This window comes from Numida meleagris, chromosome 5 (genome assembly GCF_002078875.1).
Source record: "Numida meleagris isolate 19003 breed g44 Domestic line chromosome 5, NumMel1.0, whole genome shotgun sequence".
Classification (NCBI taxonomy): Eukaryota; Metazoa; Chordata; class Aves; order Galliformes; family Numididae; genus Numida; species Numida meleagris.
In genome coordinates, this window is record NC_034413.1 from 9,936,376 (window position 1) to 10,007,042 (window position 70,667).

The 70,667-nt window shown below is 44.6% G+C and overlaps 1 protein-coding gene and 2 long non-coding RNA genes across 6 annotated transcripts; all 3 read left to right on the plus strand.

The window, feature by feature from the left end:
- On the plus strand, window positions 8,676–38,451 carry XPNPEP1 (X-prolyl aminopeptidase 1). 4 transcript variants are annotated; one of them, XM_021399314.1, is made up of 21 exons: window positions 8,676–8,825; window positions 9,341–9,428; window positions 12,073–12,197; window positions 17,590–17,653; window positions 19,252–19,356; window positions 19,646–19,738; window positions 20,620–20,763; window positions 21,148–21,243; window positions 23,498–23,579; window positions 24,508–24,718; window positions 27,651–27,740; window positions 28,733–28,783; window positions 29,954–30,012; window positions 30,688–30,765; window positions 31,299–31,370; window positions 33,108–33,168; window positions 34,020–34,089; window positions 34,988–35,161; window positions 36,004–36,080; window positions 36,764–36,862; window positions 37,892–38,451. In XM_021399314.1, the coding sequence occupies exons 3-21, from the start codon at window positions 12,081–12,083 to the stop codon at window positions 38,018–38,020; spliced, it is 1,872 nt and encodes a 623-aa protein (XP_021254989.1). In that variant the 5' UTR covers window positions 8,676–8,825; window positions 9,341–9,428; window positions 12,073–12,080; the 3' UTR covers window positions 38,021–38,451. The 4 variants fall into 4 exon arrangements, with proteins under 4 accessions (XP_021254989.1, XP_021254990.1, XP_021254992.1 ...); XM_021399315.1 differs by having other exon boundaries at window positions 8,719–8,802; XM_021399317.1 differs by lacking the exon at window positions 8,676–8,825 and adding an exon at window positions 8,873–9,050.
- LOC110400298 lies at window positions 56,878–59,984 on the plus strand. The gene is made up of 3 exons (XR_002439739.1): window positions 56,878–57,169; window positions 57,857–58,003; window positions 58,112–59,984. It is a non-coding gene; the product is annotated as an uncharacterized LOC110400298 (long non-coding RNA).
- On the plus strand, window positions 60,749–65,146 carry LOC110400016. The gene is made up of 5 exons (XR_002439532.1): window positions 60,749–60,818; window positions 60,914–61,007; window positions 61,959–61,983; window positions 63,588–63,657; window positions 64,234–65,146. It is a non-coding gene; the product is annotated as an uncharacterized LOC110400016 (long non-coding RNA).

The following is a 70,667-nucleotide window of genomic DNA, read 5'->3' on the forward strand; positions in this document are numbered from 1 at the left end:
CCCTGGCTGCCCAGGGCTGGGGATGCAGCTCTTTGTGCAGAGGGCTTGGTCTTGGTCTCCTCTGTGCCTCTGCAGCAACGGGAGCTCGTGGCAGCTTCAGCTGCTTTGCTTGTCTTAGAAACTGTTTAAATGCCATTTTTTTTCCCATGCAGAGTTGGTGCTGAATCTGTGTCATGATCCGTCTTCTGTTGCTGGTAGCAGAGCTGTGCCTCCGATGCTGTCAGAAAGCTACTCCTGCTCCACAGGACGTGCAGCTGGGACATTGCCTCCCTGCTGTGGGGACATCGCTGGGAGAGCTGCGGGCTGGGCCTGGGGGGGAATCCTCCCTGTCCTTTGGGCGAACAATGTGGTCCCTTCACTGATGATGTCGTTATCAGCAGTTCAAAACAAGATAGCAAAAATACTTTCCATGCTGTGCAACTGGCTTCCTAGATCAAGCTACAAAAATGATGCTGGTGTTGTCAAGGGTTATCAGTGAAATTCCTAATGCTAATGGAAAGATAATACAGTGTTAAAAAAAGAGAGAGTAGATGTCATAAAGTGGGATTGTATTTCTGTCTCTGCTACAAACTTTGTGTATGAGCGCAAGCAGGTTTTCAAGAGGAAACGCTTCCACTGAATTTGCATCCCCAAGCAAATAAGTCCAAGCTTTCAGATGTTCTGGAAGACTTAATTTCCTTTCAAATTGGAATGCAGCAGGTATTGCCATGATTCACAACCTGGGTGTTCTTTTTCCCAAGCCCAGACTAAAGTGTCCTGAGCCACTGATGACTCCAGTGGGATCTGACACTGTATTTCTGCTGCAAAGCCTGCTGCCTGGCAGGCAGCACCAGCTGTGCTTGCAGAGCTCTGTGTGGATCTTGCATTTCTCTCAGACAAAGTCAAACTGTTGATTCGAGACTGATGAACTGCTGTGAATACTCTGCTTTATCAGAGGAAATAGTTGGAGGCTGAAGTCTTGGTCCCTGACAAGTCTTTGCGAGGATATTAGCGTGTCTTGCCAAGATCTAGTAATTCCCTTGCAGCCAATGCAACATTCCTCAGAGGCCATAAGGCGAGATGGGAAAGGGGATCATGTGGCTCTGTATAGGCTTAGTTAGCTACTACACAGAAACAGATACATCTGATGGAACAAAACCCACCGCATGTTGGTGGATCCATTAGAAGCATCTATTTTCTAAATGTCTAGTGTAAGAAAGGAAAGGGCATATTTTTGAATGCTGGCCATGCAATTTGATATACTTAGCAAAACAAATAGTGTGGAAGTCTGGGGATTAAAAAAAAAGGCATTGGGGAAGAAGATACATTGTACAGTTATTACTAGATTTTGTTTGCCTGCTCTCTGGTGAGATCAGAGTGTCAAGAGAAGAAAAACGGAAAAATTCTAAATCCGATCCTTGCATGGAACAATTTATGCAAAACTCTGTCCTTCTGGGAGTTGCCTATGGTAGGTTAAACCTGACTTTGAAAACATGAGCAGCAGGTTTTCAATTATGGCACTGAGAACTCCACAATGGGGATTATGAGAGGATGATCCAGCGAGATGCCCCCTTCGAGACTTACTTTTAATTCAGGCAGAGGACGAGCCCTCAGACCGGTACTCTTGCAAGTATCCAGGTCTGCACAGCTCAGGGCAGCACAGATATGATGCAGCAGGCTCCAGCAGCGGGGCTGGGTTAAGCTGTTCTTGGCTCCCAGAGTACTTCCCTGGCTGTGCCCATGCTAAAATATGGTGTACTCAGCTTGCTGAATGCTGATTTGGGTATCTTTGTGCCACACGCCATTGCCAGGCTGTTTCTCCAGCCTGAAGGGCAATGAGAACTGTACCAGCAGCTTCAGAGAAAACAGGCCAGCAGGGAGGGCTTTGCATCTCCTACGCTAAGGATCTTTATTTGGTTCAGCACTCATTATTCTGACAGTTGTCTCATTTATTCACTTTTTACATCAAAATCCATTCCTTTAAAGCTTATGTTAAGCCTTAAGCTTCAGCATGTGCTAATAGTATTAATCACTCTGGAAATAGCTCTGTCTTCTCCACTATCCGTAGCTATCTTGATGATACTGCCTTGGCTCCATGTTTTGTCCCAGCTCGCTGGGTCTGGCTCTTGAGTGACTAAATAGATGCACAGCAAGGGACAGGGGCAGGATGCAGAAGGAATCTGAAGGGATGCCCTTTGATTGTGCCCCCGTGTTTCAGAGTGTGTGCCGAGGCGCTCTTAGCTGCAGCATAGTTCAGCTTTGGCTTCCTCTAGGAGTCCAAATTTCCTCTATATATTCCATCTGTCCAGGAGAAGACATCACACGGCACACCCAGGGTGGCAAAGACGGACCAGACACCTTCCAAGAAGGGTCCTACCATCAGTGGCATCAAGGGCAGATGGGATCGGTGGACAGGAGAGCCAGCTCTTGGAAACAGTCTGGGATCCTGCAGATCGAGTTAAGAGTCCTGCCCATATGGTTTTGTCTTTTTACTAGCCAGGTTTCTGTATGTGCGTCTCTTCAGAAAAAACGGAAGATATTCTGGATGGCTTTGAAACCTTCTCTTGGATATATTAAGAAGTTACACCATGTGTGGAATCACCAGCAGAGAAATTCAGCTAGGACTAAAAATAGTTTTCTTTTGCTTTCTTGTTCAAAAAAAAAAAGCTAATGTCCAGTTTTGTGATTCTTATGTTTCTTTTATAAAATGGACAGTCTTAAAGTAAAAACATTCTCTTGGGCAACGTCTTATTTCTCTTCACAATTGCCTGAACCTGTTTTTTTGTTCCTTCTGATCATAGAATATCTCACAGCTAGCTACAGCAGCTATGGAAAAGTACTGGTAACAGCAGGAAGGTTGCAAGCAAAGCACTGTTAGCTTCTTCGAACATAACTTAACTGCTGAAAAACAAATGATGGTTACAAGCACATGACCAGTCACTTTGTGCTTCCTGGCCCGTGGCTTAAGAACTGCAAATTAGTAGAAAAATGTTCAGTTAATTAAAATCTTTACTTTGGAGGAGGTCAATAGAGATGGCTCTGCTCACAATTGCACACAGAAAACTTTCAGCACACTTGACAAATTATTTCCCATGTCTTATTTTCTCATTTTTAGATAGCACAAAATGCTTGCAGGCCTGACAACTTTTCCACAACCCATAGCAGGTTCCAGGAGAACAAATTCCACCACAGGACATTCGGTAGACTCAGGAATACTATGGATATATTACTGTTGTACTGCAAGTTGCACATGCTGGAATAGTCCTTGAATTAGAAAAGATAAGGTTTTTTTCGCCATTGGTAGTTCATGACAATGTAAAATGCATGGGATGTAAGTAGGATTGGATCAGAATACTTCTGTAGTAGATGTTTAAGAAATATCATTTCTTTCAGTGATCAATAGGCCGCAGGCAAGTCAGCACATTCGTCTGAGAGTACTGTGTAACTATTTGAGGCACTTTGGTAGAACTTGCATGTTAGATCTCTAGTATCCCAGAGCGCATGTCAAACTATTGCTTTGGTAGCTATTTTGACTCCTTGGGGTAGTAGTCCTCCTTCAGCTCAGAGCACGTTGTCAATGTTTATGTTAACATTAGCATATGGTCATAGCCAGGAAAGAATAATCAACTTGCAGCCCAGCTCTTTTCTAGTGAATGTTTTGCCATGAAGCATGCTTAAGAAGTCGGGAAATGAGCATAAAATTGAAATGAGCTAGTTCATGCCTTTTACTACCGCAGCAACAATTGCCATGTCCCAGAACAAATTTATCGAGAAAACCATTTTTGCTGTCAGCACCATTGGGAAGAAGCCCAAGTTCCTATTCAAGTTCAAGCACCGTTGCCCAAGTTAAACAAACATAAAAAAAAATAGTATTTTGTGATTATTTTTACTTCCTCCAGTAAAAATGCAGTACATTTTTTCACTGCAGGCTAAGACATCCTTGTCAGACACAACACTGCACTACCTGTTGCTGATGCTTCTCCTTGGGCTCCTTCCCCCCATCCCTGTGTGCCTCTTCCCCTTGTTCTGTGGCTGTGCTGCTGAAGTCACCACTACTTTTAAAAGTTCCCTTTGAACCAGACGGATCCTGCTGGCACGAGCTGTAAGCAGCCGTCATTTCTCCAAGCTCTTGCCTTATGTTGCATTGCCTTGGCAACAAGATTCGGCAGCAGCCTTGAACTTGTCCGGGTCTGCTGCAACGCGCTGAGTCGTACTGCTTGCTGGCACCTCGTGTTGCTATAACGACTGCTAACAATGAAACTCATCTCTCATCTTAAAACAGGAACTTTTACACTGTGTTTCCTGGCAGAGCTGGAGCTAGATTATGGGAATCCTGGCTGTGTTGCTTCTCCTTCATCTTCCTTTTTGCATATGATATTAGAAGAGTGAGGTGTGCTGCTCTCCTTTCAGCAAAACACATATAGGAGCATAGAATATGGACTCTGGCATGGAGGGACAGGTTCTCACTACACAAATGTTACTAGTTTGGTGGGGATGAGGCTTTCAGAGCCAGAGGAGCCCTTTAATGAATGAGGAGCACTTTTAACCTTTGGAAATGCCCAGCAAAGATGTAACTGAGGCAGTGCAGCTGTAGGCAGGGTGGAAGTTTCCCACTGCCCTAACTCACCTCCTTCCTGCTCTTCCACTCACGAGGACAGTGTGAAGCATTCATCCTTTTCCTGTACGTCATAGCGACGTGTGTCTCGTGCAGACTGTCTGTCACCCTCACTTTTCCATAACACAGGTCATCTTTCTTCAAAGGGGCAGAATTCATATGCCACCGCTTGAACAATGGGAAAGCTTATTTAGGAACAACCAGAACTGTTTATGGCTTTTTTTCCTCAGCCTCTGCTGCTCGGCTCTTTTGAAGGTGCCATGGTGTGAAGCAGCTCCGTGCAGGAAGAGACGTGGCCCACATAGGACAGGAGAGGCATGCAGGCCTGAAAGACCATCCCACCAACGTCATAAGCAGAGCTAAAACCTTCCAATAGCGTTCAGATGAGTTTATGCCTGTGCTCTTGACCTGGTGTTTCACAGGGCTTTTAGGGACAGGTGTAATGTCCACTCAAGTCCTGCTCCAGCCCTTGTGGGCCTGAGGCTGAACCCGCTCCCTCTTCCCCATTTTCCTCCAGGCATCGTTTTAATTGCTTCATTTGTTTTTTTTCAGGCTACTGCTTCCTTCTGAGCCTCCACTGCCTGTGCTGAGCTTCTGAGGGCCAAGCAGAAGCCTGGAGGGGAAGTCCTAGCAACCAGAGTACTCTGGATGTCATGTTTGAGTTGAAACATAAAATCAGAAGAGGTTTCCTGACTCTGCATCTGGAATTTTGGTTTCACAGCTTAAAACAACTAACAAACATAGTGTTTTAAAGAAAAACATCTTGTTTGAAAAGCCCAGGGCTCATCTCTGTGGATGGACCTCATGGCTGTAGAACCCAAAGGCCTGAAGTACCACACCTGGGGTCTCAGATGATCCCAAACTGCCCATGGATGTGGGCTGTGGATAGTCCTGCCTTGGGCATGGGAGTTCAAGCGGCCAGGCACCCAACTAAAGTCCTCAAACAGCCTCTCAGTTTGGTGTAGCGGGCAGGGCACGTGCCTGTGCCCAGGCCTAGGTGCAAAATACTGATCACAGGATTGACACGGTTAAGCTTCACAGTCTCTACTTGGGACACGTGCAGCATATTTAATCCCAGTTTTTCCACTTTGTCCTATTATCTGGCACAGACGGTAACCCAATACTTTCTGTCTAGACTCCTGCACCTGCTGGAGTAAGCATGTGTTTCTTATGCTGTGATTCATTTAATACATTGTATAGTGTGGTATTCCAACACGCTCAAGCCTGAGGGGGATTTCTGCAGGTACATGGGTCTCACTTGTAGAGGCTTTGACTTCAGGTGGAAGCTGGGGATTGTAAAATGCGGTCCTCACATATATTTATGAATGAATCTGCTGTATTGCACATGTTAACTGCGAACAAAATCCACATCTGGTTTGTCACTTTCAATGCCAGATGCATCTTGAAGTCCCGATAATGCAGAATTAAACACATGCCTGGTAAATAACTGGTTTCCTAAGGAAATGAGGCTTCCCAGGCTGTGTGCTCTGTCCATATGTCTGTCCATCACCACTTAGCAGAGGCTTTGGATCCCTCACTGATCGCAGAATGGGGAGTGGGGTGAGAGCCAGGTCAGTGCCGCCAGAGGAGGTGAGTGCTGCCCCCAGACATGGCTTTTTTAGGGCTGAGCCATAGGTGTAAAGGCACCTGGCTTCACTGGCATTTCTATCTGGGGAGATAAGGAAGCTTGTGTGATAACAGCACTTCCCATTGTCAGGCCAAAACACAGGCACGCTGGTCACCATACCCTGGTAATGTTTGTGCTGACAAAACCTCATGCTACAAATTTCGTATTCCTGTCTCTCCACAGCACCCTGCATGGGATCAGCAGCCTTTGGGGAGCTGCCTGGTTCCACTTTCACCTTCCCGGTCCCACTGAGGTGCACCAAAAGCCAAAGGTGACCGATGCTGTTAAAATGCTCTGGGCTTGCTGGTGGAAATGAGCCATCTCGGAAGATTAGATTGCAAAACAGGAGTCTCCACTTCATCTGTGCCCAACAGGAGAAGGTGAATGAAAGGAAAGCTACAGCTGTAATAAAGGTATCATGGGTATAGGAGGGCTGATAAGATAATGGGAGTTCTTTTAAGGTTTATATCCTGGCCTTGATCTCTGGATATGGATCAAGATTACAACAGGGTTAATGGCTCTGTCACATGGCAATTGGTCTCAGGCAATTTTGGTTGCTACTCACCAGGCTGTCCTCCCTCTCTCCTTCTCATATGTAATCTGTTGCAATATAGCATTGTAAGAACATACAAGATAGCTCAATTAGGATAAGTTAATTAAAAGCAAGGTATTTTGAACAGCTTTCATAAAACACCTTTGCAACAGAATTTGCACCATTTAGCTGAGATCCAACAGCTGCTTAGAAAGGCCAGTTTCATCTCTTTAATCATTTCAGATTATATATCATTCACAGTACTGCTTGATAAATGAATTATTAAAATATTTTACATTATCTACATTGGAAAGCCCATTAGAAGCTTCCCAGAGACCCAGAATGCCCAGGAAATAAGCATCAAATGTTTGGGCTTAACAGGAAAGCTCATTCCACTTTCTCTTATTTAACTTACTAGTCATGCACTATTCAAGTGAAATGAATAGTACTGCCAAGCCTTCAGCAGCAGTCCTCTGCTGGCTCTTTCATCCTGGGGATCCATCAGCCTCCATTGCGCTGCACCTCAGCATCAGTCCTCAGTGCACCCTGGGCCCTCTCTGTGCTCATCCACAGGCTTGACACTGGTCCTGTTGGGTCAGGCCACTGGTCAAAGCTGGATGCTGAACATCCAGTGGTTTCCCCTACCTGATGAGGGCATCTCTGGACTTCTTCCCCACCAGGATGAAGTAAAGCTGGGGCATTCATTTGGACCCAGGAGCCTGGAGCTCTCTAGGTCTCCTGGGTGAAAAAAGGGCCCTGGCACTGGGAACTCAAGGGATTAGGTCTTCTTGCTGCCTTGGTCCGCACTGTAGGGCAGAAAATGCAGTAATACCACATTATTTTTGTAGATCTTCCACCTGCCAAATGGGCTGGGTGCTGCCTGCTGCAGAGGACTCGTCACTAGCTTAATCAGATGTCTGCAAAATACTTTCTGACCCCTATACATCTGTTCTTACAAGATGATCATCTTCTGCAATGAGGTTCCTACTCAGAATACTTATCAGTTTGCCGTCATTAATTTTACCAGGAAGGGAAGGAAATTAGTCTGAATTTTAATGTTCAATGAGTCAAAAGCCCTTAGAAGTCACCTTTGGGTACTGAAGCTTTCACAACATCTCTCTCTGATAAAGGGGCTTAATGGCAACTAAGTAGCTCTTACAGACATCAATATTTACCTTCTATGTTCTGCTTCCTTTAGCACATTCTGGGGAGATGGGAATCATAGAACCACAGAACGCAGACTGCTTTTTTTTTTTTCTTAACCTTTATTAAATCGAGATCTTAATCAGAAGACAGACAGAAGAAGAGCAGGCACATTTTTGTCACCAACACAAAGCGGTAAGGTGCTTTTAGCAGTGGGTTACTTTATTTTAAGCTACGACGAGACGTCAATATCACATCAATGCTCTGTGCGCAGCGGTGCTTGTTATTTCTGCCCTGAGCCCGGACCTGAGCAGAGAGAAATCAATCGCGCCCACTCCCTCTGCTCCCTGCTCTCCCTGGGGTTGCTGAGGGGAGGCTGAACTGAGCTGGGGCTCGGCCTCTCCTCCCGGATAGGACGACTGATAACGGCCTCAACTTGCACCAGGGAAGGTTCAGGTCGGGCGTGCGGAACAATTTATTCTCCAAAATGGTGATGCACTGGCACGGGCCGCCCACAGAGGTGGCGGAGTCACTGTCCCTGGAGGCGTTCAGAAAAAAAGACGGTGAGGCACTGAGGGACGCGGCTTAACGGGCATGGCGGGAACGGGCTGACGCTCGTGCCGCCGGGTTCCGGCCTGTTTCCGAGACACGAAGCTGATCAGCACGTGTTCCTCGCGGCAGCACGACTCCGCCGCAAGCGCTACCCCAGAGCACAGCCCGCGGGAGGCAGTCCCGCCGGGATAGCGCTACCGCGGGGAAGCAGCCGCACTGCGCAGCCGCGCTCGTTTTTCCGCCGCGACGTGACGTGAGGTGACGTGACCCGCCGCTGCCGCCCCGCCCCGCGCCCCCGTGACGTCATCGGCGGCGGCCCGCGGCGGCGCACGTGGGCACTGACGTCGCGGCGGGGTAGGCGGGCGGGACGGCGGCAGGTGAGGGCGGCGGGGGGCGGCCGGGTCCGGCCCAAGCGGGGCGGTGGGCAGCGGACAGTGGGAGGGGCCTGGGCACGGCGTGGTCCCGGCGTGGTCCCCCCAGCCGCCCTCGCTGGGCCCTGTCTGTCAGCCGTGGCCTGTGAGGGCCGAGAGGGCCGCAGCGCAGGTCCCGCATCTCCTGAAGCCGGCCTGCCTGTGCGCCGGGGGCTGCCTGGTGTGTAACGTGTAGGTGGTGCACCGCGGGCACCTGGGGGTCCTCTGCTGCCATCACCCCGCAGCGGCGCTGCTGTCTCGCTGCTGCTCGGCCTTAGCGTTCCTTTCTGTAAAACGAGGAGTGGTCTCTCGGAACGGTTGCAGAAGCAAATCGGTGTAAAAATACACAGAATTTGGATTGGATTGGAAGCTGAACTGGATCGCTGGCCCGAGCGTGTTTTCAGCTCTCTGCTGGGGGATGAGAGCTCTTTATGGGGGGCGAAGGTTGTGCTGCATTTCACTTCTGCCCTTTGCTTTCTCAGGCACATTTCTAAGGCCAAGCAAGTTGTCGAATGGTGTTGGTGTGAGGGGAGGCAAGAGGAGTCCGGACGTGGGGAGCGGCGTGGGCAGGTAACAGGGTGGTCTGGTACCTTTGGCAGGGTAGGGCAGGGAATGGGACTGTGCCTTGCTCCTTTAATTGTGGCTCTGTTTGGTTTTAAGCACTGAAATGATTCCTGATGATAAAGAAGCTGCTTTAGCTTCGTGCGGGGTTATGGTTATGGCTATGACAGGAAAGGCCACCTGTTAAAATTTATAGGGGGACCAGAGTGAGTGATGACCAAAGATCTCAGAGAAAAGAGCTTCTCTTTCTCTGGAAGCTAAAGACAATGTTACTCGGAGGACTTTTTAAAAGTGATTTTTTTTTATGCTCTAGGTGTTATCTAAAATAGAAGACCTCCTTAATATGGTTTTCATTTCTGGTCACACTTAGTTGTGTTTTAGTATTGTAAGTGAGTCTTTCAACAGCAAGAGTGCTTTTAAATTTTTTTTTTTCTCGTTGAGAGAATCCCTTTTACTTGATAAGAAAACCATGGCTTGTCAGCAAGGGGCTTTGTTAAAAGGCCAAGCTTTGTCATTCCTTGCCTATTCAAATGAGACTTTCTGTCTCCTGGGGACAAAGCACAGGTCTAGAAAGAAAGCTGTGTCCTTGTTGCTTTCACCTCTGTGTTTTTTCTCTCTCTGAACATAAATCAGCCGCAATGTTGTAGAATGTTACAGCAACTTGTTACAGAGGTCAGGCAGAAACAATCACAGTATAATAAAGTTCAGCGTAGCTTGCAAACTTTGTGAAAAAAAAATACAAAATTTGTCCTGGAAATAAATCTGAGGTGTAATCTAATCCCAGTGAAAGCACTGAGGTCAAGTTATCAATTTGATGGTGTAGAGAATGGTGACTTATGATCTTTATTTGCTTCTTGTGCTCGGGATTTTAAAACAGTATCTGTGGGTGGCTGGTTTGTCACACGTGTCTGGTGTGCTGTGAACCTGTTGTGCTGAGAGGTGTGAACAGTGGACTTGTGTTGAGATCTTTACACCTGAAAGCAGCAGATTTTGATTTATTTCTTGGCTTGGTCACAGCATTGCTGTGTGGCCTTTGTCAAATCACACTGCCTTTCTGTGATCCTGTGGAATGGGGGTGGCCTTCCTGTTTAGATGACAAAACATTGCAAGGCAGAGATTGTACCTTATTGTGTTTTGGCACAAGACCGTAATGTTTCTTAGGGCTTTCGGTGGCTACTGGTGTGTAAATAGACTGAGAGCATGGATAAGTAAAAAGTATTTGAGACTTGCATGCTATTTGCTTCTGCCATCTATAATCTGTTTGTGGACATGGCTGTGAAATGAGTTGTTAAACAAACTGGTCAGAATAAAATACTGCCTAGCATGACATTCAGGGAAGACCGAGCTTATCCACCTTGCCCTGGAATATGGTAGCATTAAAGTTACAAGATCACAGTCGGTAGTAAAAAATGAGAAAGAGAATAGAATATAGTAGAGAGAGAATAGAATAGAGAATAGTAGAAAGGGAATAGAAGAGAATAGTAGAGAACTGGGAAGGGGATTTTTGTTTTTTTAGGCACTGCTAGGAGATATGAGTGAAGAAAATGGAGGCAATCTCTGAAAATGTTCAAGTTACTTGATTTTCATAGACTTTCAGGCCAGGCCTCCTGCACAGCTTCTACATCCTGTGCAGTGAGCAGGCACTTGCCACTGCAGCCTTTGGGCATGCCAGCACAGCAGCATAGCCTCTTGCATCACTGCACGGTGCTCGCAGCAGGCTTCAGCTACTGGTGGTTTTTGGGTAGCAAATGGAGAGGCTGACATTCCTTGCCTCGCCAAAGACACATCTGTTGCAGAACCACTGCAAGGGGTTGTGATTGACCCCTGCACTTGCTTTCCCTTCCATCCACCTGTGCTCTACTCCTGCTTGCTGAGTCCCAGCTGAGTTCTGTGGAGCTTTTGCCAAAGGTCTTTAGAGAAGGTTCCTTTAAGCTGCCTTAACTCCCCTTGCAGTCACCTGTAGGAGCTCAGTGGGCCATTCCTCCTATTACAGTTGTGTTCCTGCTGTGTGAGCTGGCCTGCAGCCCAGAGGTAAATGCACCCAGAGAAGTTCTTGTGTATGTCCTTGGGAACAGATTTCTTCTATCTGAGTTAATCTCGTCCCCAGTCCAGTATGACATCCTGGGCTGTAGTGAAAGTTTTAGAAATTGCTTTCTTAACCCGTCTATTTCTGAGTCCCCAAAATGCATGGCCTGCTCTCCCAGCAGTGTGTGCTCCTGTGGCCTGTAAGCCACAATATTTTTGCCCCCCGAGTGAAAGGTCTGAAAGTATCTTCCTGTGTGTGGGACATTTCTTGGCTGTCACAGGGCTCCTCAAGCTCTTGAGCATATCTGAGCTGCTAGGGTTCCTGGTGCCATGAAGGGGTGGCATGTGTGCTAAGCTTGGCAAGCCTGTCCTTCACCAGATTGTGAAGAGCCTTAACAGTGCAGACCAGGTTTTGCCTCTCTGGGCTCTGCCTGATCTCTCATTTTCAAGGGATGTGAGTGAAGTTGACAACACAGCATAAATTCTGGCTGAGAAGGGTGATGCTGGCACAGTTGTCCTCATAGGGAGTTTATTGAGTTTTTAGTGGTTATTGCCTCCAGCCCGTGTGTGTGAGTGGCCTGAGATGGCTGAAGAAGCTCTGAAGTTTTGTGCATTGTTTTAATTGCAGGTGGGAAGATGAGTCCAAAAATTACAACAGAACTGCTGAAACAATTGCGACAAGTGATGAAGAGTCCCAGGTATGTCCAGGAGCCTGTACAAGCCTACATAGTGCCCTCCGGAGATGCCCACCAGGTATGGATGGTTGAATTATGGGAATGATTATACTTGCCAGAAGTAACAAAAATCACCCTTCATTCACTAACTTTCATGGTTCTAGCATAACAGCCCAAGTAACCTGAGAAATGTTGTGTTGGAAAAAGTTTCTGGAATCTATTCAAGAGGCTGAAGTTTTTATGTTCTTGTAACAAATCAGCGTGGATGTTCCACCAGCAATTTCTCATCATACGGTCTTCAGGGAGAAAAGTGAGCTTGCCAGAGCACTTGCTGTGCCCATCCTGACTGTTAGAAAGGATGGATTTATGTGGGGAGGAAAAAGCATTATCTGGGCTTTAGTTTCACCATTAGCACCTCCTGACCAAGACATCCTCTTATGTCTGGTGGTTGCAGAGCTTTTCCTTTGCTAGATCCAGTTCTTGCTGGAATTTGCTGCTTTATGATAAAGCTCTTTAGATCCTATGAAGAGAGGCCTTTGGAGAGGCAGGAAAGGAGGGTGCCACAATGACGCTTCCTTTTGGAGGCTGGTCTGCATTCAACAGTTCTGTGTGCTAAAGAGAAAAGGAGTGGCTCAAGGTGATAACCTGTGGTGGCAGCTGTTTTGTGTGCTGCTTCCACTGTTCTTGATTCGCATAGTCTATGACATTAATTTTAAATTACTGACCTGCCTCTTACCTCCCCGGCCTGTTTGTTTGCTTGTTTTACTCATGTCTGCTCTGCTGGGAGACCTAACAACAGCTAAAGCCTTTTTTCCTCCTCAGCCATATTCAGGAAACAAAAGACATGAAGTTTTTCTGGCTCACACCCAAAGCTCTCTTTTACCCTAGGGTGCACTAGAGCAAAATGCAACTCAATCAGAACCTTTGCCCTCGACTTGGCACTGAGGTGTGCTGGGTCCAGACTTGCCTGTGCCCTGGGAGCATGTGTGCAGCATCATGTTTCCTATTATGGAGACCAAACTTGGGCAGGTAGAGGGAAGGCGCTTTCTGCAGCTGCTATTGTCTGCTGCATTCCTGCCTCAAGCTGCCTCTGTCCATATATAACTCTGGTTTCATTTCACTAGATGTTAAGTGCTGTCATGTGAGTTGAAGAATGTGACCCTCAGGACTTCTGGGTTTTTCTGTTGCTCTCTTTTTCCTTGACAGAATACAGTTAAGTAGAGAACCCCATGTTGCTATTTCCTGCTGGGCAAGTTGATCAGGTTTCTTTGCAGAATGAATCTATCTAAATGGAAATGATTACTAAAAGCTGCTGATTTTTGTGCCTCTTGACTGACTAGTGCAGGATTTTGTCTGTCTGTGAGGTTTGGGAATTGCTGCAATTTTAGGCATAGGCGGAAACCTGGTAATCCCAGAGCACCATTGCTGATTCCAGATAACATGTGATGAGCTGAGATTTGCAGCTTTCTTGTGTTCCAAGCAAGGCTTTGTTTCCTGTATGCAGATAGAAACTTTACAGGCCTGAAGAGTGTGTTCTTAGCCAGCTCCCTTCATGACTTAGAAGACTGTGGTTTAATGATACCTGAGCTTGAGCCATTTCCTCCCCGTAGCCCAAGTTACTTATTCCTGCCTTTGCCTCTCTCAACTGTTGTTGATGCTACCAGGGGATCCATGTCAACAAACAGATCAATAAAGAGGGATTTCCCTCCTGCGGTGTTGACACTGGTTTTAGACCAGGGGAAACATTCCATTTTTGATTGCAAAGAAACCCCTTGAATTGGACTGATGCTACAACTTGCTGACTAACTTTTCTTTGTAACCAGTGTCACTGGGAATGTTTGAGCTTTTGTGATGCTTTTAATATTGGTTTTCCAGCCAGTGCCAAAAGGCTTAGGCTATAATGCTGCCTGGAGGCTTGCCACCAGCTCTGTCCTCTGGTTTCCATGCTTAGCTGTGTAAGGAGATGAAAAACCTGCAGAGCTTCTCACAGACAGCTGGCTCTGATTCTGGCTTATCCAAGGCTTCTAATGCCTTGGGTTTGCGGCTTTTGTAGCCAGTACTTAGTATTGGCTCCTTTGATTTTTGAAATTTTGGTGCCGGTATTAAGAAGTCAGAAGAAACTGTTTCCTTGGAAGCTTGGATGGTCCAGAGGCTGTTGAGAAAGAAGAGCTGAAAGTGGGCTGAAGTCCATACAGAGAATCCCGCTTGGTTTTGTGAGTATTAGGTAGATCTCATGGCGTGAATTATCAAAGGAATGTGAGAGGGTGAAATGCCATGCTTTTGGGAATGAGGCATGTTTTTTCTTTGTGGCTCTGCTAAGAATGCTTGTCTAAGATTTCGGGGTGTTGCAGTTGTACATGCAATATCCATTTTTATGTTGAGTTGTCCAGTTGACGTTGAATCTGGAGTCTACCATGTGAGGATATTCAGAGACTGAAGGAACTTTCTCCTTGATGGCAGAGAATGGTATTTGTACTGGAGCTTGGGTTTGGAGCCAGTCACAGCTAACCTGGGTCTGGCTTCTACACCTCAAGTCTTGACTCAGTGAAAACAAATTTGGTCACATCTGGCTGGTCTTCCACATCAAGGAAGTACCTGCTCAGCTCAGGTCACCGTGTTTGGCTTGGCAGAGATGCAGTCTTCTGCTCAGGACTGGCTCCTCTAAAACACATGTTCTTAGCCTGAGGAATCAGCAGAGCTATAAAGCAAAAGAGAATATGGCTTGTGCACAGGTTGCACTGACCTGTTCCAGATCTTACCAACGCAGCTAGGTTTTTGGCAGTAAATACTGAGCTCCCTCCAGGTACACAGCAGCATGTCTTCTTTAATGGTGTTGGTGTTGTAGCTCTAAGGGCAGTGAACTGCAGTTTTCATTGCTGTTCTTGGTTGACATTAGAATGCCCTGAGCAGAATAACTTTTAAGAAGTTAATAACAGACATGCAGACTGGTGATAAGCACCACTCATTTCTTTGTGTTCTTCCTAGCTTGGTTGAGAGCCTCTTTGATGCAGCCCCCATTTTGTCTGCACGTTTGGGATTGACAGGTGTCAGGGAGAGCAGCCACAAAAAGCCTGAGAAGGGCCAGGTTGAAGGCCATGGGAGCTGCGTGACAAGCCCCAGGGAAATACCTTGCTGTGGCCTGTACTTTGTGTGGCATACACAGGTGTTCCCCTTGTAATTTTAGCTTGTGCAAAGTATGGGCTCATCTTTGCACAGTGGGGATTGCTGCATGGAACAGAACAGGTGGGGAGTGCAGGAATTCAAACTGACAGATGAATGAACCCTCTTCCCTTCCAGATCCCTCATAAGCCCTTTTAAACCCCATCCGCTTCCTTGTAAACTCTTAAAACTCTCTGGGTTTGTGTGTGAATGAGACAGCATGAGATATTTCCCATTCAGTCAAAGTCTTTTTTAGTTTAATCAGCTTTTAGCAGATCTAAAGCTGATAGACAAGCAAACCAGCCTGAAATCTCTCTCTGCTGTGTTGATTAAGAGAAAAGGAAGATAAATTGCTGGTCTGACTTCAGAAATTCTTAGTGATATGATGCACAGTGGGAGATTTCCGGCATCTTCGGCAGGCACTGAACCCCTGGGGAGATGGTACCCCAACTGTGGGCTGAAAGGCTTAGAGAAGGAGGAGTTGAAGCAGTCCACAGGGTGAATCGTTGTTAGGAAACTTAGAAATGAATGGTTATTCTCCAGCATCACCTAGTCCCTCCTGCTGAGAGATAGGTGCCTGTGGGAACTGGCATTTGATTGTCTTCCTGGAAGGCTTTGTCCTCTGCCTACTGATGCCTTTGTTGTTCTTTTGAGGAGGGTTAGTGGTGCAGAGGTGAGGTCACTCCATCACCTAGAGGTGCATGGAGGGCATCCTCCTGTCCTGAGGGGTGTTGTGGCCCCTCTCACCCCCGCAGCTGCTGCGTGTGCCTGATGGCCTGTCAGGGGCTGTGAGGCTGGATGGGAAGAGGCACAGGGAGCGGGACTACCTCGATACCTGCCCTGTTTGCCTATTAGTGGTTAGATAAAAGACAGGATTTCTTGGGTGTAATCCCAGGGTTCTTGCCGGTCAGTCAAGAGCAAAACTTGCTCAGCCAGATCCTCTTTTGGGCCATGGGTTTTGCTTTTCTGAGACTCAGTTTCAGCAGGTTAGTGGGGACTGATGGTAACTCCTCTGAGGAGAGGAGAGACGTGGCTGTTTTGCAGGGGTTTTGACCTTGGGGTGGTTTGAGAACTTCTGCAATTTGTGTTTATCTCTCACTTCTGTGCTTTTGAACCCACTCCCTTCTTTAGGAGAACAGCGAAGGGGAGCAGATTTGCTCATTATCTAATGAGCAGATGATTTAAAAATAGTCATATCCAGAGACAAAGAAATGCAGTGTCTATCACAGCAGGAACTAAAACCTCCAGAGAATTGGGCTGTGGTTTCTCAGCTCATTTCCCAAAGTGTTTCTCTCCCCACAGCTGGGGAGAGAGCAGCTTTCCAGGTTCAGGAACCCACTTTGGTTTCAGACCATTTGTAAGGTACAAATCCATGGGTTTTGCAGTTCGAACATGAGTGCTGTCAGCCTGGATTAAGCTGATTTGCTGAGTTGTGCTAGTTAATGAACAGGCCTGCTCAGCAGTTCTGACCTGAACTTGCCAGAAAGGGATCCCGTACAAATGATGTGTGGGCCATTTCAAGGTACGCCTCTGCAACTGGTGGGTATCTGTGCGTTCTCAGACTGTTCATAATGCTGCCAACAAAAGTGCCCACAAATGTGTGTGTTTGTGATGGACTTGGGATGAGGATGGACTAAGAGTCCGTGATTCCCTCTCACCCAGCAAGCCTTAGTTTCTGGTGTAATTGGGGTTTGAGTAGGTAGGGAAGAAGTGAGGTTTGGCACCTTAATTATGGAAGGTCCTAAGGGCTTAAAGTTTTTACAGTTTTATCACCTTGATGTTTTCTTTTTTTCCCTAATATCATTGTTGTGGAAAGCAAAGCCTTAAAGGAATTCTATTAAATTCCAGTGAGGGGACTTCATTGGAGATAGTGAATTTTACAGATTTTGTGTGCTGATTACTCAGGTCTCGAGATCAAGGGGCGCTTCTGGTTTCCCTTCCTTTCACATTGCAGCTTCAAAGGCAGCATTTGTTTGTTGCCTAAAGGGGAGGCTGAGTGTGAAATAAACACTGAAGTGCTTCAGCATTTGCAGATGTTTACAGACATTTATGGGAGAAAAGTGCTGCAGCTTAAAAACCACCAACAAGAAAAACACACAAAAAGCCCCAAACCAGTTGGATGTAAATACAGTATAATCACAGATGATTAAATGTTCCAGTGGAGTAGAGCCCAGGCTTTTTTAACTAATTTCTTTCTGTGGCGCCCTGTAGGGGAAAAAAAAATTAAAAAAGCTTATCAGAGTATTTTGTCATCAGCTGATTTATTTTTTTCCATGTTGCTATAAATAATTTCTGCCTCTTTTGTTTTCCAGAGTGAGTACATTGCACCCTGTGATTGCAGACGGGCATTCATCTCTGGCTTTGATGGCTCTGCAGGTACTTTTCCAGAACTTGGGATTTTGCTAACCTACAGAATTCTCCTGTAAAGAAATAGTCTCATTCATGGCATAGAGGCACAATGGGAAAAGGAAATCTATCCAGCTTGTTTGGACAATCTCTTCTCATTTCAGCATCTGCAGAATTATGTCTTGGCTGCCCACTGGAATTATGTAATATCAGTGCAATAACAAGTTTTCAGAAAATGTTTGACCCCTGAATGAACCTCTCATAAAGTGAAATGCTGTTAACTCTTCAATGTGGTGCTCACAACCTATGTTCATTTCTTTTGATGAGAAGGCAGCATGAACAGATTTTTACATTGCCCATTTGGGTTGGGCGAGTAGTAGATGGATTTTAGCTAGCCCTTCTATTTAAACAAGGACAGGGCTGAAACGTTGCATTTGGAAGTTGAGTGCTGTGGAAAAGTTTACTTATCTTGCTGAGACAGGATGTTTTCTTGGCTCTAGGATAGGTCTGTGTCAAGAGACCTAGTTTTTACTCTAGCTGTACCCTCAGCTATGTAACTTTCTTTGCTGTGTGATTGTTGGAAAGTCATTTTAATCTATTTAGGTCTTTTTTCCCCCCAGTTGTAAATTGGTTTAATTAGTACTGCTGCCTGTGTGTTTGGAAGGTCCATTTATCAGTTCCTATGTACTGCTCAGGGACCTCGTGTGGAAGGTTGTAAATTCAGGGCTGCAGGCTGATGCTAACGGATAATCCTATGTTAATTTCATGCCTTCCCCATGGCCTCTTCTTAACCTTTCTCTCTATTTTGAGCCCTTATTATGTACTTGGAAGGTCTGTGTTCCCAGCCTAGCATGCAGCAAATCAGTGAAGTGTCACCCAGGAGCTCACCTTTTAAATTCACCTGATGGAAAGCACTTTTGTTTCATGTATTTTCAAGCTGAAGCATCTTAAAATTGGGCTTGGGAGGGCAGAGGTTAGTAAGAAGACAAAAAATTTGCATTTAGAGACTCTGCTGTGCTAATGTGGGCTTCAGTTCCTGTCTGTCTGTCTGCATCTCTCCATCTGGAATTAGTGGAATAGGACAAATACTGAAACCAGCAGAAGTTTCTGTTCATTGTTCCTGTTCAACCATCTCTGCTAAAGCTGTAGCATTTGGGAAAGGGATACAGCTGACATCTGGAAGTGATACCTACTCCTGCTAGCCAAGTAACACCTTCTTCCTGTGAGTTACCAGAGCACAGCTTCTTCCCTGTAAGAAGATGGGATGGAGTCAGGATGCATGGTATATGTTAGTGTGACAGCAGGCAGGTGGAGATCATGTTCTCTGTTGCAGATGATTTGAAAAGCCCCATTTACCCAGTTTCACTGGATGAGATATGCCTAAGTTGAATGTATCTGAGGCAGTTCATTAGGCTGCATACCTGTACGTACTCTCCATGGTGGGATGTTGAAGGTCATAGTGTAGGGGAGATGGTGAATATCTCCACTGAAATGGGACTACTGAACAGTGAGCCAAGTTGCTTTTAAGGGGAATTCAGGTGCCTTTCAAACATGCTCACTGCCATCTGTGTCTTTGCACAGTGGTTTCTGACCTCTGAATACCCTCATGTTTCTGCCTTCCTGCCTAGGTACTGCCATTGTAACTGAACAGCATGCAGCCATGTGGACAGATGGACGCTACTTCCTGCAGGCAGCAAATCAAATGGATAACAACTGGACACTCATGAAAATGGGTATGCAGGAGGATGGGAACAGAGAATAAGTGCAGGCTGCTTGGATGCTTTGCCCATGATACAACATGGGCTGTAGGGATACCTCATCACATGAGATTTAGAGACATCTCAGATATACTCTCAGATCCTGCTTCTGCTTTAGGGTCCTGTGGTCCTGTGACTCTTCTTGCTCATGGGTCTAGACATGCATTAAGAAATGTTTGATGAACTTGACTTTTTGGGTAGTGTGATGGCTTATTTGAACCTCTTTTTTCTTTCTTTCTTTTTTTTTTTTTTTTAATCCATGGAGGTCTGAAAGATACACCTACTCAGGAAGACTGGCTGGTGAGTGTCCTCCCAGAAGGCTCGAAGGTGGGAGTGGACCCTTTCATAATTCCAGCTGGTTGGTTTTACTTCATTTCACAATTGAGTCCTTGCTTCTCTGGCTAGGCTGTTGTGTGGTGATATACAGCTTAATGTTGCTGTGTTTCGGCTTAAATGGGGTGATAGTGAGTTAAACCATTATACAAAATAGGTTGGATTTTGGTTTTGGGCATGTATTGTGAGAGCTTTGCAGCAGTGCATTGACTGCAAACTCTCTGGATTTACAGTGGACTTACAGTGACCTTATCTGCAAAGCAGCATCCCAGTCCACCTCCTTTTGTCTGTGCTTGTCACAGGCACTTCAGCACAAAGAGGCTTGCCTTGGCCAGCGTGTAAACCAGAACACCGAAGCAGAGCTTGCACTACTCCTTCTGCGTGGTGATCTCAGCATCTCTGCAGTTCTCTCTGTAGGAAACACATTTGTGGAGCGATGCCAGTTATATCAGATGAACACGTATTTGTATATTCATGCTTCAGAACATGCGGCCTATTCGAAAGGTCACTGGGGTTCATATGAGCGAAGAATCAGGCTCAGGGCAGTGTCTCTCATCTACCTTAGATCGAACATGATTCTGCACGGGAGTAGAGGAGATTATTATAGTGTTCTCTGAGGTGGCTTCTTCCAGTGACTTCTGCCTCCCAGCTTAACAGTTCCTCAGCAGAAGCATGAGGCTCCTGGGATGCAGGGTTCTGTATCTGCTTCTGGCTGTAGTTGACTGTGTTTGTGAAACTGTAATCGCAGTAGCATTTCCTTTGTGCTTTATGGGAAAGGGTGGAAGGGGAGCCTGGAAAGAAAGTGGGAGACTCAGATTCCCAAGCTCACCCCCAGTGAATGGAGCTGTTGTTTAACTGGTATGTGTTCTTTGAATCTACCGCTCTTAAGTCTTTTCCCTTTGGTAGACCAGTGGAAGAGGATGTCCAAAGTCTTGAGAAGTGCTGGCCATGATCTTGTACCTGTCAAAGAAAACTTGATTGATACAATCTGGACAGACCGTCCTCAGCGGCCCTGCAAGCCTCTCATCATGCTAGACCTGAGTTACACAGGTGAGAAACTTGACTCCCCGTAGACGGGCTGGTTTTACTGCTCTGTCTCCCTTTGGTTTTGTATTACAAAATAGTGAGAAAAACTCTACTGGAACCTAATATGTTCCTCTGTGGTTAGGCTGAGAAAGTGGTCGGACTAATGACCCTTTTGTCCTTGAAAGTTCCCATGACCGTTTGCTAGAAGCTGGGTAACTTCTAAACAGATCTGTGGATGTCTGGAGAGGGCACCTTGTTTGAGATAGTTTGTATCAGGTTACTAGGCTGGACTGAAGAGCGCAAGCAGAACAGTGTGCTTTGAATATCTCCAAAATCCAGTGCATTTGTGTTTCCATCCTTATCTCCGGTAAAGTTGGTGATTGTAGCCTTTTGCATTGTGTTTTGCAGGGGTCAGCTGGAGAGATAAAATTGTAGCCCTCCGTTCAAAAATGGCTGAGAGGAAAGTCCTGTGGTTTGTGGTAACAGCTCTGGATGAAGTAGCATGTAAGTCTTTGCATTTCCCTTCTTGGTTCTTCCTATTAAATAAATTCCCTCCCTGCTTTGGAAAGGAAGAACCCTGAGAGAGTGAGAGGCACTCAAGATGGCCAGTGCGTTTGGAAGAGGTCGATTAACTCATATCAAGTGCAGTTAAGAAAAGAGGTCACTAATGACAAATCTGTACTTCTGCATGCTGCCTTTTTACACCAGTACAACTCCTGAGTACATTTTTTTGTCCTAGGAAATGCAGCAAATCACCAACTTTGAAAAACAGTCTGGGCAAACGGAATGTTGGAATATAAGCCTGAGGCAGCCTGCAGGGGAAAAATAAAAGACCTGTGAGATTTTCTGACTGTAAAATATCCTCATGCTGCCTCATCCTATGGGAAAATGGAGGCTATTTTCTGCTCTGGAGATTGTGCTATAAATAAAGCAGTGCAACATGTGGCTTTGTTTACATAAAGCAGGGGCGGGGTATGCAGCATTCACAGTCATCTTCCTAATTTTCACAAATTTTTAAGTCAGTCTACCTCTCCAGTGCTTAGCAAATGCTTTGGATAAAACAAATATGTCAGAACTCAACTTTTGTCTACAAATCACTTCAACTTAGGGTCCAAGGGTCCTGTTAGAAGGTCCCCTCTGTTTTTTGGACCCCAGGTTAAGTAAGTCTCCACATCCTGGCTTCCAGCCCAATACGTGGGAATGGTGCATGTCCAGAAACTGCAGTGATTTCCCTGTGACTCTTGTAACTAGCTTTGTGTATCCTTTGTGCATCCCACTGTATAGACTGGTGTAGTGGGGAACATAGTCCTGACATGGTGTGTGCTGATAATGAATGTACTTTATGTCTATTCTGACAAAGTGAAAATGAAAATGGCATGTTCCTAGCTCCAGTACCGCAAGCACAAAGTCACTGGCACTGGGAGAAGCCAGCTTGTGGAGGTCTGTGGGCTCTCCTGGATCTGGGATGCTGAGCATAGGGCTTGTTTCATGAAAGAAGTACTTACGGGAGTGGTGAATATGACTCCTCTCTGGGGAGGCCTATGTGAGCAGATTGTCTGTCTTACCTTTTCAGGAGCATCTCCAATTAAATTAATGATAAATTGGTGCCTGAGGTGGTTTCAGATTAACTTCAGCAAAGCCAAACTTGGTTATGAATCAGGGGTTTTTAAGATGGACCAGAAGAGGTCATGAGAGAAACTTACTGCCACGTGCCTGATTGATTTCTTGTCCTAAGCTGAAGGAGGAATGGAAAGGTCCCTTTAATTTTATTTAATTCAATTTCCTGTATTAAACTCCAGCCAAGTTTCTGGGGACAGAGAGAGAGGGCTACAAAGAAGTCTATTGCCTCCTTACTGCATTGGGAATCGACTGAGCAAGGAAGTTTGTATCCTTGCAGTAGAGAGTTCTTTGTGGCTCTTTCCTGCTTTCAAGTGACCTACTCCTTCCCTGGGGAGAATCTAACTCTATTTTTACTTTCATGGCAGAATTTGCACAGTTCAGTGAATACAGTCCGGGTTGTGATTTAGGACATGCTGTTTTTTTCCCCAGCTGTCCTGCTGTCTGGACTTATTGCCTTGAGTAACTCATTTCAGCTAATTGGATATCCTGGGGTTTTTATCTGACCCTAAAATCAGAAGTTTGGAGATACTGGACATCTCCTTCCCCTCCTGGCTTTGCCTGGATTTGTGAGGAATTAAATCTTTGTGGAAAAAAGAAATGAAGACTGCAGTCTGAATCTGAGATACTGGAAGCCCAAATAAGAGGCCCAAAAAGAGGCATTTTGATATTGTTTATTGTTTCCCTCCTCTCTCTAGTATCAAAAGAAGGATTGGAATGAAATAATATATCCTATTTTAACTTTGAACTCTTCTGGCTGTTGAGAAGTGAGCTCTTACTACACTGCACAGACAAGAAAGGACGAATAATACATTTTTTTCTTTTTTTTTTTTACATTCCCATAACTTTTTTTTTGCCCGTACCTACTTTCTTCCAAGCCAGCCCTCCTTTAGAAGTTAAAACCTAGTTTCCTTGCCGGATTATAGTGTTTAAACTGCAGTTCTGGTGCCATCTCCTGGCAAAACCTTAGGATTGCCAGAAAAACAGTAGGAAGTGGGGACAGCTGGGTGTGAGCTGGACCCCTGGCCTGCACCCATGATGACTCATTGCTTGACTGTATTTTGGTGAGATTATTTTTGGTTTTCTTTAATGCTGCAAGAGATGAACCAGGACTGTGATTCTTGGCATTCTTATTTTCCAGGGCTTTTCAACCTCCGAGGCTCTGATGTTGAGTACAATCCTGTGTTTTTTGCATACGCCGTCATAGGAATGAACACAATCAGGTGCTTGTATTCCCCTCTTCTCTTCCCCAAGATGCATTTTTCTCTGAGAGATCTGTTTCAACAAAGCTTTTGTCTTTTTAAAACACCTATGCTCAGATGCTTTAATGTTGCTTCTGAGCCCTTTTATCCTTGATTTTAATTACTTTCTTCCACTGATCAGAGCTAGAGTTAGCCAAGTGCTCTGCTGTGCTCCTCAGCACTTTGGCTGACTTTGTGGGTGACTTTGGGCAGGACAGCTGATCCCTCTGTGTCACCCTGGGGCCCTGGGTGAAAAGTGGGTAAGAGTGAATGCTAGCCTGGGTATTGGAAAACTCTCTAATGCCATGGATGAGTTGCTTCAATGCTTCTGAGACCACATAGTAAAGTTTCAGGGGTGGTTTATGACAGAAGGCTTCTTTCCTGTGACTGCACCATAAAATGAGCTTCCGCAAGCACAGGTGTTCTAGAATCATGCCCAAGCTGCTAGATAGATGCATTTGGAGTAAAACCTTTGTTGACTGAGTACAGGCTGTGTGTGTGAAGGGTGAGCTGAACTTTCCAGTTCAGTGAAAGCAAAAACAATACGGTACTTAAAGCAACAGTAGATTTTCTATTTTGAGATGTTACCCTTAAAAATGAGGGAATGGCCGTTATGTACTTTGTTTCTCTCTCTTGCTTGAAGCACAGTGGTGGCATTCAGCCATTTTGATTGTCATACAAACAAAAATGCTGTCAGCTCCTTCTCAGCAGGATGATACATCATAATTTCAAAGCAGAATTTCAGCTGTATGAAGGCCATTGGATAAAACAATAGTGAGCAGAGTGTAAGGCGTAATTGACAAACTCCTTTCTCCTGAAATATCACCAAAACAGTGTGGTTTCTCCTTCCCTACCTTAATCTGGCTGCTGTCAGATGTGGTCCTACCTCTCTGCTCTGTTTTTTTCTCAGGCTCTTCATTGATGGTGACCGGATGATGGACCCAGCTGTGAGGGAGCATTTACAGCTTGATAGTACCCTGGAACCAGAATTTAAAATCCAAGTGATGCCCTATGGATCTATTCTGACAGAACTGCAGGCTATTGGTGCAGGCCTCTCACCCAAGGAGAAAGTGTGGCTCAGTGACAAAGCCAGCTATGCTCTAACTGAGGCCATTCCCAAGGTGTGTGGCTCTTGCAAAGGGAAAAGGCTTTTCTACCCTCTGTTCAGTGTGGTCATGAATGGTGTTAATGAGGGCAGCTGGCCTCAGCTTCCACTCTGCAAACAGTGCTGCAGGCTGGAGCGGAATGCATCCAGCCATACTGAGTTATTGAGGGGTTGTTTAATCCTGGGGTTGCTCTTGATGGGCTGCCCTTCCAACTCACTAAGCCGATTTACCCAAAGAATTGTCAGCTTAAGATAAGACAAGTACAGTGAGAGAGAAGGGAGGGAGAGGGAGAGCAGGGTGAACTCGGGTCAGTGTGCCCATGGCTGGAGCATCAGTGTTATGTGGACCAGCAGTATGAGGTGGAAACAGAAATTGAAGCAGAAAAGTTGGGCTGGACTTTCGAGAGGGAGCACTGGACTTGGTCTGAGTGTCTGAAGATGGTTCCCCTTATATCCTCAAGCCACTGAAATAAATGAGGTAATATATGACGTCTTGTGTCGAAGACAGGAGGAGCAGGGTGACAAGAGTTGTTGCAGCAAGGACCCTTGTGAGGACACAGATAACTTGCAGGCGCTGGTTGTCCATGAAGCAAGCACATCTGTTGTGGGACATTTGTACCATTTAAGTAACTTTAGTACAGCTCTGTGTGCTGTATGTTACCCACGTACTTGAACCTGGCTGTCTGGGAGTCCTACGTTTCACCCTGATAGTCTTGAAAGCAGATGCTCAGGTTAGGACAGAGCACCAATTGTTGAGCCAGATGGCATGTGTCTTGTATTCATCTCTTGTTTGCTATAAATCATGTTCTCTCTGGAACATCATCCAGTTTACACTGACATCTAGTACCCAATAAATACTGCGAGTAAACACACTACACAGCAATATGACTAGGAATCAGGAACCAGTGGGTATTGTCCAGGTGTTGCCTTGGACAACCAGATCCACAGAACAGAATCTGTTCTTGTGTTGAGTTACTAAATAGTCCAAGCTTACTACCTGAGAATTGTAAGTTTATTTAAAAAAAACAAACAAGCAAAAAAAAACAAACCACAGGACATGTACGTGAGCAAGACAGGCAGTGTTTTACCTCTGTTTAGGGTTAATTTTTCTGACCCCATGAATCTGTTTCTAGGTGCAAGTAGCATCTGAATACGGAGCACTGACATTTTGCCCACTGCCTTTTTGTTGAGGGTAACAGAAAGCATAGATTCAGTGGAGCATCCAGGAGAAATCGTCGTTAACCTCTTGTCTTCAGATTAGAAAATCCCTTCTTGTATTGTAGTTGGTGTCAATAGAATAGCCCCACTTCGGGTAAGTTGCTGTAGCTGATTTATACAGGGTATACCTATGGACGAGTACAGCAGGTCTGGCCTAGATTAAGGAATTTAATGAGTCCCTTTAGCAGTGGAAGTCATTGCAGTGCTGGATGCCCTCTGTGTACGTGGGGAAAGGCCCTGCCCCAAGGAGCTCTATGCCATAGAACAGGAGGGGAGGAACTGAAATATCTTGATTAAAAACACTTTAGAAAGCACTGGCAGAGACAGAGATTTCCCAGTTCCTCGTGCTGGATGTTTTTCACTAGCTCTGCACCACTTCACAACAGCTGAGCAGCTGATCTGGGGTGCTTTGAAGAACCTCAGTGCTGGAAATCCCTTTGCTGCCTGTTTCCACCAAAGCCAAATATTGACATTGGCAAAAATCCAGTTTCTTATTAAACACAGATCTGCAAACCCTTTATAGGTTTGCCTACACTACTTGTAAATATGCTTTTTCACAGAAGATTAATAGAACCTGACAGTGTCTGTAAAAGACAAGCTAATCTAATACAAAATCTAGCTGTTGTAAAGTTTTGTTCTGGCTCTGAGAGAACTTTGCCATGGCTTCTTCCATACTTCAGTTTCTGCCTAAAGTAGTGTAACCCTCCTGCTGAAAGAATTTAAGAATTTGGAAACTTCAAGTTTGTTCTTTGCTGAATGTCTTCCAGGTCTTTCCTGTGAATTTGAGCGGTGTTTATTTGTATGCTGGTGTACTGAGAACACAAAAACAGTGTGCTGTTTGGGCTTTGCTTGCATAGGTGCTTATCCCATTTCACTCCCTCCCCCCCTTATTGGGGCAGAACAGAGGACTGTGGGGCAAAAGACTTCACTTTTGTTTCATCCTCTGATACTGACTGTGGTGAGGCTTTGACAAGGAACTTCAGTGAATTTCTGAAGATATGCGGAGAACCAGCCAAGCATTCAAACCTAAAGACAGCTGATGTTTGGGGAAGTGCCCAGTGGAAAGGAATCATTTACTAGTTCTTGATACACAGGAAAGCTTTGTCTCAAACCACTGACGTAAGTTTCTTTCAGAAGAGGACAGCATGTAAAGCTCAGCTTTGCAAAGGCTTTTCATATTTCTTGGGCTGTTTGAAGTATTTGTCAGAGCTGCTGGTCATTAGAAGAAGTGGTGCTCTGTGCTGGAGGAGCCAGACACTTAAGGGGCTCTCCATGTTGGACTCCAGCACTCAGTTCCTGGGCTGGGTACCCTTTGCTCCCTGATGCTAGCAATAAGGTAACAAGTCAAGGTGGCTTTTGAGATCTGTTTTCACAGCTTAAATTCCACCTGAGTCCATGGGTTTGGTCTTCCTGGCTGTCTCTGGTTCTTTAGGGTATGGCATTAACAGGAAAGCCATAGCTCAGATATTAGTATGGTATTTAGCATATCCAGTCTTGATCCTGCTTCATGATATGCTGTTAACCCTTCAATTCCCTGGATTACCCTGATGTTTGATTTTCCTTTAGTTGGGGAATGTTCCTGCTCTTTATTCCCCGGTATGCAATCAGTATGTCAGTGCTGAAGGTTGAGAGAGACTGCCAAAGTATGAACTGTGGCGAGGCTGAGTTATTAAACCTGTAGGATTACATAGTCTGACTAATCCACAAGTAATCCTGTCCTTCTGCTGCAGGCTTACCGGTACCTCACCCCGTATACCCCCATCTGCATTGCAAAAGCTGTGAAGAATGCATTGGAAACAGAAGGGATGAGAAGAGCACATGTAAGTGGAGCCTTGAGAGCCTCCTTGCACATGGCAGGAGGTTTACTTTACCTTCAGGGAAAGAAATGGCATTTTCCTTTCAATTTTAGCATTTTGGATTGAAAAAGTAAATACTAATTTGGATGGCAGGTTAAAAAAGGTTGCCTACTGCTGTTGAAACACATTTTTTTGGTTGGTTAGCATTCCCTTGGAGTGAAGAGCAACATTTTAATTGGAGGAACCAACCTTGCTCTGTTGGAAGACCATGCAGACTTGTTGTTTAGAATCTGAGCCCTCAAAGGGATGTTCTCTCTCTGTTGATAGTTCTGCTGCTTGTCTCATGGAATCTTAAAATTATTATCACTTGACTAAACAGGGCTTAAAGAACAGTTATTGACACACGGTGCAAAACACAGGCCAAGATTTTCAAAAGCAGCTAGCATTCTCAAAGCACTCTGTTTTTGCATCACCATTGTGACATTCTGGAAATGAGTCTGATTTCCCAGGATGTTTCATGTTTTCAAGCAAAGAGGTTGCCCCTGAAACGAGTTCACAGTGGAGCTGAAATTTTCTCGTGTTTATTTTCTGCTAGTTCTAAAGCAGAAGGTTTCACAACAGGAAAAATGTGCCAGTGGAAGCAGAGCTGGCAATTCTGGGCTTTTCCCATATTTGCTGCTATTTTCTTGGGATCTGCTAGTTCTTATTTCAATGTTTGTTTTAATAAGGGAAAAAAAAAAGTACTGAGCAGAGAAGGGCATGCTCCCTGTTGCATAGCCAGATGTGTTGCATGGTTGAAAACTCTGAAAACCTGTATTGACATTTATATATTTGTCCTCATATGTTTCCAGTGCTTACAGTAATTACAGGATGCAGAAGCTGTGAAGACCAGGTTACCTCTTAGTTTGTATTTCTGGAATTTGCAGGTTGAACTGCTTCGTCAAGAGCAATATTTGTACAGAGGGTTGATAATTTCTTCTTCTCAATTCCATTTTCTTGTGCTTATTTTACCATAGATTAAAGATGCTGTTGCGCTGTGTGAGCTCTTTAACTGGCTGGAGAAAGAGGTGTGTATTAGTTTTTTTGTTTGTTTGTTTTTTAAGTTGGAAACGTTATTGCTAAGTAAAATTCTCTGTTAGTATAGATCATTTTTAATGTTCTTTATGATGCCTTTGATACAAGTGGGGAAATAACTGTGGTTTCTTCTGTTCGGTTTGTGGAATTTCAATTGTTTCTATCCAAGGCTGAATGAACTTTTTGAAAACATATTCCCATTTATTTTACAAAGACCAAAGCCAGAGCAGGTGAGGAACGATATGAGTATGCTTAATGTAGTGTTGATACTATCTTGTGCTGGTTTGGTAGTGCAGAACATAAAATAATGTCTATTTTGGTGCAGTACTATGCAAGTATTCCCATGGTTGTCGACACTGGCTGGCAGCATGGGCGGATTTGGTGTTTATGAATGGTGTGTTGCAGTCATGCCGTGTACAGTAAAAATGGAATAAAGTGAAATTACTCGTTTGTCCCATGACTGGATTAGAAGTACATAGTGAAGGTACAGAGCTCCAGATGTTACACAGTAACTTATAAAGCTGCAGTGCTTGTATGCTACTGCTTGTCTGCATCCATTGTGTTCACCTGTGGAAATGATTTGGTGACTTCCAGAGGGTGCCTTTTAACATGTCCAAGTACTTCGTGAGATCTGCTTCAGAGGCTGTGAGACCTCTCTCTTGTCCTCCTTTGCCTGTTCAATCCAGCGGAAGTTGATTCAGTTGGACACAGGTTTTGATTTATCAAATGCTTAATATGAAATTTAACATCCTTTGTTTTTCTTGCACCTGCTTCCGTCTCTAGATTAGAGGCGTAAAATTTCTGCTGATACCATGTTCTGTTGAAGTGGATAAAACTGCGTAAACTTACTGTAACCTGTATTTGAAGAGATGTTGCCTTGTGAGATGTTACTTTGTGCGTATCTCAGTGAAATCGATGCTGCACTAAGTGGTCCCTGGGCAGGGTTCAGCAGTGGTGCCCTGAGCAGCTTCCTGCTTCTCGCATGCCACACACAGCACTGCTGGGTTGGTGTTCCTCGTTACTGAGGAATGAGGACAGAAAACCTGGAAACGGGCCGCTTCAAGATTGGGTTTCATAATGCTCAGAGGGGGCCCACTGCTTAAGCATATAGCGTTGTCTTTGCTTGTTGGTGTACTAATTCAACCTGCATCTTTGTCCACTAGGTTCCAAAGGGAACAGTGACAGAAATAATTGCTGCAGACAAAGCAGAGGAGTTTCGCAGGTAAAAAATAAATCCCCTGTGGTATTTTCTTGGTGGCATTTTTATCCACCATTTATTGCTATTTTATTCTGTAGAAATCGAGCTCGCTTGCAGATATGTTTTGCTTGAGGGCAAACCGTAACTCCAGCATTTTTTTGAACGCTTGAAAGAGCTGGGGAAGAAGTGGGTCTCTTGGGAGGTACAAGTCCCAGCCCAGTGGATCCTATCTGCTTTCCTTTTGAGATAGCAGTGAGGAGTGCTGCAGGTTAGGACACTCGAATATAAGACAGTTGCTTTCTTACCACAGAGGAGCTTGTGTAAGCATTAGATTTCATCATCTCCCGATGGGGAATTTGTATTGAGAGATACTCCAATGTATATCTAACAGGATCTCTAGAAATGCGTAGGAGTAAGTAAATAATAAAAAGAAATTGTTCAGGACATCTCTTCCCTGGGTGGTATGGGTGGTAACCTTATGTGTAAGAAAAGGACAGAGATAGAAAACGTGTTTCCACATTTTTGAAAGGATAGGACTGAGATCTGTACAGTTTCCCTGCCAAAGTGTTTCTTGTCCAGGCAACTGATGAGGGTAAGAGGAAGGCTGAGATAGAGTGCCCTGTCCTCAGTTTCGCTTCATCTTTTGTATTCCTCTTGCTTGTGCTGTAGTGTTGTAATGATCACCATTTTTTCTTTCAGCCAACAGAAAGACTTTGTTGAATTGAGTTTTGCTACTATATCAAGCACTGGTCCAAATGGAGCCATCATTCACTACAAGTAAGAGAAACACTGCTTCTTCTTTCATCCATCAGCAAACATAGTTGGAGTGAGTTGTCTAGCTTCTTTGTGGTGTCACAACAGGGTACTCCAGGGAGATGTAGTCACTGTTTGCCATCTTATTTTATTCCACCAAAGCTTCTATGCATACTAAGTAAAGATCTCTCCCTGCTGGCAGTATGCGTGTATTATAATGCTGATCTGCTCAAGGGCCATGGAAAAACCCTATTTTGTGGGTAGAAGGCTGAGAAGGACAAATACAAAGTGCAAACTGTTCTGCAATGTGTCCAGGAACAGATGTTGAGGGTTTTGCTTGAAGTAAGAAAACTATTCTCTGTACTTCAGTGCTATTTACTGTAGAAAATAAACTCCTCGGTATGATCCCTGGTTTAGCACATGTTGCATTTCCATCACTGCCACAAAAAATCCGAGCTGACGCATCCAAGCAAACACTTGATAAGGCTTCTGGATTGTAGATATGAGCTGGAGACCTTAAAACTGTGAACCAAGCAACTTTGTGTTTAACTGAACAGGCCAGTTCCTGAGACCAACAGAACGCTGTCTGTCAACGAGATCTACCTCCTGGACTCAGGAGCACAGTACAAGTGAGTGGGATGAATGGGACTGAACCACTACGTTTTCTGCTCCTAGTGACCACACTGCAGTGTCAGCTCACAATTGCTCTGGCAAGCATGGCGATGTGTAATTTTGACTGCAGTGCCATTTCACTGGGAGCCTGTTTATTGTGTCCCCTGTGAAGGGAGACTGGGATTCTGAGTGTAGCCAAGAGCATTGGTCACGGGGTGACTGATCCCTACCAGAAAGCACTCAGCTAGTTTCTGGGCAGCTGGCTGGGGCTGCTGACTGGCCTTGCCTGGGACAGGGGACGAGGTCTGAAAGGGCATTTCTCTGAGTCCTGTTGTCAGTGTGATGGTAGCTGTGCTTTAGCTGGCGGGGCATGTTTGTTGCAGCTCTGCTCACTGAATTGGTCATGTTAGAGCTGCAGGGAATTGGGAGGAGATCTGGCTAACCAGATTTAGCCATAGGCTGCCTACACAGCAGCCTGCACAGCTAAGTAAGGCACCCACCCTGCCAGGATGTGGGCAGAAGGTAATGATTTGGTTGATATTGAGGTCAGAACAAGGTGGGGCAAAGGAGCAGGACAGCACTGCCCTGTGGCATTCTTTGCCTTTCCAGAGAGAGACTCAGCTGCAGTTCCTTATCCTGGTGGCCACTTGGGTCTCGGGTCTGTTTTTGGGTAGGCGTCATGTCTTTTGACTTACTCTCTGCTGTTTTTGCAGTGATCTCAGTTCTCTACAGCTGTTTATTGTGGAGCTGTGACTCCATGGAAAATGAAGGAAGCAGTATTTTCAACCAGTGTAAATATATGAGAAGTGATTTGTTCAGAGAGATACATGATAGACCTGGCTGCTCCTTTGAGAGCTGTGCCTTTTTGTTTCATCAGTCAGGAAGAGCTTTGAAAATGAACCATACAGACATCCTTTGATAAGGCTTTTACAATGAGATCTTTCCCCTACTCCTCTGATGGCCTAATTAGCAATTTCCTTGGTGCCACTATGAAAAGCAAGTCTTTGAATAGAATGTAAGCTGGACATCAATGACACTTAGCACAGCATTGTGTCAGGGATGCTCAGCTTGTCACTGCTGAGAAGTTAAACCTGAGTTCTTTTTGACTATGGCCAGTATGTGCTGGGGAAGAGTATTGGTACAGGAGTGAGTGTTTCAAAGGGAACTCATTATTTGAAGAGCCTCTGTGTTTGACAGCAGGCTCAAAATAACATTCACATAAGGAACCTAGAGCCATTTTTGAATGTTTCAGACTAAATCCTATCCAAATGATGGATAATTTCCAGTTGTTCTAGCACAAAGCACCCTGAGGATAAGGACACTAAACCTGCTTACACTTCCTTCTTCTGAGCTGTTGGCTATAATTTGTGCATAAATACATATTTTTAAACTGCTAATGAATCGTTTTTCCTACAGTAGAATAAGTTTGGCCTTCTCTGTCCTGTTCCCAGTGGGCAGGTACCAGCTGCTAAACCTCAAATTCACTTGATTTTTATGAGCAGTCTAGATTCTAATTTGACAAGAACTTTGGGATCCTTACATTTGAAAGAGAATGTGCGTGTTCAGGAGTTTCTGAGATTAGGAACTTTTATATGATCAGTCTTATGTAGCACAGAGCAGATAACTTTACCCAATGGTTAGACTGGTTTTTCTGCAGTATGACTGTTTTTGTTTTTTTTTTAATGTGTTTTCACTTTGATCCTTCTTCTTCCTCCTATTCCTTTGCTTCCTGAATCTTTGTTTGCCTCTGGAAGAGATGGTACAACAGATGTGACCAGAACAATGCATTTTGGCACACCGTCAGCCTATGAAAAGGTAGGTTGGCATCTCAGCACGTTTTGCAATTTGACCCTTGTTATTAGAGATACTTAATTATGGTGATAGCTTCAATTTAGTGATGTACCTTATTGCTATATTGTCTAAGGGATCTGTCAAGTGTCATTTTTTTTTTTTACTAATGAAAGTGACAGTGTTTTGATTAAGACTGAAAAGGAGGCTGTCAGACTTCAAAATTTCAAATATAAACTGTTTAGAAAAGGACACTGTTTTCTATCTCAAAATATACACCTCTCATTTAGTAAATGACGTTTCTTCTCTATGGAATAGTAAGATCAGTGGGCTGAGGATACGCATCACTGTTTTGCCCAACATGGGGTGCTACAGGAGTTTAATTTAGCTTAAAGCTCAGTGTCTAATGTAGAGCTGCATTAGTGGTTTGTGCCTCGTATACTGTGTCAAAAAGTAGTCTCAGACTGCTCTGAGAAGGTCAGTGTTGGAAATTCAGCAGTGTAGTTTTGTTTATTTTAAATTGTTTCTTTAATTAACACTCAATTATTGTACTTTGCTCGGTGATGAAAATAGGATATGCTTAGAAAGTGAAGCTGAAGCCACAAAGAAAATCAGTCACGTAGGTCAGGTGAATCCTGCTGCTAAACTTACAGTCTGACTTTGTAGCACTGTCTGTATTAGCTGAGAAAGATCTTCCAAGTAATTTAAACTTTTTTCTGCTTGTGCTTTGCTTTTGCATTGGATTGCCATAGCAGGAAATGAGCAGGTCTTTCTGCATCCTTTGCAATTTGCTACCAGGTGCAGTCTTCCTTTCTGTTCCGGGGAAGGGCAGTGTTTTGTCTCTCCCTGTTTATTTATGATATGCATTTCTTTGGCAGGAGTGCTTCACCTACGTCCTGAAGGGACACATAGCTGTGAGTGCAGCCATCTTCCCAAATGGAACCAAAGGTAAGCTCATGAGTTGGAGTGTTTGACCATAATGGTTCTCCAGAAGTCACCATCAAGTGATGTGAAAGCAGCATTGTGATTGATAGGTCCTGATGTGTTAGGCAGATGTTGGTGTAACTGTCTGCGTCTGTTTCCATCACAGCATGTTGGATTCTGGATTATTGATTTCCCCCTCTTTTAGCAGCCACCAGTGCTGAAAATTTAGAGAAGTCTGAAGGGTGTTCAGAGTGCTTTGTTTCTAGGGTGACGGTGATGTTCCTCACTGACTGGCACTCCTAGCACATCTGTGGTCTTTTTCTGCTCTCAGATTGTTTTATGCTTTTATTCTAAGGCCTATCAAAGTGATAGGTCACTTTCCAGTTTCAAAAAGACTGGCTAATTCCCTTTGAGTTAACGTGGAATCTCTTTCATCAGTGAGCAGTGTGGGAGAATACCACATAGAGGAACTGGTTTGATTATTTTACAGGAGAATATGTGATGTACACTCACTGCTGGTGAACGCTGCAAGCTCTCTTCTCCCTAGTCAGAAACTTGACACAAGCATGCCTCTCTGTAGGGTGGCTTCCATTTCACACGGCTATTTAACCACTAGATTCTTGAAAACCCAAGTGAAGCAAGCAGCAGTGCAACGTTTTGCGGACTGTATTCTGAAGAACCGTGCAATTTGAGTGGGAGAGGGGTTCTTTCAATGAGAATGACTTTGAATGGCAGACTTCTCAAATCTGCTCTGTAACTTCTGACAAACTGATGACTTTGTTTGATTTTTCCCCTTTTTAAATTTTTTTGTTTTCTTTGCACATTTTCCGGGTTTGAACCCTTGATGTGATTATCAGTCTGTAAGGAAGCCTGACTTGATCGAGTTTTCTTTCCATGTGTGTCTCTTCCCCTTGGCCTGCAGGTCACCTTCTAGATTCCTTTGCCCGTTCTGCCTTGTGGGACTGTGGTTTGGATTACCTGCATGGGACAGGACATGGAGTTGGCTCTTTCCTAAATGTACATGAGGGTCCTTGCGGCATTAGCTACAAAACCTTTGCAGATGAGCCCTTGGAGGCTGGCATGATCGTCTCTGATGGTATCTAACACGAACAATTCATTCCGGCTACTGAGGGAGGGACCAAATTCTTAAGATGCAGGGGGAATAACTCAGACAGTGGTGGAAAGGGAGGATGTGATCGTAAGCTCTGGTCCTGCCTCCTCAGTTTTGTTACTTTGTCATTTAAGCCTTCTGGGTAAAGATGCTCTGATTTTAGCTGTCTCCATAAAGCATCTTTTCAGTTGAGTTCTGCAGGCCTGCTGCATTCTTTGTGAAGTGAAAATCTCAGCAGAGTTGTGCTGCTGACCGTCACGTGCTGACTCCCAGTCTGCAGTGGAAGAGCTGGCTACAGAACATGATGGACAGCAGATTTCCAGGAGCTATGCTGTGGGCATTTTGAGATAGCTAATACATGCCTTATTTTTCCAGTAATAAATTAACGACCTTCTGGGTTTTACTAAAAGGCTTGTGTTCCTTCAGGGCTGCTAAGTCCTTTCAGGGAGTCAGGGGAGCACCTTCCAAAATCACTTTAGGGAAGGGGGTTTCCTACTGGCCTTCTGTAAAGAGATGAAGTTTTTCAGAGTTTCTGGTACTTAGAACATGTACTTGGTGCTCTCTCTTGACTTGGAAGGAGACTCTCTGAGCTTGAGGGCTGTCTGTCTGGTTTCTCCTCTCTTTGAGAACTTCTGCTGTCACCTTGCTCGGGGCTTCTGTGCAGATTAAGTAGAGTCAGAAATTTGTTTGCCTCTCTGGGAGCCTGATGTCAAGATTGTTTAGCAACCTCAGTGAACTAAAGCTATGAAGGGGAAGCTTTGCCATAGGGAATAAGCACTTCCACACTGTAGCTGTGTGTCTTAATTAATTATTGTCTGTTTCTACAGAGCCTGGGTACTATGAGGATGGGTCTTTTGGGATCCGAATAGAAAATGTTGTCCTTGTGATCCCTGCTGAAACCAAGGTGAATGACCTGCTCAAGATGTACCTTTCTTCATGACTCGGTGTTATAAAACTTAACTGGAACTTGAGGTGGGACTGTGCTGCGGACAGTTAATCCTACTTAAGACTGCTGCTCACCAAAACCCTGCTTTGATGAAGACTGATTCTAAGTCTCCTCTATTAATGGAGACACAGAAGACAGTTCTGCTTCTGCAGTTCCCATAGGTTGACATGTGTATATGGAGAGTTATTCTAAAATGTTTTCTGTCTGGGTATCAACCAGTGGTGACCAGAATCTTCTTTAATGCAGCCCCTTGGATTTGTTGCTGTAGAGTTAGTTGATCTCAAGGCAGTCCCCCATGGCAGTAGAACCAAAACTGCAGACAGATTTTGACATAATAATTTCAGGTCTGGTTGGGATATGCTTTTAGAAATGCCAGACTGGAAATGACTGTATGGTCATCAACTCCTTTGCAGTTATGACCTGGGGCATGGCCTTTAGAAAATGACTACTGAAAGAAATGACTAAGGTTTATGTGGAGATTCTCTGCTTGATATATGAGAAAAGTTTTTTGGTAAGTTGCTACCTTCTGATCTGAATGTTATGAGGTTGTTTTTTCTAGTGGCCAGTGATGACATGAACCAAAGAGTATGATCTTGCTAGAACAATTTCTAAGAATTTGCAACTTCATTTGTCTTTTGCAGTACAATTTCAAAAACAGAGGAAGCCTGACTTTTGAACCTTTAACACTGGTTCCAATTCAGACGAAAATGATTGATGTTAGTTTGCTGACACAGAAAGAGGTAAGTGAAAAGAGCAGGTTTCCACTGTCTTTTATATGCTACAACTGTCTCGTTCTAGCATGGTTTTACATGCACCGTTGTTCTCTGTTTTAGTTGGTAGATTCAGAGACTGATCTTGAAGAATCTGACTTAATTTTCAGCTTGATCCAGTTGTGGGTGGGTGGGTGGAATAGGTGACTTGTCAAGGATTCTTCTCATCTAAATTATTCTGTGATGAGGGCAGCAAGGACCCTCCAGTGATGCTGTTTTGGTCGTTCCTTTGATACAATATTTGCTGTTATCATGTGTTGTCTTTTTCTGCTCCTGCCTTCATTTTCTTTGTCAGACTATGGTGCTGTCTCCCCAGAGACTTATACTAATTACTGTCCCATGTTGCTGTCTGTATCTGCTCATGATCAATCCCATTCAGCAATGCCACATTTTGCAGTGCTTATGGTCTCTGAGCAGACATCAATCATACTTGCTCAGCAGCATTTATTTCCTAAATAGCTTTATATACCCTAGCTTTCTCTTTAGGTTTCCCATTACCTTCACCTTGGCGTGTTTCATGCTGATTTTTATCATACTGTTCATTTTTCTTCAGCTTATCCTGCTATTCTGAATGATAATCCCATTTGCATTTCCTTTATCTGAAGAGGACTGTGAACAGTGCCAAGATTTACCTTAAGGTTACCTGTTGAGATCAGTAGGGCAACTTGTATCTCAGCAGTGCATTGTTCAGAGTTACAAATGTGCAAAGCTTTTTATTAGACTGTGCCAAGGTAGCTATTCTTGTTGGAGGCAGTGATTTGCAGAAATTTTAAATACTCGTCAGTTGAACTGAACTTTAGCACCCCTGAGAACCCAGGACTAGTAGCTTCAGTTCCTACCCTCATCAAATCTCCAAGTCACTTTAATGTATTAGGGATCTGTCTCTGGGACTGGGTGCCATCCCAGCCTAACATTTGCCATCCCTTTGCCTTTATAGTTGTGTACAGCCACCATCTATTCTGTGCTCATACTGTATGTTGTATTCCTCCTTTTCTCCAGTGTAACTGGGTGAATGACTATCATCAAAAGTGCCGGGAAGTAATTGGAGCAGAACTGGAGAGGCAAGGTCGGCATGAAGCTCTTCGATGGCTCATCCGGGAGACAGAGCCTCTTGTCAGAGTTCAGTAGCACGGCCGTTGTCTTTGGTACGTGGAACATCAGGATTGCTCGGTGTCACAGTAATCTACATCTTCTTGGCCCTTGACACCACTGGGAGAAAGTTCTTTGGTAAACCTTTGGAAATCAGGAGGGGGACTTCGTTTCGTGTTTATCTCTTCCTCATCACGTGCGAGGAATGGGAGGGAAAGAAGGGTTACCGTCTCAACATTTTTTGAGGGGGAGGGGAAGGTTGAGAATAGAAAGCAAATAAAGTACGCAAGCATGTTGCCTTTGAAATGGAGGATCTGGAAATAATGGTTGTAAGAGACAATACTGGAATATTTTATATGGTCTGTTTTTTTCACTGTGAAAACTCAGTATTTTTACATACTTGGGTTCCAGTTGCTAAGATTCTACCACACAGCAGGACTGATTACTGAATAAAAGTTTCCAACCTGTTATGCACTTTGCCTTCTCTTGCAGTCAGTGATACGTTGGGTTTGACAGCCTGAAGAAGGGCAAGAACCAGATAATTTCACCTCTATGTGTGTATCCAGCTCAGACAGCGAAGAAATACGTACAGAGCTTCCTTGTGCTAGGAACGGGGCAGATGTTATGAAAAGGCCTGACAGGAGCTGTCAGTTCTGTGTATGCTTTGTGACACATCGTGGAAGGGGTTTGGTGACACAGAGGGTTATGCCTGTGGAGCACTCAGGCCAGTGCTTCTGTCTATTGTTATGATGTACTGAGTACTTGTATAACCCGTGGCAGCGTAGGATGAGTTGGCAGTATCATGGAATTATAGCTCTTCCTGGACACAGGGCAATTATTAAGTTAAAAAAAAGATACAGTGGACAAAAGAAGGCTTCTGTGCAACTTTGGTTCAAAACCAGCCTGACCTCAGACACCACGAACAGTACTCCGGAGTGCTAGGCAGTGCACAAAGACATCTAGTGGAAAAGGGAGCTACTGCAAGATGAGCACCGGTATGAGCTCATCCCACCCTTCTTCACCAGAGAGGGAGAATGTTCTGCTCTGCAGTCTTGTGCTGTGTCTGTCTTCTGAAAAGTCCCTGTGTGCAGCCTCATCAGAGCATTGTCCATAATGCTAAATGGTGGTGTAAGAGCATGCTTATTAAAAGAAAAACTCGTAATATTTGAAACAGAGAAAAAACACTAAAGCTCAATATTAGATATAAAAGGAACAATTGGGTAACTAACTCAGATACCTGATATTTTAAAGAAATAGCCTGTGCAAATGGAAATGTCCATATATACATAGCTTTCTTTTTTTTTCCCCGCAAGAAATTCTGAGAGGGAAATGTTAATCTCTGTTAAATAGCATGAAATTGGTATTTCCTGCACGAGTTCTGGAAATTGGAAGCAGTATCATGTATTCAGACAAAAAAGAACTTGGAAGAGAACTGCAGGAAATGATGTTGCCTGGCCTCCTAGCTACGTTGTCCAAGAAAGTATAAAGGCAGAAGCGCAGTAAGCTCTTAAAGTTTGTTTTGACACTACACTTTCTACAGATACATGCATGTACTTAAATATCCAGGTGGTTTCCCACCACTGCCTGTCAGCTGTCTGAGGGATTCCTGCTCACACATCAAGCAGTCCACGGTGCCTCATGAGTATATGCTATCGACTGAAACAGACTGGGGAAAAAACATTTCTTCCATGGGGGTGTATTGCCTTTGATGGTACTGACTGTGCTAGGGGATCAAAGAACAAGCGGGGGGTTTCTGAACGGGTTGTGACAAAATGGGAACTTCCCAGTGTGTGTGCAGTAAGGCTGAATGGTTAGGCAAAAGAGAATGATTCTTACCAAACAGTGAAGCAGAACAGCCAGGGAAGCTGTTGTCCTTTCTCTCAAATGCAAAGCTGCTGTGTTTGGCTCAGGCACCTCAGTGGGAAGTGGGGGATGTGACACCAAGAGCAATTTGTGCACTGCTAGGTTTGAATGGCCCAATGAGTCCTTTTCCCCACCTGGATTCCCTCTTTATGTTTGTATACTCACCTGGGGTTGTTCCTACCCATATCCCAGAAATGCTTGGCCCTTTGCTGTCCCTAAGTCCCCTCCCATGCACTCTGAAAACACAAGTACATTTTCTACTTTTTCACATCCGAGCTTCAGATTCCTAATGGAAATGAAACTTCTTTTTCCTTCCAGATTTTGACCTATTCCGTGCCTACTTTTCCTGCTCCATCCCTCCGTAACCCCTCCTTCCTCAGTCTAGGGGTGTTACCAGGAGTGTGCCAGTCAGCAGTAAAACCCCATTGTTTTTAACTTAAATGGCTCATAACTCACCTGTAATGGAAACTCCACTCTATGTTCACATGGCTGTTAAACCTATCACTTTACACAGCAGTTTTGAAGCAAGTTTTGGTTTACATCAGCCTGGCCTTGGAAAGAAAAGTGATACTGAGAACACCGTTGCGAGGACCTCACTGTCAAACCCATCAAACCCAGCTCTCCTGGGGAGCAGGAGGTGACATCTTCCTTTTTCTGTCATGGGGTGTTCTGGGGGTGTCCTCTGGGCAGTGTGTGGGGTACACCAACATTTTGGGAAATGAGAGGCTGAATAAGGCTCCTCAGTCTTGCCTAAGACATGCCTATACGATCACATCTGCTGCCTGGAGAGGATCTGTCACTCCTTTTGGCACTCAGTGGGGGTGATGTGACGGCTGGTGCTGAGGATTTTTGCTGTGTATTTCTGTTGACCTGCAGCAATTCACACCTTGCTCCCAAAGTCTCCTAGGTCTGCTCCCTTTTTCTGCCTCGTGTGAAGTAATTAATCTGCTTTGAAGCTTGTCTGCTTGACCAGGGACAGCAGGACCCCTCGCTGCAGGGTAGCAGAAGGGGACAGATCCTTTCCCTAAGTCTTCTTTTCAGGAAACAAATTGTGAGTCCAGCATCTGGTGGAGGTGTCTTGTGATCAGGAGTTAAATTGCCTGGTGTCAATGCCCTCAGCTTGTTTTACATGATAAGGACAAAAGTCCCCATGGTTTTGGCTGTAATAAGAAAAAAAAAAAAAACGAAACAAGGGCCTCTAGAGGGTGGAAATATGAACTGGGTTAGTACTTAATTAAGTTGCCTATTAACAGTTGTGTAGCAGCGTGGAAGAATTTTAATGTACCAATTAAAGCAAGGAGCTATCTCCTCAGCTTCCCACCACCTCTGGGGACGCTGTCAAGAATGGGAAGCTTCACAGATCAAGTGCTGTTTATTTTGTTTCTTCTAGCTTGTTAAAAAGCATTCTAAATTTGGGATGTGGCGGATGCCCATGGACATGGTTACTTCTGTGATGCAGTGAAGCATCAGCTGCCTGATAAGGATTAGTATTGGAAAGAAACAGGAACGTAATGCTGTCTGACTCCATTAAAAAAAACCAGAACAACAACTAGTTCCTTATGGTTTCTCTGCATTGCATCATGAGGAGGAAGAGGTTTGGGGCAGCTCTGCAGCAGCTCACCCAGCTCCACTGCAAGCAGCAGGGATGGAGGCTCTGCATTCTGTATGTGCCTTGTGCAAGATGATTTGAGAACGTTGCTGCTCTGACAGCTGGGAATCTTCAAATTTACAGCCAAAAGGTACTTAAGGCTATTTTAGACCGATTTGTTCACTTGCTCAGATTGCTCTTTCTCCCTGGTTTTGCTCCCAAAGGTGCCGCTGAAGAGCGGCTGTGCCCTGATCACTGCTCACAGGCTCCTTCTTATCCTTCCTCCAGGAGGAACTTGTGAGATGAGTCATCAGCAAACCCACACTTGCAGAAGGGCTTTAACCATCACATTCCTTGAGCACTGGCGTTTTGGAAGAAGTAGAAATTTAACTCCAGGGTTGATAATGTCATGTTTTGTTCTCAGTCACATGCAGTGTATCTTGTATTCAATCAAGCCAAGCTCATCTTCTAACCAAGCTCCTGAGTGCCCCAGAAGGAAAAGACTAATCAGAAAGAGGACATGTAACCTGGGGAGACAGGGCCCAAGGAGAGTGGGAGCCATGGGCCTCACCTTGTCCAAACATCACATGGTCTGGCCCCTTCTGTGATGGTTTTGGAGGAGGGAATGGCAGATGGGGTCCCTGCAGCCTTCAGCGAGGTTGGAGGGACCTTGGTGAGGACACGTCCTTGGCATCTCAGCTGAGGAAGTGACAGCTTTCCACCCACAGGCCTTAGGGTGGGCTTGGCCATGAGGACAGGAGTTTGGTGGAAGGCTCTGAGGTTGAATTGTCCCCCTGGAGCTGTGGCCCTTTTTGTCTCCTCATACAAGAAAGCAGAGGCTGAGCAAACCCTGCTGGGCTCTCCACACCTGCAAAACATTAGCAGAGGAATGAGACTGGGCACAGCTGATGGAATTAATTGCACCTGGCCGTGGCTGGACTGGCTGCAGTGCCCATGGGGCTCCCTTGGAGCAGTGCTTCTCAGTGCCTGGCACGTTGCCATCGCTAAAAGTTCAAAATCATGCTCAATATACAGACTTGGCTGCAAGTGACAATTTTTCAGCTTCCCAGGGCTGACCAAGCCACAGCAGCTGCTGTCCAAATGTGCTTTGTCGCAAGCTAGTTCTTCCTCAGCCGAGATGCTACAAACCCATTACTGCTGTCAGCAGGGGAAGTCTTGACATCGAGGGAGTGCCTCAGGAAGGGAGAGACCTCCAACCACAGGCATGCTTTAATTTAAATCAGCCTTATGGAAACTTGTTTCATTTGGGTATTTTGTCTCTCTAACATTGGGAACATTGTCTCATTTAAAGCTGTTTCTAGATTTTACTGAGATAACCTGGAAATCAGTCGGAACCCAGAAATCAGTTGTAACTTCACAGTTGGCTGTTTGTGTCAGCAAAGCGTGAGATGTGGAACAGGATATAGAAACCAGGGTTAGGAGACTGTGCAGACATAGATCTGAATTCCTTTACCAAGCCAGTGGTGGGACGAGAAGGGGATCCCAGGTCTCTCCACTCCCATGGCTTGGTCTGAGAGTGAATGTAAGTGCTGTCTGTAATCCTGACTTTAAATGCACGCAGAGCACACGGAGCCAGTAGAGAGCAGCCTAAGTCATATGAAGGCATAGAGAAACAGTCTTTTTTTTTTTTTTTTTAAATTAATACATTGCTGATTTTTTACTGGCCTGGGGTTGAGGAATGCTGCAGGGGAGTTCTGTTCCTTGAGGCTGTCTCCACTGTCTGTAGAGCCGCTTTTACATCTCAGGTGGCATTTAATGAAAGAAATCCAATCCCACCCTTCATCATTTGTCATAAGGATCCACCAGAGCTTTCGGTACTCCTCCATCACCCCAAGTCAGGAAGCCCTGGGTAGGCGTCCCCTATAGCTGCACTCCATCCTGCTCCCTGTGCATCCTCCCTCCTGTGCAGATGCTGCTCTGTGTGTGACATGGGACTCAGTGAGCATTCTCTGTGTCCCTTTGCATTTGGATCATGTCCTGCGATAAACACCGCCGCGTTCCTCTTGAGGTTTGAATGGAGAATGAGCTGTGGGATTTCAGGCAAAGGCAGCATTATTTTGGAGCACCACAGCCTTCCAAGAGGGATTTAAGGAGCTCTGAGTGGTTGGGAGAATATCTCCTCTCAAATCTGAACAGGCAGCTCGGTAAGTGCAAAGTTGAGGGAAGTGTCCTCTCCCTCTTGTATGCCATTAATATTTAGGGCTGGCCCTCAATTATTCATTCCTTCAGGGTGTGCTTTTATCGTCTCGGTGCTACAGGATTAGCTTGTGTGCTGTCTCTGGGCACTCAGAAAAGACCTTTCCCTAAGATTTGTGAAATTTCGTATCTGGGAGGCCTTTTGCAGGCAAAATATATGCCATGCCATTAGTCAAAGAAAGCAAACCTTCCCCATCCCCACCCGCAGCTCCTTTCAGACACACGCTGCTGAGCACTGGCAGATGTGCAAGATCCAGCTGTGGCCTGAGCACATTGTCTCCCATTGCAGCAGCAGGGCACAGCTGGAAGGCCCCGCAGAAACATCTGGGGGATATTTCATCATTCCCAGCTGGAAAAGGTACTCCTCCAAGTGCTTTTCAGACCAGCATCTATGGTGGGATGGATGGTCCATCTGAAACTCATTGTTGGGTAATTCGCTAATGAGAAGGTGTATCAGGTACGTGAGTCAGTCAGCTAACACAGAGGTCAAAGCACGTAGGCATATAGGAAATTTGTCCCAGATGCTTGCTTCAGCAGCCCAGAGCCAGACCCCCGACGAGCTCCATGCACCTCCATTGCCTTTGGCACAGCTGGATCATTTGTCTGAGCTGCGGTCAGATCGAAGGAAGTGGTGATTAAATACCCGAATTATTGACATCTGCACTATAAATATCTGACTTGTTAATAGCCTGTCTTCCCGCTGGGTCGCAGAGCCTGACAGTCATCTTGCTAAAATAACGATAATCAAACTGCGTGTTTCGGAGCACAGCTTGATCAGGGCAGGGGCTGGGAAGAATCCCGTTTCATTTACTCAAATATTCTTTTTATTTAATTAAGCAAAGTTAACCATGGAATTAGCATTGCTTTTCTCCCTTCAGGAGCCTGAGCTCCTGCAAGAGGCGCATGAGCACCACGCTGCCGCAATCACTGCAGTGTCAGAGTTGGCCAGAACAAGGAAAAAGTAGGAAATATTCTTTTTTTTTCTGCCTCTTGGAGGTATTTTGTATGGTAATTCTTTTCTGGGATAAAGCCATGATAAGTTTTGCTAACCAAAAGCCTGGAAAATCATTGGGCTGAAAAAATAACGTCCACCAAACCTTTCATTTTCAGAAGATGTGTAAATACTGACAATTCTAATTAAACAGCCCATTGGATTAATTTTTTAAAGAAAAAAAATTATAGACTTTTCCATTTAGAAATTGCTGAATTAAGGCATTCTGACATTTTTTGGAAATGTTTTAAAATATTTTGGGACATAAAACAAATGAAACTTGGCTGTCGTTCCCTGTGCAGATTGGATTTGGAAAACCATTGCCAGAGCACGGTGCTCTGTGTCTGTCTCGGGGAGGACCCATGGTGCCCATCAAGGTGCGCCCCGGGCCAGGGCTCACCCTACTGAGGTAGGCACCCGGGGTGAGGTGGAAGAAATGGAAAAATCCTGAAAAGATCCAGATGCAGAGCAAATTGAAGACAATGGCACCAGGAAAGCAGCAGCATCACGACCAATCTGATAAGGACCTGCAGTGGAGGAGATTCCCGTTATCTTCAACGTGCTAAGCAAGCGAGCTTTATGCTGCTATGGTCAAGCATTTAAAATTATGTTTAATGATCATGTATTTTTTAACACAAGACATCCCTTGTCAGCTTAGCATTAAGAACTGTACTGCAGATGTCTGATTTTACTGGCTTTGAAACGTCAGCAAATCTGGTTTTGTTCTGTAGCTGTAGAGATAGAAAGAATCACTATGAGGATGATATTGTTCTGCATTTGGTGCATTTATTGATGTGAGAAAATCAGCAAGCATTAATTTAAGTGATTAATTCAGGCAGAAACATGCAAATGTGATGGTTGGATGAAAGCGCATAGACCATGTGTTGCAGAACTGTAGTTTGGTTCCTTGTCCTCTGACAAGCAGGAGGAAAAAGAAGTGGGGAAAATCCTTGGGTTCGCCACCTGGAAGCAAGGCTCTGAGCACAGAGATCACATTGTGACAGCACTGGTGCCAGTGAAGGGTTTAGGATGGACTTGGGGCTGGGACTCTGCTTTTGAGGGGCAGGACAGAGACTCCAGGTGGGCAGGTGGGTCCGTGCCATTCGTGCTGGGATGAGAGGTAATGGCCTCAAGTTTCTCTAGAGAAGGTTCAGGTTGGATATTAGGTAAAATGTCTTCCCTGAAAGAGCGGTGAGGCACCGGCACAGCATGCCCAGGGAGGGGGGGAGTCACCATCCCCAGAGGTGTTCAAGAAAAGGGTAGAAGTGGCACTGAAGGACGTGGTTAGTGGGCATGGTGGGGGTGGGTTGATGACTGGACTTGGTGATCTTAGCAGACTTTTCCAGCCTTAATATGATCTGGAGACTTCATTGCAAGAGGCCTAAGGCAAATCCTACCCAAAGAAAGTCTGGGGAGCTCCCTGTGCAAGCCATGCTGCACAGCCTATCCCTGCTCTGCACACTGAGTATTGAATAAGACTCAGGTATCTGTGACATTTTCACACCACTTGACAAAGTGAAAAGTACTTCTGAAAAAAAAAAAAGAACAGCCCAATGAGAACAGCCTTCCTACAGAGCCCTCCCTGTTTGCTAGAGGATGGCAAAGGGACCTGCACCAGCACTGCCCTGGTGGATGGGGCAGGGGCTCCGTTCACACCCAGCACAAATTGCTCTTCGGTAAGCACGGTACCCCAGGTTCAGGGTGACCTTTGGGAAGGTGACAGTCCTCGGGCTCTCCATCTCCTCTCAGTCCCACAATAGAGGAGCCGATGTGGGGACTTGTTCTCCCCTCCTGAGAACCAAACATTGGCTTACTCTGTAATGCATGCGTCCCAGCTGGCAATGACAAACTAGATCATTAGGACAATAGGAACAATGTGAGTACAGAGCAACAAATGGAAAAATGACTCTGAGATGCATTCACATTTTATACGTTTACTGGGATAAAACTCGAAGCCTGTAACATTAAATCACAATGTCAGAGAGAAAGCTTATGTTAATTTAATTAAAGGCAGCATCCTGGCACACAGGGATAAGGAGCTGAATTAATATTGTGCACCACCCACTAATTTTGCCTGCCATGGGTGCGCTTAGCTTTGGATGTCACGATGTGCCCACGGCTCTATTTGTTTTTGTGGACAGGATGTGTGTCCCCACCACCACCAGGTTGGAAAGACCACTGAGATCATCTAGTCTGACCATCAACCCATCGCCACCAGGCCTGCTCATCCAGTCACTCAGTGTGACATCCACCTTGAACGTGCCTGGAAAACCAGCTACATTGTTGATGGACTTTGGAACATCAGGAGGGTGTCATAACCCTTCAGCTCCACACATTGTATTTCTATATCTTCATTTCATTTTTGGGCATATTTTCCCACTTAATTTGTGTGGAAAAAAATCTGATATGGATCAAATGTGTTACTTGTCATAGAGGGTCCCTGTGCCACGACTCCGGCACTTGCACAGCACAGAAATGCATTGTGATGGTCATAGGGAACCTCTGGTGTTTCAGTTTGTGCCCATCGGCTCTTATCCTGGTGCTGGGCACCACTGAAAAGAGCAAAATGAAAATGGCAAGGTGAGAAACATCTACTTACTAGAGCTGGAAAAAATGAGACTCCAAGTTAGGCGTGCAGTCTGCGCTTGTTAGGACTTGGATATGCACTTACTTTTGCTTCCCACTAAAAGCGGTGAATGAAGCCAGTTAATAGCTTACCTGCCTGAGGAGCTGTAATGTCAGACCCCCGGAGGAGTTGGAAGGGCTGCTCTCACCCCTGGAAGATTCTGACTGGCTACCACGTATTCTTTTATCATCACACTTTAAAGTGAAAGCCCTACATTTTTCTCTGTGACCATATTGCAGAACGTAACTCAGGAATGTTCTGAATAGGAACGTCTGGCGGATTGCTTTTTGTAAGGGATCTTTAGGGAAAAAAGCAGCCGTGACCTTCTGCTAAATGACACCTGTATTAGAGTACTGCACTGACAGGTGATGCTACAGGCAGAGTCGCACCTCGCTCAGTGAGCGCCGCCAGAGGGACCCCGCGGAGCGGCCGAGCGCGGCCTGGGGGGAGCGCAGCGCAAAGGGGTGACGTGGGCGATGGGGGACAGCGGGCTTGGTGTGGGGATGGCAAGCTGCTTCCGAGGGAGTGTGGGAAAGGGCGAAAGGAAAAAAAAAAAAAGTGGGGGCGGAAAAAGAAAGGAAGAAGCGACTAATCGTGGCTTCCCGTTCATCTGCGATTTGCTGGACGTTATTATTTTTTTGCATTTGGGATGGTGAAGATAGAGGTGCCCCGGTAATTAAGGCTTGCTGCTATGGTGTTTGTTCTGTAGTAGGGCTGTTTGTGGTGTTGCAGGCATGACGGCACAAACAGGGAGCGATAATGGGTGGTTTCAGGTAGGGGGGGGAGCTGGGTCTCTTTTCTTAGCGGACCACATGTGCCTGCATGTGTGACGGTTGCTCAGCGTTAGAGGATGACTGTGCCATGTCCACCCTTGAAAAAAAACAAATCAACCAACCAGCAATAACAAAAAAAAAAACAATTCCCCATGGATTTTCTGAGGAGAGTGACAAACTGGCAATTGGAAAAAAGGAGAGCAACCCAAGGATACTTGTTACATCCCAGAAAGCTGCTGGGCTCCCCTATGCTAAAAGTTGCAATATTAACATAACAACTGGGTTGATTAGAAACCCTGGTGAAGTCACCTGCAGCATGTTTTCCACCCCCCACCAGGGCTAAACTTGAGACTGGGGCCTTGCACAGAGTTTTGCTAAAGCAAGGTAAGTGCTGGGTGTAAAAGGAGCATGAATTCCCCAGCTCAGCTTGCTGAGCAAGCTTGCCCTTGCAGGGCCCTGCACCGGGCACTTTGCACCAAGGGTATGCACTCAGGCTGTGCAATGAACTCCTTGGGCTCCCATACGAATTTTGCAATTGAAAATGCTGCAGAAAGTTCTTGCCTTTCTGCTGCCCTTCACAAAGTGCCAGATGGAGGGGGAGGACTTTTTATGGCACTGATCAAGATTTCGTAGGGAAATCAGATGCTTTGTGTTCTTCTCTCCTTTGTTTTTGCAAATGATTTCCTTCCTTTCATGATCACTACACTCAGAGCTGCAGAAGCATCCAGGAGATGCCAAATACAGACAGACAGATCTACAACAAGGAACTTTTCCCCCTCTGAAGCGGGAGGACAAGCTCCTGTCCTGGCAGCTTTGGCCATCTGTATTCATCTTTGGTCCAACAGACTTTCCTGCAAAGCCAGCCCCATGCCTGAGTTGCAGCGGCGTGACTAATCCTGAAGTAATCATTTGTGTGGGGAATGTCACCCCAGAGGGGTGTGCTGTTTGTTGGGCCATAACTATACCTTTTGAAGAGAGAAGGGTGAAATAATCCAATCATCGTTTCCTGAAGGAAGATATGATCCCATCCTCATTCTCCTTGTCCGTAGCGGAGCACAAGGAGCACACAGATGTGTGTGAAGAGGCGGGAAAGTGGATCTCATGCTATTTCCATTCCCATTTCCCATGTGAATTCATCCCATTTCCCCACCCAGCTGTTTCCCCTGGGTCTGGGGATTCCTCTGCTGCTGGTTCCTCATGAGCCTTGATAGGCTCAGGGAATGTAGTTTATGCCTTAGGTTAGAGAGTTTATGCTCTCTCATGCTATCTATAGGTATGTTGTGAAGGCCACAACACAGCAGTTATTCTTTAAGGCTCCTGGCAAGCCAGGAAGAAGGTCCTTTCTGGGGCTAATCCTCCCCCAGCAACCCACATGAAGTAGAGCACCGGCCTCCTCAATGCTTGGCTCTTGGACATAATGCTTCAGCTTTCATGTCCTACTTAGCTCCAGTGGAAAGAACATTTTCAGTCCAATTTCCTCCTGTTTTTTCACTTCATGCCTTTTTCTTCATATAGCTCAACCCAGGAACTTGGCAGCTGGAAGAGGAGGGTGCCGGCAGGCCCTGGGGCTGGCTCCTTGCTCTGGGCTGCATCCCAAAACGTGGTTTGAGCTGTTGGCATAACTTACCCTTGTAATTCTACCTCAGAGGAAGTTCAGCCCGTTGCAGGACTGGTTGCTATGACATTTTGCAGATCACCATACCAGGAGCTATTGATCGAAGAGTAACCTACATCCTGTCTTGTGTCTGGTTAAAGCCTTTTTGACAAGAGCTCTACAAGTTTGGCATGAATATGTGTTATTTGGGCTTTGCAGACCAGTAAAAGTCTCTATTCATCCTGCAGTGATAGGGATAACTCCTGTGGGTCATTATGCCTTATCCCTTAGAAGTTAAAAATAAAGCTATTTTTTGTTCAGCTACTTCTTCCTTCAGCAACAATGCCCATCAGCTGCGGTGTGGTATAACGATGAAGAATTTCTAAATCATGATTTGATTTGAAAGTTAGTGAAAAAGTTAGTGACTTTCAAAGAAGCTAACTCCCACAACATGAGTAGAAAACTGGGCCGGCTTTTTCCTCCCGTATAAAAAGGTCAAAATGGCCACTTTCAGACGAGCCAAGGTACATTTCTACCTTGCTCACTGACAGCCAGAGGTGGTCCGTGGGCTGCTGGTCAATGGTCTTAAAGGCTTTTTATGTAGGACAGCTTTGATAACTTTCTGCCAACATCTTCAATGTTGCTGCCATGATGGAAAATAAAGCTAGTTCATATGAAGACTTGGATCTGGACATCTGGTTCCAGGACCATTTTTAAGGGAATGCAAATTTTCTTAAGGCTTTTTTTTGTGTGTGTGTGTGTGTGTTCTAGTTCAAACTGCTGTTTAATCTTGTCTAACAGCTGGTGCTTTAGAGGAAGGAAAGGAAGAATGAAATGAAACCTCCCTGTAGATCCAGAACATTCAAGTAAACTGCAGTTTTTCTTGTCTTAAACAAGTTTAGCAATCATTAAAAAAACAGCTCTCAGAAGAACAGTGCTATCTTATGGGGTTTCCGTGATGTTATCTATATGGCCCTAGGCATGAAGTTTTCATTTTCAATGCCTTCTATTAAACACCATCTCAAACGTCATCATGGGGTCACTGACATTATGTGAATTAGTTACTTTTCCTAGCTGATGTTACTACCTATTTTTGGCTTTGCCCTTTGGCTTGCCTTTGGCACTTGAACTGTATTAACTAGTAAGAATATGAATCAGTGCACAGGACTGACAATCTTAGAGTCACACGGGCAAGCTGGAGATGTTCCGAATAAATAATCAAAGCTACTAATGAGGCTGCATAATGCTGGGGGCTTGCAGGGAGCTTTCGTGCTATGTGGTCGTGAGTGTCACAGTTGTTTGAGAAGAAGAGGGAAACATAATGTTTGCTACAGCAGAGAGGAAATCTGACTAGAATATTTTAAGATAAGAGAGTAGCAGCTAACGTGTTGCTTAGATTCTCTTGCCACACGTTTGGGTATGTTTTTTATTTATGATAGCATTGTTGGAGCTGCAGTGGTATAATGAGGGCAAAATGAGTTTTGCTGGGAGAAGTAATAGCTTTTAGTTGCTGTAACAAAAACTATTGCCTATACCTAAAAACTTTCTCTTCACTGCTGCCACGTACGTGTCCATGGCTGGGGAGTGAATGTGTGGGTTGCAAGCAGCTTTATTTTGGCTAGGGGAATTGCTCACCAGAGGTTTATCTGCTGCAGGAAACACTACGTGCCAAACCACTCGTTATTGGCTGGGACCCATGGCAACCTTTCAGCTGCCAGGTCTGCTCCTCAGCTCTTGTGGCCATAGTTTGGTCTGGCCATTGCTATCCTTCTTCGCTTGATGGCATCTGAGCAAGCCCAGAGCTGCTGGTGCTGGTATTTGTTCCTTCTCCTTGTACGTGACCGAGCTGCAGCAGTGTTATCACAAAGGCTCATCCCTAATGGCTTGCTGATGGTCTTTGCTCTTTGAAGGGTACTCAGAAACCCAGAATGAAAGAGGAGGGTGGAAAGTCTGATTTGGTAGAGATAACTGGAGCAGTTTATTGTGTAGAAGCCAATGGGTTCTAATAGAGAACAAGCTCACTTCATCAGTTCTCTGTAGGAACTTCTCATCACATTTTGAGTATTTTTGAGACTCTTTTCCCTCCTCACCATTTTCCTAAATGCTGTTTGGAGTTTTCTCATTTGTATAACCATGTACGGATGCTGGCATCTCATGATAAACACAGGGGATTGGGGGTATTTTATGAACCCTTCTCCAACAGATGTGCTGAATGCCAAGCCAAGTGTTTTCCTTCAGCTACAAGGGATGCTGTCCTTCCTTACCCACCTCGCTGGGAACCTTCTGCATTGTGGTGCCCACTAAATCCACCTGGCTGGCTGCGTGTGCTTGGTGGGGATGTAGGATCACAGAATCATTAAGGTAGGAAAGACCACTGAGATCATCTAGTCCAACCATCAGCCCATCCCCACCATGCCCACTGATCCATGTCCCTTGGTGCCACATCTCCACATTTCTTGAACACCTCCAGGGACAGTGACATCCAGGACAGCATCCCTGCTCCCTCGCAGTCCTGGGCTGGGAGGACGTGGCTAGGTTTTGCCTTGCAGCCTCAGGACACGTTGTCTTGAAGAACACCTCTGTGCATGGCCCAGACAAGCAGAACAGAGCTACCAACCACTTTAAAATCTTCTGGCATTGTATGCAGAGCTCAATTCATTAAGCCCCAGCCTTTAAAATCATTAGTCAGCAGTGATCATTTTTTTCCAATTACGGGGTTTAAGGGATTATGGTGAGCTATTACTCTGAGGTATTAATACCTGCATTGCTTCTGGAACGGTTCAGGTGAGGAGGCACAGCAGCTGCACCCGGGACCAGGGAGCATGACCCTTTCTTATAGTCTCCAGAGCCGAAATGAAAGAAAAATGTGCCCTTGTGTTAAAAATTCAGCTCATTCCACAAGCTTTTCACTTTGTCTCTCGAGGGGTCAATTAAAGCTTCACAGTCTTTCCTGCCACACTGGCAAAAAAAGATCTTCATCTCCTCTTCCTTTGATTAACTATGTTGTTATAAACAGGCGATGCAGCACAAGCAAGGGAAACTAATATGCTTCCCTCTGAGCCGAGGCCCCTGTAAATGGATCAATTAATTTGAACCAGTGCACCCCTGTGCATGAAAAGGTGCAGTGCTGGCACACAGCTACAGTCCTGCTGAACCTAGGTGCTGTGGCCTCAGAAATGGGAATCCGCTCTTGCACGCAGGGACGTCATATGTGTGCTTTTCTTGCCAAGGCTGCTTGACTGCTGCAGATGCCTCCCCCTGTTTAAGAGATTTTTTTGGCCTCTCGATTGCACAAAAAAAAAAAGATGTTTGTAGCAGGCATTTAAATTTTTATGAAGTGCTTGCTTTATTGTCTTAATAAATCCTTGTTTGGTTTGCAGAATGCATCCCCATCGAAGTTAAGAGTTTATATGAAAATTAAAACGGCACTATATCTTCTTAATTAGACAAATGTATAGATAAAAGGAAACAAATGTCAGCTGGCAGAGGAGTTTAGGTTTGCTGGGAGGGCTCTTCTCATTTCTCTCTCAAGATGTTTGCAGAGGTTAATGCTGGTGCTGCAGGCACTCCATGGGACAGCAGAATTGCCCCTTATCAGCAGGCAGAACGTGGGCAGCCCACTCTTCTGTACTGTGCAACTCATCATTGCTGAATTATTTACTTCCAAAAAGAAGGTACATAATTATTATCTCATAAAAATTAAGCAGATTTTATTTTTCACAGGTGAACAGCCAAGGCTAAGCCCATAAAGCCTTTGCTCTGGAGTTATCTTTGAAGGTACACTTATAGGCTTAATTGGTGAGAAATGATGGGAGAATATTGATCAATGAATTTTTTATTCAGATTGTTTTTGGCTTTCAGGAGCAAGATAATTCTTAGGTCATTAATATTTCTTACATCTCCTAATGACTGCAGCTGTAAATCAAGGGGACTCATCCAATGTTCTGTACAAGACAGTGATTTTTTGGAAAGGACAAGAAGCAAATTTTAGCTGAATTATGGAAATGGTTTCATTCTAACTCACAGCTGGCTGCAGGGTGGGCCTCAGGCTGCGTTTCCCCTCTTTGCTATGCATAGACAAGAATTCCTGCTTCTCACCATTAAATGCAGCAGGAGAAACTACTGGTTTTTGAAGGAGACTTGCAGCTGTCAATACTTAAGTCCAGGCTTTTGTTAATGGGTTTTGTTCCATGGAATACGTTGGGATAACTGCTGGGATAACTGGGTTAGGACAGCAGAGTCCCAGCTATAGGGCTCCTCATCTTCCGGCTTGTGTTGGGGTGGATGGAGACTTGAAGGAGGTACCAGCCTGGAGATCTCCTGCCCAAATGTTTCAGGAGAAGTTCTATTTTCTCCATGGCTGTAGCATTGCTGGCTGCAGCATTTACCTCCCTTCTTGTTGTAAGAATTGCACATTAGTAAGTGCCTGCTTTGGCTTTGCAAAGAAAATATAGGTATCATCACGCTGCCCTGCAGCATGAGTGAGACTTTGCAAAGTGGTCACTGCAGTGGTTGGAAAGCAGAAGAGGAAAAAAGTAATACCGTGTGTGAATCTCTCTTCTTACAGAAGATCGGATGCATTCTGTGTACTGTGCAGCTCAAAACACTGTTGCAAATGAGCTCTACTTAAGAGGTTGACTTCTCATTTAATTCTGCTTTTAAAGGGAACATGGCAGACTGGAGAAGGCTTCCACACCCATCAGACAGAAGCAAGCCCACCAAGGCAGGACCCAGGTCAGGGCAGTCTTTCTGTCTATGAGAAATCACTGCCGATCAGTTCAAAACAGTGTTGAGTTGTGATGGTTTGGGTTCTGGGCTGGGTAGGAGCCGAATGTATTTGCTGCCTGTCTGGGTTATCTGACCTTCATCTCTCCTGGCAGAGATAGGATAAGACCTGCAGGTTTCCTAGTGAGAGCAGCTTTTGTGGGGGAGGGTTCCCCTCCCAGAATCACAGCAGCAGCCATCATTAGTTATGTTGTAAGCGTATCTTCCACATGCAGAAATCAATTCTGAATATTTTATGGCTTTAATTGCGCCGCCCTGCACGGTCTGCAGTGAAGGGGTTATTAGGCTGCCGGATGCTCATTTCCTTCTGGGATGAGCTTTTTATTTTTTTTCCCCTTCATAATTTTCCTGCTTCAGATGGCAAAATATTGAATTTAAGAAGGTGAAAGTTTGTGGCAGCACTGAACTTGTAGTTGGGCTCAATGCAAGAGATGCCAGGGCAAAATGCCTCCTACTCTTTTCCAATAAGATTCAATAGTGGAGCAGGCTCAATGACGAGGCCACCAGCAGTGTATGGATTTCACATGGTACGAAGAGAGTGTTTATCACTCGTATCTGCTGCCAGATAGATGCTTCTGCCATCTGATCCCAAAGTGTTTGGAGTTGCTGGGTGTTGGTATAACGGTCAGGATACATGGATGGGTGCTCTAGAGCAGGAGAACCACGCTGAGGCTGTCGCTTGTTTCTGGATGCTATTGGAACTCTCACTGACAGGGGCTGGGCTATTTCCTCGTGATTTCTGAGCTCACTTGCCTGCTCTGTGCAGGCAGGTCCTTGAAAAGTCAAATTTAAGGAAACAACCAAAACACGATGAGCACAAATCACAGCCTTGATGAAGAATTCAGCTCTTCTTATCTAAGCCATCTGCCTGCCTCTCCCCTGATATCTCTTACCAGTATTGATCTTTCCAAGTCATTTATTCTGACAGTCTGCACGATGACACGATATAGCAGATGCTGTCAGCTCCAGCAAGTAATGAGTTCAGATATTTTGCTTCATATGTAGATGCAAAGGGCCGTTGCCCTCAGGTTGTAAGGCCTTGGCCTATTATCACATCTGCTCTCATAAATGAAACAGGACACAGCTGGCTTTGTCTTAGCAACTTTCAGGGGAGCGGGGCTGGTGGTCGAAGGAAGCACATCGTCCCTACTGAGGCTGAATTCCAGGTCGTGGCCAGCCTGGGAGAGGCTATCCAAGCACATACGTTTGTTCTGGGATTTCCAGATGTTAAAATACATCCATAGATCTTTGGGCTATCATGGACTCGGGGGGCTCAAACATGTTCTTCACAAATGAGTGCTTGAGTTGCTCTCATCTCCAAAGTGGATTGTGCTGTTGTGCCATGCTGTGTATAAGATCCACCATGTCCTGCCCCAGCAGAGGCTGTGCTGCAGTGGTGGTCACATTCAGGCACAAACTGAAGCTAGGGCTGAATCCAGACAAAATGGATGTAGCTGGAAAATAGCTCTCCTCAGTTCCATCATTCACTGATGAAAGAAAGTCCATCCATTTCAATTTCCTTCCTTGGAACTGGATTCATCATCAGATGAAGTCAAGGGCAGCCTCTTCACTAACTTAAGGGAGTTGTGTTAGTTCCTTAGGTATTATTTAGTACAGTGAATAACTGCTGCAAGACGAGGGAAAATAATCCATATTACACAAATTTTTTACTCTCCTAAATTATCTGCATTCCTTTTATGGCACTGTTTCCTGTAACTGGGGTATCTTAGGCAGCTTATTTTGTTATGGTGAAGAGGAGATTGTTCTCTTCTCCAAAAATCTTCCAAGTACACTTTCGGCTGTGGTTTTTTTGCTCTTTTGGTGCAGCTGAAGCCTTAGTGCCTGTCAGCCTGTGTCTAGCAGATCTGTCTTTTTAAGAACTCTTTGGCTTCCTTTGTAAGGCAGGGCAAGGAAATGGCACTTTTGATACAATCCCCTCTGTAGCAGAAGTTTCTCTGAAGTGTGGGGTTCCTCTCCCTTTCCATTAAACCCTGGTGTCCTCATAGACTCCTATGAACATTAAGACGTTCTGAGTGTAAAAGAGCCATTTCTCATCCACCTCTTAAAATCTTCAGCCTTTGTTTTTTTTCTAAGTGGTACTTTTTCAGGAGTTCTTGACACTCGTGTGTGAATTTGCTGTGCATTTGGAGTGCGAGTTGAAAAGCTTTTAGTGAATAAATCTCTAACAACCCTCAGTCTGAGGTTCTCACCAAATACAGTGTCAGTGGGGGAGAGATCACAAAGAGTTTTAGCAGAAATCTGGAAAGTTTTCCAAGAAGGAACCTGAGCCAGTTGCTTCCTCCCTTCCTTCATCTTACCTCCATAGAGCTTTTTTTTGGCGCCCATGGGAAAGCCCTGGTTATTATTTATTGTAAACAGGGAATCAAGGCAAGAGGGTGGTCTGGAAGCCTTGCTCGTTCCCAGAATCATGTCATTTCTTTTGTGTGTAAAATAAAAAATTGTTCTCCCTCTGACTCTTCGTCTCTGTTCGTCATTCTCTTGTTGTAGTACAGCCAGGGGAGAGGAACAGCCACAGTGACATTACTAGAGATTATCTTCTCATATCTTGACGATTTTCCCACCCCAGCAAACGAGATGATCTCCACCTGTGTTTATCTTTAATCTTATCCCATTGCCTCTGCTTCCTTACGTGATTTCATAAAGAGTCCCTTATGCTTCTTGTGGAGAAATTCAGAAAAGCACGGAAAGATCCTTGTGATGAGAAAGTGTGCTCCCAGAGGTACATAGCAGGTAGGAAAGAAATAATGATTGCAAGATACGTGTATGCTATTGCTATGGGGGTCAGAGTTAAGGTTAATTAAATGTCTTCATTGCGCATTGTATTCCCCTTAAGGTGTTTGAGAGCCTTCTAAGAGAACCATTAACTTTGAACGGCCAAGGTTTTTAATGAATACTTTTATTGATTGCTCTTGCAACAGGTTTGGTCTTAACTACATGTACTCTTCATGTATTCTACCTTGAAATTATGTTTGAATTTTCCCAATGCAATATTACTACCTGGTAAATTTTTAATCAGATATGGCATGTAAATATTCCTTTTTTTTTTTTTTTAAGATAAAACCATCAAAGTGCATATCGTCCATTTTTTTTCTGTCTTTATACAAACATAATAAGAATAAAATAGCCTGAGAACTACATACAGCTAACAAACGTGGCTCCTTCTGAACTAGACAATTAAACCATCAGAACGTGAATGGCTTGGCTGTAAGCAAAAATACATGGCTTTGAATTTCATACATTATACAAGTTTTAATATTAAAAAGAACATTTTTGCATCTAGATAAAATCTCAGAATTGTTAGGTCTCTTGTTTATAACCTGCACGTTAGTGTGAAAAATGTAAATGGATATTAAGTAGGAGAATTTGTGATTCATTCCTTCTATATGCATGAGCATTTCCTTTCAACGTGTTTCTCAGCTTGCATGAAAACTACCGTTTCACTGCCATGGAAATGAGAAATCGTGAGAGTTAATGGAATGATGAATCCCCATTGCTTGAAGACTTTCAATCAGAGCTGGCTGCCTCAGAGAGTTACTGTTTTCTGTGCAGGAGGAACCGGAGGAGGTAGTGACCTCTGTCTTTGTTTAAAGCCCTTTTCTGACCTTAAAATGATGTCTGTGATACAAACTGCTTTTTTTTTTTATTTATTTGTTTGTTTGTTTGTTTTTCCAGCCAACTTTCCAGATCTCCTGAAGGTCTCATGGAGGGGTTGAATGTCTTTGGGAATGCTGTTGGACCGGCACTGGTTTCTTTAGAGTTCATTTGGTGTTAAGTTCACAGATGCCTAATTAACAGGAGTCTTAGCAGAGGTCCAGTGTGCCGTACCACTGCCTGCTATTCGTGTATCAAAACCACTCGGGTCTCTTTTGCTATTGCAAAAGGAAACGTTCAGCCCTGCTCCTGTTCGGACGATCTATTGGCTCTGTGTCAGAAAATACAACGGCACGGATCTGAGAGCATTAGTTAAAGACGTGAAGAATCACATCCTACATTGTAAACGTAAATTTGTGTGAATTATATTTTAAGTACGCTCGGGAAATTTACATATAGATTAAACCCTAAATATACGAAATGTCAGCCTGTTTACATCCTAATGCCTTCACATCAGGCAGCATATGGATTGGGTTCAATGCTGGAGCACTCCCCTCATTACCTCTAACTAACACGTTACAACAGCGAGGGTTAAAAGGAAACCCTACAGGCCAGAGACATTCTGGGGAGGTGTTTGAATTGCTTGGACTTTGCTATGAACTTGTCAGAATTTTAATACACGTTGCCTGGAAAGCTAATGAGTCTCCATCTGGAGACATATAACTGATTATGGGCTTAATTATTTCTCTTACCTGAACAGCTCCATTCTTTGTTCACACTTGCTGCTATAAAAACAGCAGCAGCAGCAACCTGAAGGCTATTATTCCTCAGACGTGTATTCCATACAGTCAAACATCCCCATTTCTTTGTGTCTTTGTCTTTTTTCCCCCTCTAATTTTCATTTCTTGGGCATTTGAAATGGTTCCTCCCTCAGGGTGATCTTGTAGTGGTTCGCAGTTCATCAGGATGGATGTACAGATACTATTGATATCTGTGTCTTCATGGACAGGGCAGCGTAATCTAAAAGCTGTGGCACTCGAGGGTCACAACAGTGGGACAATATAGAGTGATCACTCCAAGTGAAGTATAATAGCATTGAAGGAGGAAACAGAAGCTTGCAGGGCAAAAGAAAGCCGAAGGTGCGCTTGAGTTGTTTGGATATGGATAGAGCACAGCAGGAAAAGGTCCACAAAACCTTACCAATGGAGACCAGCTGTCCAGGCGAAGGAGTTGAAACGTGCCTGTAGATTCACTGCAGTCCCCTTCTTTCTTCTTTCTGTCTTCATCTGGAAGAAATCAGGTTACAAACCGCCTAAATAAAGACTGTGCACAGGCAGCACCTGGGTTTGGGTTCAGTGTGGTTGGGCTATCTGGAGTGCTTTGCTGCAGGGTTTGGAAACCAGAAGCAGTAGAGGAGACTCCCAAAGATAGCATAACTAATCAGTGCATTTCAGTTAGTGTGCTTATTCCTCCACTGGTGTAAGGGCTTGGATTTTAGGGGTACTTTTCTTTTTCGGTGTACCAACTGTCATATTTTTCCTCACTCTTTTGCTTTATTCCCATGAGCTGAACTCAGCCTGTCTGGGGTGACCAGGACCCTTCCAGCTCTGTGTCATGGAGGCATCAGGATCTAAATACTGATGAGGCAATGGGTGCAGCCACATGATAATGGGGGCATTAAGATCTCAGTTTACCTTGTAGGAATGTAACAATGATGTTTTGTCTTGCTGGAGACAGTAATTGTGTGCAGGCAATAACCAATTTCAAAGAGATGCAAAAAAGTTTTCCTTGCTTGGCTAAAACATCCATCGGAGAAGGTAACTACCTATGCCTTGCTCCTGCAGGCAGCCAGAAAAATGTCCCCAGGTCTTCCAGGCAGCCGTGAAATGAAAACTTTCTTCTAAAAGATGATACATTCCTCTTATTAGTTACAGCCCAGTGGCCACTGTCAAACACTTATTAATTATTCCTCTATTTTTTCCTTTCCAGCACCTGCAAAAGGATTTTGCCTTCAATAAACAGCACTTTATTGACCAGCAGTTTGTTATTGATTTCTGTATTCAATAAAAATGTGGTAAATGGGGACATTAAATTACTCTACAGCTCTCACTTTCAGAAAATCCAAGGGAGAACGGGACACTATGATACGTTTTGTTAGCGTACATGTGCTAAAGGGAGAGAATTGGTCGGAGTGAGAGACTATCAGAAATGCAGTCCCTAATTGGATCTGTCACGTGCATGTACTAACACGTGTGCACACACACTTGTGAAGTCTGTTAATTCTCATTTGGATGAGAAGTTAACTGTAAGGCCACATTACGGCATTCATCAGGCAGAACTTTGGGAGCAGGCCCCCTCGTGATCAGACCAGAAACAATGCACAATGTGGGGAAGGGCTCTGGGATCATTTTGTTCAGGTTTGTGTGGGTTGGTAGGGCTTGCACAAATAGTTGTGATATGTAGGAACTGGTGGAATTTCCAGGTTTCCAATACTGAAGTCCGTGACCTCAGCTTTTGGGAGGCTCCACCTTTGCGCAGACAGCTTTGGGATTCTTGCAGATGAATATCTCAAAATTAAGCATTCTTCCCATCTAGAAGTGTATCCCACATTTGCCCACACAAAGCTTGCCTTGACCTACACCAAGCACGAAGCTACCTTAGCTCTGGAACAGGTGTGTGTGATTGTAAGCTCATTAGTAAGAGTGAAATCTGGTGTGAGGAGGAAGGCAGGTGGGAGTGCTGAGTAACAGTGAAAGCACATACGATGCCAGTCTTTTCCGTATATTGGGTGAGGTTTCTTTTTTTCTTGGTCTGATAGCTCTGGGGTTAGAAAAGAAAAAAATGCTTTTGCTTTATCAACTGTGTGATTTTTTTCCCTTTTAGGACTGTAATGTGTAGATACAGGATTCCTGATTCTCCTTCCGTGCTTATGGAAGTCAGGACAAATTGATTTTGAGCTCCATGGGATTACTTGCTGGTAGGGCTGTGGAACTGAGATGTTTGCCTTTCTTCCTCCTCCAGCCTTCTGTAACTCACCTCACGCTCTGGCTTTTTTGATGTGGGTTAGAGAACATGCCAGTGGTGACCTTGCTCTCCTGTTGCTGCTCTGCTGCCTACAGAGAGCTGGCATGGCTGTGCTGGGGGTGCAGCTGTTAGCATTTGGGGCCTGAGGGAGAAGCAGGGTGGAGGACCCCTGCTAGCTGCTCCTGCATTGCCAGAAGGGGCCAAGGGAAGGGAAAGGCTTGGGACTCCCACATCAGCATCACTGCTGTGATGTTGTGCCGCTGACCTGGGGGAACGTGTACTTCCCACTGGTATGTCTTCTTCCCTTGGAGGCAGCTGTGAAGAGGGAGAAATGAGCCACAGCATCCAGATGTGAGAAATGCTTTTGCTTAGACTGATGCTTGCATAGAACAGGGGAGGAAAAATGGGGTTTGTGCCTTGGTGACTCCACAAGCTCTGCAGCCCCAGGACGCCTTAAAAAGCCCTCCCGGAGCTTGATCCGGTTCTCTGTTTTCCCTGAATTAAACAGGGACCTTGAGTCCATTGGACCATTAATATGTCATTTTTACAAACACACCAATTCACTTAACGTTCTCCCACACTGTCTCTTTCCCAGCTCTCGCTCGGTCCATTTAGTTGATTGCCGTGTACTCCTGTTAGTGCTCTGTTGGGCTGCTGATGTATGTTTAGTAACTCTCCATAGCAGACTAGTTCTGAAAAAATACAGTGCTAAGAATTTTTGACACAGGGAGCTGAAAGCCAAGGACCCATATTGCAGGGGGAGTCCTGCCTCCAGCCAGATGGGATGGACAAGAGGAATTTTTGGTCCATGTCTTTGCATTAGTCAAACAGCTTTGTTTTGTTGTGTTTTTTTTTTCCTGACTAACTATACTTTGACAATCATGCTTGGTGACGATCGGAGCAGCTCTGCACATAATGGATGTACGCAGGTAATTACCTCTTTTGTTTAAAAAGGCCTCATGGACGAGTAAATTTCCCTTTCTCATTTTGGTGGTTTTTTTTTTTTTTTTTTCTGAGAGGAAGGAGCAGAGGAACGCTGAGCGGGCTGTACCCTGTGAGCCCCAGCACGTGTCATACACACAGGTGCAGGGAAGCAGGTCTCACCCTCTCACACTACAGTGGTGTGGTTGGCCCTGAGCTTCCCACCCTGCAGTATCCTCACGCTACCACAGCACGAAGTAATAGCAAAATCCGTTACTGGGTTACGCTTGGTGCTTTCATGGCCCAAACCCGTCAGGCTCCATTTCCCTCCCACACATAGTGTGCTGTTTTACAGCTTTCTCACGCCTCGGGTGAGCAGCAGCTTCCTCTCATTTTCAGCTCTGGCAGGAGAGTTATTGCATCCCTCCCTGAATGGGGATGCTCGGCCGTGGGGCAGCCCCACAGTGTGGGTGGGATGTGCCCGAGCGCAGCACGAAGTGCTCTTGGCTTCTACTTGACCCGGGCTCAGTGGAGGCGTGAGCACGAGGGTCTGGTCTGCAGCTGCTAAATGGGGTCAAACTACGCTGCTCCTGCCGAAATGATTGCTCGGCGGGTGGCGGAGCGAAATTGCTCCAGCTCGGATTGAAAAGTGAGCAAAGCCAGCGAAGGTTTTCTTTGAAAGTGCCGACCTGGCAGGGGCTCGGAACAGGTCACATTTCTAAGGGCTGGGTAAAAGGCACTGCGGGACGATAGCAGTAGTTACTCGCAGAGTAGGGTTTGCTGCAGCATCTCATCCTTTGTGCGCCTTACCCCTATGGCACCATCTACCTGCATTGCCGAGGGAGAGAATCAGCTGCAAAAGCTTCTGCTAATTAATGTAAAAAGGTGTTTTCTAAAATAAAACTACAGATTTAGAATTTTATGTCTGGGGTAGCAGGAATTGTTCAGTGGATTTTCTTTGCTTATGATTAAATTTCCATTCTTGAAGTCTCCTAAGGAAGAATAATTAGGAGGGATCATTTGTCAAGGAGGATTCGTGCATATGATTAATTTATTGCACTCCAGCAATTCAACATGGATCATCTGAGTGATGGGGACTGTCTGTGTGTTCCTAGTCCTAAGCACATATATGGAGCTTGGCTAACACGTATTTACATAGCAGTGTGTTTCTATATCATGAATTTTCTAAAAAAGTAGTGAAAAAGCCATTGATCTTAATGGAATTGCTCATATTTTTGCTACTCCTGCACTGTTACTGTATTGCAGCACTCCAACTGTAACCTGGCAATCTATCCTAAAGGTGGTAGTGCAGTTGTTTAAGTTAACCTTCCCTGGAAGACATTTCTCAGGCTGTATCTTATCAGCAGTGAAGGCTTTGCCCCCAGCTGTCACACAATTCATCCTTGGTTTTGTGATCTCCCCTTCCAGAGAAATTCTTGATGGTTTATAGAGTAAAAACTTGCCTTTGATCTGATGAGTTTTGTTCTCGTAAATGCTACTCTTCTCTGTGTCTAGTATAGGAGAATTATTTCTCCTTTCACTAACTTTATGTTGATTATTCTTCTTTCTTATGTATCAAATGTACTGAAATGCATCACATCTTCTTGTGCAGAGTGATTCTGGGAGAGTTCTGTAGTAGATGAGTGAAGAAATTGCTGGTGCAGGACTGCTGAATTCCAGAGGTATGGGATCTTTTCTTAACCTTGTGTCCAACTCAATTGACTTCAGTGTGGCTCTTTAATTTTAAGATTCATTATTTCCAAGGCCTTCTTTTAGATATTGTTTCCTCTGAGATGTAGAAAGTTTAATGTATATGCACGAGCACACATACACATATGCACGCAGACACACAAAATTCCTACATATATGATGTTTCTGCCTGATGGAAAAGTGCCAGGATAAGATGGAAATGCCATTCCTTCAGCTGTCCAGCACTGATTCCTGACTGATACGCAGTCTTATACCAAGTCCTTTTCAAACTGATGCTCTTCCACCTTCATCGCCATTGCGAAGATTCCATTTAAATACGCAGAGCTCACCAGGGCTGTGTTGCACCTAACAAGAACATTGCTCAGGGCTCGACAAACCAGCAGTGCAAGAGAGGTGTTGTCCTTCCATGGTGGGAGCCCCAGAGGAGCTCCCTGGTCAGAGCAGCCCTCTGGTTTGCCGGGCTCAGACCCGCAGCTCTCTATAGATTTAGTCACTGTGATGGCTGAGAACAAGGGACATTATGAGGTTATTTTTCTTTTGTCTTTCAGAGTGTTATTTGTTGCTATACTGATATTGCAGCAATGACAATGAGGAGGAGATTGGATGGGAAGAAGTCTTGGTGTCTTCCTACCTGAATTTCTAGTACAGAGGAGTCTCTTAAAGAGGTCATCCTGTAATTGTCTGCTTCCCAGTTCCTTTCACCTATTGGATTTCACAACTATTGGATGTGCTAGAAGCCAGGAGAGGCTCTCCTGACAACTTTTCAGCTTTTGCTGTGCCAAACAGGGTAGTGAAGTGAGCTAGCTTTCTTCACTAACTAGGAAGAAGTCAAGAAGTCTCAGGTTGAGTGCATGAGTGCATCTTTCCCCAGGACACTTGTTTACAGGTGCAGTACTGTACGTGTTGGGTTGACCTGTCCCAAGGGTGGGCTGTAAACCATGCTGCCTTGTTTTCTGCCTGGCGGGTGTGCTCACTGGGCTAATGATGCAGGAGGAGAAAGGGACCACTAGAGAGCATGTAGGGAAAGTCTGCTCCTGACCATTAGTATCTAGCTCCCTGATGATGTCATTTTGCACATAGCAGGAGGGACTATCATATTAAAAAAAAGTCTGAAAAATGTAAGAAAAAGGGAGAGATAACAAAACTTGTTCTGAAACATAATGAAACAGCAAATACGTTTGTGCATATCTTCAAGGATTTGCTAATGCTGTCTTGTATGCTCATTTCTCCTGTATTATTCTGTCTCACCTATGCTGTTTGGGTGATGACACAAGAGCTTGTCAGAGCAGGGGATCATGCAGCTTTTGGGAAGGTCCATCAAAACCTCATCCCTCCAATAGACCACGGTTTGGAAGACACAGATATACAGAATAGCATACAGACAAAGAGAATAATGGCTGTGTGCCTTCATTTTTATCTTTGAGATAAATAAAACATTTATGGTGTAATATTTATAGGCTTGTATTTTTCTCTTAATGCATTCCTTTCGGTCACATTGTTACCTGCAGCAGGGGAACAGCTCTCTGCCCTCAATGATATGCACAGGGGGTGGTGATGTAGCTGCTTGTGATCAGAAGAGGCATTTGTCTGTGTTATTTCCCATTAAGCTCTTAAAATAGCAAATATTTTGGTCTGCCTGCTATGTCTCTATGTAAAGACATGTGTGCGTATTTGTTTTTAGAGCTGAGTGAATAATTGGAAACAAATAATTTATTTAACATGTTTTCCTTCAGCTGAATCTACAAAGAAATGCAGTGTAATTGGGAAAGCAGCTCCATGCCTCTCACTGCAGAGAGTCTGTGTCTGGGGCTGATACAAAAAAATTGCCTGCAAGTCATTTCTGAAGAAAATATCCCTCTTCATTAGAAATCAGGAAAAAAAGATTTTCTGTGTTTCTTCTTTCCAAGGAAAACATTTACTTACTTATTTATTATGGGCAAAAGCAACAGGGGCCAAGGAGTGGGAAGCATCTTCTCCAAAACAATTCATTTTCAAGGCTTGGGTCAAGGATCTCTTGCACTATAGAACAGGAGTGGCTGTGCAGCCAGCAACCTGACAACTTCATGTCCAAACTCTTATAAGAGTGCATAGCACGAGGCTGTGACATGTGGCTGAGAGTAACACTTCACGCTGGTAAAACACAACCCGGGGAACCATTTCTCAAAATATTAATTTAATTACAGGGTTGAGGAGGAGTGTGTTTGAATGGAAGTGACTTTATACCATTGGTACCTAATGACACAATGAAGCCTGATATTTTCTGCTGTTCTTCTCAGCTCCAGTGGGTCATTTTAAGCCGGGAATTAAAGCTCTCTGTCTCACATCAGCAAGCGCCTGCTATTATTTGATAGCAGGACTCCTCTCCTTTTTCACTGCCAAAAGCTGCTGTGGGAACCATCAGCTCTGTGGTCTTATCAAGGCATTTGTTGTGGAGTTCCACAGTAAGGGCACAGGACAAAACTGATTGCTAATTGAGTATCTCTCCTTGCTTTGAGCTTCATCCCTGTTGCCTTCACCTGGTCACAGTCTTTTTCATCTAAGCTGTATCAGTTCATTACAACAGAGCAGAATACATATTCATGTGTTTGGGAAGTAGCTTAGCACCAAGTGTGTTTTCTGCATCTCACTGAAAGTTAATGGCCATGAACTTCATTGTCTGAAAAATTTATTTGGTGTTATGATTATCATAATGTCTCTTGGGGTGCATTTATCATTCATGCTTCTGAAGTGAGTCCTGTGGAAAACAAAGGTTGACGTATCTGTTTCCCTGTTCAATTAACAGCATTAGCTGCTCTTAAAATATTAATCTTCCAAGTTCAGTTGCAAAAGAATTTGTGGAAAGAAGACAGCCCAGGGCTACAGGGATGCAGGAATGCAAGATCTCTTTGCAACTGTGCTATAATCCTGAATGAAAACACTTTTAACAATAAGTATGCTGCAGTTCTTTGATACCTTCTGTCTTGGGATTACAAAGCATCTCAAATGTCTCAAACCAGTGCTTATGTTCTCCTTAATGTTACAAGGCCGCACAGAGCCAATGACTGACTCCAGATTGTTGGGAGGATCAGAGGAGCTACAGAGAGTAGAGTCTGGTCGACTTCATAAAACTTTTCTTGAACTCCTTGCTCTATTTATTCTTTGAAAATAAACCTATTCCCTCAGCTCATCCTGCCCCACTCTTTATCTGTTGCACATGTAGGACTTTGTGGCCAGCTCTTCATTTTGCTTTTCACAGTGTAACGGAGGAGCATGGCACCAGCAGCCAGGACATGAAACGTGGACTTTGCTGCAGTGAGTGTTGGGATCTCAAGATGTGGTACTTTGAAATTAGATTTCTATAGTTAGTCTTCCAAACAAGCAATATGCTACTTATCTTAAAACCACTATAAATGAGTTTAATCATAGTAGGCCTTTCTTGAGCGTATCCTGCACACTCCAGATAAGTGGGAGGTACAGTTTACTTGGATGCACACTTGTCTGGTGGATGGCAGCTTAGTTCATGTCTTCTGAATCCCCATACTTGCGTCTGCTGGAACTTGTATCTCTGCACTGAGGCCCATAGGTGGTGATCTATGCACCTGAAGACACAGACGGTGCTGATATCTGGATGTAAGTGCTGAAGTTTGAGTACCATTCTTTGGTTTTCTTTGGGGAAATTATGGCTAAATTTAGGCTCCAGAGGTGCTGAGTGCAATGTGTTAGTGCTAACCCAGATGGTCCCTTTGTCTCCTTATACTCCTCCATCCTTTGTTTGTTGTTTTACCAACTAAGAGTACTGAAGGCGAGAAAACTTTTTTTGATTCCTTGTTTGCAAAAGATCCAATAAGAGCCTGTCTTATGAATGAGTCCTCAAGGCACTGCCACAGTAACATAAGTGATAAATAGTAATAATTATGATAATAACAGAGATGGCATCTATTAGCAGAGACACTAATAGAGTTCTAATAAGAATCACAACTGAGTGATGCTTCTTAATCAGAATTAATGATGTGTGTTGGAATACTTTAAGGCAGGATGACGTTGATTCAGCAGCTGGGTAACCAAAAGAATCCCAGACCTTTCTCCAAATAGGTTCAGGCCAAAGGTAATTAGGTAGAATACAGAGAAGAAAATTTTTAAAAGCTGCCCTTCCCTTCAGAAGTACAACTTTTTATTGTAATAGAGCTATTTATCACTTAATTTTTGGAATGAACACATGAATATGCTGTTAACCACTACTGCCATTGGAAGATGTGAATGTCGGTGCCACATTTCTGAATTTGTGCACATGTATCAATCAGAAAATGCTTTGACATATTATCACACTCTCACCCTCCTCTGAAAACACTGAAACAAGTCATCCTCAAAGCAGTGCCAGCAGAAGCCATGCACTGAGCAGTCCTGGTCTTCTAAGTCAAAGCAATCACCTCTAATTAGTAAACAATAGTAGTATCACATACAAAATGCCACCTTACCGCAAGCTGACCTCCAGCTCATTGCTTAGTACAAGGCTGGGAGATAAAAGAAGCCTTTACCTTGTTCTGAAATCTTTAGCATTTAGTAAAATTGTACATTCAAGCTCCCTTCTGAGGAGAATGGCCTACTAGCTGCTCTCCTTACATCCTTACAAGGAGAACATAGCTCTGCCTTGGCCTATACTGCTAAAACTGTTCCTGTGTGGTGCCTTCCCAAGGTGGGGACTGCTGGGGATGCTTTGCTCACACACAGATGAGCCGCCCATGTATACAAGTACTTACTGCCTCCTGAACCTGGAGACCCTCTCAACTACAAGCTCTAGCAGCTGCCAGATGTGGGCCACGTCATAGGAGATGCTCACTGGGATGCACAGAGCTGAAGTGGTTGAAGAAGTTCATGGCTGAAAAGCAGCCACTGCTGAAGCAGTGAGCTTCCTGTGCATCACCACAAATTTCCTAGAGCCGAAGGACGTCACTGGAGAGAAGGCAACCGATGGCAATGATGAGATGTGTTTTCCTAGTGGACAGATCTTCACTGTTCATCTGTAAATATCCAAGAGCCAGGGATGTGTCTTGAAAAAAGAGAGGACCACCTCCCAGTAGTATAAAAATGACATTTTTTTGTGATTTGTTCTGAATTTTACTCTGCCTTCTGCTTCTCTGGGAGATGTAGATCCTGGTAGAAATCACAGTTTGCTCTATTAGCTTATCAACATCATGTATCTCCATTAGACAGTAGTATCACCATGAACGGAAGGTGACAGAGAAGTGACTGCTGTTGATTGATTCACCCCTGCTCTCCAGGGGGCTGTCCCTTGGTCTTGAATGCAGAGCGCAAGGTTGAAGCAACAATTGCTCCTCTTCTCTTTTTCCTCTTGGGATATCTGTGTAATGGCATTTGGTCTCAGGTATGACTTCCAGTTCAGCATGTAAACTGTGTCCTCAATGGATTGTAATGCTTCTGCTGTGTCTCTACTAATGAGCAATCATGAGTTTCTTGATGTAAATCTCCTTGCATTCCTCCTTAATGACGCCGAGTTTGTTATGATCATTGTTTTTCTGACACCCCATCTATTACGGTACCATTTATTTAGCGAGGGCTTTAAAAAAAAATAAAATTATTGTACTTTGTTCTTGTTCCAGATGGCTTCTATAATTAGTTTATTACTTTTGCAGATGTAGTATGAAAACTGCAGGATGTGAGCCAACAATGGGGAGATGAAGCTAATGAAAGTGAGTTTTTAGTTGATTATTCACTATGTGGAGATAGATAAATACATTGTGTATGTCAGCTAAGCACAATCCAGAATGTAAAGCATGTATCTGGAGCATTTGTTACCAAATAGCGTGTGCTGGGCATGACAACCCTCTTGCGTTTACGAGAAGCTGAGACATTTAGGACTCTCTTCATCTCTCCCATGTGGCTGTGTTGCAAAACCACTGAAGCAGTGAGGAACAGTTTGCTGGGGCATAAAGGAATGAGGGGGATGAAATATGGTACATTTAAAGCCTGAATGTCATGGCTAAGTTCTGCAGAGGGGTTAGCTAAGGTTTGGAGATCGTGGCTGAGTTGTGCAGAGGGATTAGCTGAAGTTTTGAGCCCAAAGCTGAGTTCTGCGTTGGGACCTGGCCCATGCTTGTGTCAAAGCCTCAGGCTTCAGGTCACATAGCAAGTCCCCTGCTTCTACAGGGGATGGGCAGGGATGTGTCTTTTTCCAAGTGCGTCGCGATCAATAACAGGACTGCAGAGTCCTAATTCCAATCCCTAACTACTTAGTGAGGTCTTTTAACCTCACCCAGATCCCCTCTCTCCAACCTCCAGAAGGGAGGATGTCCCTGTTTGGTTTTCATGTTTGTTACACTTCATTGTTTTCACAGCAGCCGCATCGCAGCAACAGACTTCCTGCCCTTCGTTCATATGATGATGATGTGATCACATATTTACTAATTTTCTGGAATGGCAGTTATTTCATTAGGTACAATTATTAATTTCCCTTTTGTATTTAGATTGCAATTTACAACAAAATAAAGGCAAAAAAACACTCAAGAGAACCTCTCTTGCATTAGAAAGCAGCGTTTCCTTTTGAAGAACACCAGTACCCATTTATAAGCCCTTTTGGATAGGTTTCAGTGTTAATATCCTTGGCTGAAAATGCTTGGTGATTAATGGCATTGACTGGCTAGTTAAATACACAATCAACCTGGGAGTAGTCATGCCTCTCAAGTAACAACAGTAATTGACAGAATGTTCAGCAAATAAAACTAGCTTAATGCTGTACTAATGTATAATTAAAACACCTGTAACTCTTTCCCCCCACTGGGGATACAGCAGTGTCACAGAGATGCCAATTGTTTGGGCTTAAAAAACAGGTGACCGGATTAAAAAAGACTGTCTGTCTTTTCGAAGCCTCCCTCCCCCTCCGCCCCGTAAATAGCCACGGTGGTAATTTTGTGGTATATTTAGAGGTGCCAGCGCACACAAGGCAATTTGAGTGTGCGGCTGCACCCACACATTGTGCCTGCAAACA

Bases quoted from the DNA above. Each gene is read 5' to 3' on its own strand.
- XPNPEP1 (XM_021399314.1), top strand. From the start codon at position 12,081: ATGAGTCCAAAAATTACAACAGAACTGCTGAAACAATTGCGACAAGTG. The intron at 23,580-24,507 runs GTGCTTGTATTC...TTTTTTTCTCAG, and splicing joins ATAGGAATGAACACAATCAG to GCTCTTCATTGATGGTGACC. The intron at 34,090-34,987 runs GTAAGCTCATGA...CTTGGCCTGCAG, and splicing joins CTTCCCAAATGGAACCAAAG to GTCACCTTCTAGATTCCTTT.